The following is a 72,089-nucleotide window of genomic DNA, read 5'->3' on the forward strand; positions in this document are numbered from 1 at the left end:
AGATGTAAGAAAATCAAACATGGCTGCAATAATTAAGACTTTTGCTGCCTCCCTAATTCAAATGATGAAATTTGTGCAAACGAAGTCAGCATTAAAGGAGGAAGAAGATATGCAATTAATGCAAAAGATATGCAAACCTTTGACGATCATCCAACTTTGACGAGCTCCCCTGGACAGCTCCGAAAGATTGAGAAAGTGCATGATATATGGATGAAAAGCCACGGAAGTCTAGTTGAAATTGTCAGTTGGAATCATCTCAATCTCTATTTTCTAGAGAAAGTTATGGCCACAACAAGGGACAAAGGTCAGATCTGCCGAATCTAGGAAACCTCAACCAATTTGGTTTCAACTTTGTGGACTTTGTGGCCATCCTCCCTTGGGTTTCTTCCTCTATATATAGCACCTCATTTCCACATAAAATGATCATCAACCTTGCTCACAAGACTAGCCAAAGCTCTGCCTTAAGCACTACTCATCATCCTCAAAGCCATTCAAGGCGAAAACACCATCTTCCCTTCATTCCATTCGATCCAAAGCGCTACGCCTAGGATTGCCAATCAAGTTGAAGCCGTACTGCCTTGTTTTGATACCGCTAAGGAGATTTACAAAGTGTAACTCGTTACTTCTTCACTTATGTTTTCCGTTTGGATTCTTTATGTGATGTTGTGTTTATGTTTTTGGCTAGTTCCGAATTTGTGGAATACTCTTATGTAGTTTACGATTTTGCAAGATGTTATAAAGTAGTTCTGATTTTGTTTTCTATGATTTCTATATAGATGTCATGAGTTTATAATTCAATGATTTAATGATTCTCTTTCTTGTGCGTTAACTATATGTGATTCAAGGCGCTAAGTTAGTTTTGCATATAGGATTCTTAAGTGTTTTTGTTAACTTGTTAAAGTAAGTGACATGCTTGACTTGTTAGTAATCACTAGGAATTAACCATGATCCGTTTGTTATCTAAGATGCGCTAAGTAACTAGATAAGAGATGAATCAATGAAGTGGTAAGATTGAGAATGACATGTTACCTTGTAATTTCTAAGCGCTAAGATAGGATTACCAGGCCATGTTTCGAGTTAGGGATGCGCTAAGTAACCTAGTTCGGCATTAGGTTGTTGTTTGTTCACTCAATACTTGTCCGCTAAGGCTCGGTGTTTGCATAGGATGAGATTATGATTTTGAAGCTACTTGTGACGATTTGTTTGGTGATGTTTCTGTGTTGGTTGGTTGATCACATGTATATATTAGTTTAGGATTTATTTTTATGTTCTTGATACAATCCTATATCAAATCTTTATATCTCTTATGATTTCGTTGTTAAATGTTTGTGATTCTTTACCCTGGTTGGATCCCCGGTTTGTGAACGATACCCTCTTACTTTATACTACTAACGATGCTTACAGGGTTAATATTGATCTCGAGTAATCGAACCGATCAAATGGCGCCGTTGCCGGGGATCCATGATTATGGATCCCAATCTTTTAATTTTGAATTCACTGTTCATATTGTAAATTTGTATATGTTTTTCTTACTTTGTTCTAATGTATAGTAATTTTATCTTAGGTTGTTATTTTTGATGATTAAAATAATGATTGTTGGAGGTTGTAAATCGAACGGAATAAGTAAAGTCCCTTTTGTTAATATTAGCCTTAACCCCTCATGTTTTCTTCCAAATTTTTTGCATGAGGTTGAGGGCGGCTTTTATTAACACTTGGAGATTTGTCTAACACCCAAGTTTTTTTCTAGCTAAGTAAGGGGCACGCTTTTTAATTACTCTGGTGCATGGGACCAAAATTGGATCTCAGAAAACTATTGACTGACATACATCTCAGTGATGGAGTCGATAGGGGGCTTGCCCTCCATAGTTCAACAAATGAGTCCTACCATGTTCACTATCTCTGAATTAGCTATCCGGCCATCTGAAACAATGATCCAAACTTGTGTCTAGGCATCCATACTTAGGCCGCACGTCCACCTTGGTTTACAACTTAGAATCAATCGATCATTTAATTGTTTGAATGACAACTTAAGAATGTTGAAGCATGAAATTGATTGAAACAACAAAAAAAAAGAACTTGTGAATTGTATGAACTTTATAAACTTAAAAAACTAACTTATGAGTCATTATCTTATTTTGTTGTAACATATAGTAATTGTAATTGTGTATACTTTATTAGGTTTTTGAGTTGAGAAATTAAAACGAACTTAAAGATAAGATTTGACATCATGTTGGATTGGTTGTTAAGCTTGTTTTCGTTTCTTTTTTTCCCCTTAACATGTGCTTATTATATTTAAATGACTTTTGACATGTTTGTGACTTGTATATACAATGACTTCCTAATTGTTATTCTCTAACTTTTGCATTGCATCTTCATTATTTATTCTAATTGCATTCATTTTGCATCTCATTCATGTTGCATTTTAAATTCCACGGAATATCATATGGCTAGAGGAACATAGTCTCTTAAGGACCTCACGTCCTATGTTATGTTTGGTAGGTTCCCACTTTCACTAATAATTTTAATTGAGATTCTACAGGTTTATAGTGAAGTGACCAACAATGAGCTCGAGAATATACTACAAGGTTGGACAACAAAATGGCGGAGGACAAATCCCATAATGTGTCACCTACAAAATGATTGAAAGGAAAACTCGGTCTAAGCTATTAGACTTTAAACTTAAGCGTTTGTTGGGAGGCAACCCAATTTGTTTCTTTTCTATTTATTGTTTTTATTTATTTTTTATTTTTGATGTGTTTTGTGTTTGTGTCAATTATTTTTCGAGAAAACGTGAAGAAGATCCAAAAATTTTAGTTCAACATAATCTGGCAGAAACAGTCCGTCGACTTCGGCAGACTGTATCTCCCAGATTAGGGGGAGTTGGAATATGTGCTTTATATGGAAACAAAGGTATTTGAGTCTAGTTGCTGTAGCTTTTTACATAACTGGATTTAGAGGTCTACATCATTCCCAGTTGCAATTTGAAGGCAGCAAGGTCGTATAAGAAATTCAAAACTCGTGCAGTTGCAGTCCGGAAACGGCAAAACAGGGAGCACTTCCGGCCTCACTGGGCAGTCGTGCTATATATGGATTGAAATCTTGTTGTGTTATCTTCAACTTTCATTCAGAACACGTTTTCATTCCGGATCTTTAAATCAACAGAAATTTTGTATAAAGAGGTAAAGGTCATTCCAGTTTTTGATTCTATGAACCTGTTATTCGTGACAAATTTGCAGGGACATAACTTTCTCCTCATTTGGAGTTAGCAGACGTACTTCATCTGCTTGAAAAGCTAGAAACATCAGCTTTCTATTCCCACTGCTGTCTTACTGATCGAAGATTATTTTCAAATGTTACGAAGCATGAAATGCAGGCTGTTGGACCGCGCCATGGGGGAGCTTTTCTCATCATTTTCTCAACTCTTTCTCATGTGTTTATTTTTGTGTGTTTATTTCCTTCCACTATGCTTTTGTCTTTCATTGCATTATTTATTTTTGACATTCATTGAGGACAATGCATGATTCGAGTGTGGGGGAAGGTTTACATGTATAAAATCAAAAAAATATTTTTTTGTAATTTTGTTTTTGTTTTGTTTTGAGTCTTAGGTATGCCTTTAACTGTCTAGGATGAGTTGATCTTTGAATGATTGGTTGAAACATGATCACAAGATTGGAAATTGAACTTAATTGCTATTTGATGGTTAATCGATATGTAGAAATTGTACGAACATGTAGTAGATGAGGATTTTGAAACTTAGGTACAAAATGAACATGTCCCTACTTGTTTTGAATTCATGCAACCTTTGTGAGTGTCGAGCCATATATGTGCCTTTTTTTTTGGAGACTTTAATCTATCGTTTCTTGGCTATATAACCTCATTACATCTATTTTGATCAATTCATATGCCGTAGAATTGCAATGAACTAGAGAATGCTAGAACTTACTTTGTGAAACTTCCAAAAAAAATTTCATAATATACTCTGATTTTGAAAAGGATTGTTGGATCTTTTTAGGAATTCCACCACTTAAGCCAAAAGGCCTTATGCCTTATTATGAGCTCTGCTTGGGACACCTTAATATTAACCCATTTGAGCGTACGTTAAACCTCTTCTTCATCACCAACATGTTAATATCCTTGCTTAGTATAGTTATATCTCTACCTTGTTCTCGAGGCTTGGCAGAGCTGATATTTGATGTTAATATGGAGTGATGATTCGATTCAACTGTGGGGTTATGCTAAGTATGTATTTGTGCCGTATGAAAATGGTGAAAAGAATGAAAGAAAAAAATAAAAAGATGCCGTGAGAAGAAAAAGAGAAAAATACATGAACACGGCTTAAAAAAATATATATAAAGAAGTTACGGCATGATAAAATTAGCCTTTGTGATGTATTTGTTGAAGGCTCAATAATATTGTACTTTAGCCTTTGTTCGTTTTCACAATGTTTAAGTGAAGAATGGGTCCAACATGATAAAATTAGCCCTTGTTTTATGGAGTATGGCGACATAAGGTGGATGAGTATTGCTCTGCTAAGTCTTGAGGATGACCTTTGTGATTCCTTTTACCTGAAAAATGATATCCTTACCGAGCCTAAGCCTACCTTTATAAAGATCCGCATGATTCTTAAAATGAGTAGCTCTTGATTTGTGGAGTTTGTTTCATGAGTAAGCATATGGTTTTGGTTCATTTGTGCATATGATTGGTATCTTTCATGAGGTTTTCGAATTCACTACGTGTTCATAACTCTTATGTGTGAAAAGCTTTTAAGCATATGCCATGTTCTTGAAAGAAAATATTCGGATTGCATATCCCTTTGGAGTTGAATTTTGAACTTGTTTTGAACATGTTGAGCTTAATATCACCTATGTTTTTGCCATGTCTTACTTGTTATGCAAGATCTCATGTTTATTAACTATTAAATTCATTCTATCTATTTTCGATTAAGTGGTATTCTTGATGCTATGAGTTTGAAGATCTCTGAGACAAAATGTTGAAGGCATTATAGTTGAGTCGTTAGTTTAATTGTATTGATTTTTTGTTTTATATTTTTGTTTCCCTTTTCTAGTGTTTCCTAAGGGACTAGCAAAGCTTAAGTGTGGGGTTGTTGATAGGAGCACAAAGTGTGACGTTCTTAATACATTTATGTCCTATTCTTAGTCTTTGTTACCTCTTATTTAGTATGTTTTAGTTTCTTTTGTATGAATAAGTGTCCAGGTAGAGCTTATATCAATTATGAATGAATTGATGATGAAATCGTGCTAAGTGTTAATAATCCTTGTTGAGATATGATTCCTTGTTCGAGTAGGATTCATCCTTTCGTATTTCTTTGTTTCTAACATACTTATTCTTATTAGGAAATACAAATCCATGTTGGAGAAGGAAAGCAATCCTAGTTCCACAAGGAAAGTAATCCTAGTTCCATGCAAGAAATCAAAATGCTGTCAAGATTCATAGTCCAACTTCGACGGGCTCCCCTGGATAGCTCCGATTGCGTTAGAAGACGTACCTTATATGGATAAAAAGGATTTTGAGTCTAGTTTCTGTAGGATTTGGAATCAATTTGTTCACTGTTTTATAATTACTCTCAATTTGTTCACTGTTTTTGCGCCATCGTTTTTCAAATTATTGAGGGTGGTGAAATGAATAGTTCCGCTCGATCTTTTCACATTCGGAGGTCGTTTACCCCCTCATTTGTTCATATTCATGTTTGTATCTATGAACTCCGAGTTTTATAATATCTCTTAATTGGTTCACTATTTCCGTACCATCTCTTTTCCAATTGTTGAGGGAGGTGAAATAAATAGTTCCGCTCGAACTCGTCTCAAATCCCCAATATTCTAGCCCACCATAAACCTCAAAGACAAACCCCAAAAAACAAAAATTATTGTCTCCGTAGAATGAGATCATGGCTTCATTCCAACATCAAAGTTACCTAATTGCACCATATACAAAACCTTCCCTTTGAGCTTTCAGAACGTACCCTAGTAACGACAAGAATTTTTAGACAGATATCAATCAAGTCAAATTTATCTTCATCAATGTCTTGCACCTACTCAATTTCCAGACCCAAATTTATTTGGTCAAAATCGACATTGCTTTCCAGCCTCTCCTTCAATTAATTCATGTAAGGAAGCACAGACTTAAATTCCAAAGCCTCGATTACAATCAGATCGATAATCGATCGTAATTCATAGTTAGATCTAGTACTTAGCTTGATGGCCCGAGCAGAGGCTTATCGGAAGTGTACCCGTCGTCGGTGATCTCACCGAGCTAGCTGGACCGGGGGAAACTGAAGCTAGGTGGTGGTGGATTTTGGGTGAGAACCAAAGAGTAGACTTTAAAAGTATGAAGAAGGTAACCGAAGATAGCTGTAGACCACAATATATGGCCTTTTTATCTTCATTTTTCGCCAGACATCAGGAAGGAGATAACAGTGAGAAGAGAAGGTTAGATTAAAAGTCTATTATGCAACTGAATTTTTCAGTTTTTATTAGTAAAAATGAAACTTATATATATTTTGCAGATTCCACTTTGGGTCTAACTAATGGATCCCAATTCTTTTGTGATTGGTTTTGCAAGAGAACCACATGTTCATTTTGTCTATTGGGAGCTATAATCTTTGAACCTTGCAGTTAATATAAGGTACACTATCTACCTACGGTTAACAGGCATTTTATATCCTTATGATCATGCAATATATAGGTAATAATACATATGCATGCAGATTGTTTTTTATTTTATATTTGTGGATTATATATACTAATGGATTTGAAAATGTCAGTTTCTTTTTAAGCACTGTTCTTATTATGACTTATTTGCATTTGTGTTAACTTTTGTCGAGTTAAAGAATAAGAATCCAAACAAAAGGTTATACATATACTAATAAAAAGAAATGTCTATGTATGTATAATAGAGTATAATCATCATGGCTAATCAACAACAAGATGGGAAAAATAGGAATTATGAGCAGTGGACCAAGGAAGAGAGTGATGCCTTATTAACATTGATGGTTAATGCCGCCAATAGGGGATGGCGTGACAACAGTGGCATATTTAGTAAGAAAACTGTGGAAGAAAGAATGCTACCTGTTCTTAATAAGAACCTTGGGTGTAACAAGACCTACAAAAACTATCAAAGCAGGTTGAGATGGTTTAAAGATCGATGAGTCTCTTACTGAACCTTTTGAATTTAGCTCGGGGTTTGGATATGATTCAACTACAAAAAAGTTAACTGCTTCTAGTGAAGTTTGGGATGGATACCTTGAGGTGAGCTTCTTAAATATATGAGTCTACGTTATTTTCATAATAAATATTTTTTTTCTAGGCTCATCCAAAGGATTCTGACTTGCGCTATGGGACAGTTGATGATTATGAGGACTTAGAAATTGCTGTTGGGAATGGTGTAGCGGTCGAGAAAAATTCAATTGTATTGGGTAGTGCTATTGATGCAAGGACAATAGGTGCTGGAGAAGGTAGAGAGGTCAATATAGATGACATTCATTGTGATATAGATTGTGGATCATTTGTTGGAACTAATCAAGATATTCCATTAACTCGTCCAACACCAACCCTCCAATCCCCTGAAAATTTAGAGATTCCTAGGAGAGGAACCTCCCAAAGTAAAAGAAGTAGAAGTGAGTATGAAGGAGATTTTAGCTCACTTGGAAGCATTCCTCAAGATGGTGTTATGGAGAAGCTTGATAAACTATACTCCGGTTTTGAATCTATGATTAACATATTAGAGAAAAGAGAGCGACAAAGTAAAATTTGGGATGATATTAAGGAGATCCCAAACTTGGATGAAGCTACTTGTTTCAAGGCTCTTGAGTTGCTTGATACCAAAACCAAGAAGGATGTTTTTTTTCAATATGTCTCCTCAAGAGCGATCAAATTGGATATTTCACAAGATGGGATTGTATCGTTTCGTATGAAATTGTATTAGGAGTTAGAATACATTTGGTCTTTCATATTTTTTTTTCAATTAATCTTTTTATGTTATCGGATGATCGACTTTGCTATTATTTTGTCATTATTGCTACTTTTGTAGTATGATTAACGCTTTATTAATTTGAAATGTTTGTTCATTTGAGTCGAATTCTTTCTTATGTGTATGTATATCTTTAATATATATGTGTATGTATATCTTTTGCAGCCAATTTTATCCTTTATACTCAAATGGAAGGGGAGGAAATAGATGAGGAAGAGATATACATAGAAGATGTAGATGAAAAAGAACTTGAAGATGAATTTTATGAAACAATCAAGTATGTATTGATGGCATTTCAAGCATTAATATTTGCATTAAGAGAGACCATAATTATGATGCATCCACGCATTCATCGTCCTCTCAAACGAAGACCTATTACCAAGAAAGGATATCGTTACATACAAGGTTTGTTGAAAGAAAACCCACAAAGTTTCCGACAATTACACCGAATGTACCCAGATGTGTTCCTAAGGTTGTGTACGATTATTAGAGAGGATCGACTATTAGTAGATACACGGTATATATGTGTTGAAGAGATGGTGGCTACGTTCTTAATCATTGTGGGCCACAATGATCGATACGGTAATGTTCGAGACAGATTTGATCGCTCACATTTTACAACTAGTCAAAACTTCAACAAAACTTTGAAGGCCTTGAACACTATAGCACCACGCATGATGATCAAACCGGGATTTGTAGTGCCATCTAAAATAAGGGGAAGCACAAGATTTTGGCCTTACTTTAAGGTACATAAATATCTAAAGTATTAAATGAAATACTTTGTTTGCTTAATTTTTTTTTCTTATTTTGTATTTATGTAAAAGTTTTACTAACAATTTATTTTATTGTTTAAGGATTGTATTGGCGCGATTGATGGCACTCATATTCCAGCCCTGGTAAAAGGTCGTGAAGTTAGCAGCTACCGTAACTGCCATGGAATTCAATCTCAAAATGTAATGGCAGCATGCAACTTTGATTTTGAGTTCATATATGTGTTAAGCGGATGGGAAGGGTTGGCGCATGATTCAAAGTTGTTAAATGATGCTTTATCAAGGAGAAATGGACTTGAGGTTCCTCAAGGTAATTCATTTTTATATAAATAATCATGTTTGATATTTCTATTGTCATTTTTTTCGAAAATCTTGTGAGCATATGTTATTCTTATGCTAATAAATATTTTCTTGTAGATTGTGGGTTTGCTAATCGACGTCAATTTTTAGCTCCATTACGAGGTGTTCGAGATCATCTGAAAGACTTTGGTGGTCAAGGTTGACATCCCCGAAATGGAAGTGAGTTGTTTAATCTTCGTCATGAATCATTAAGGAATGTGGTTGAGAGGATTTTCAGTATATTTAAATCACGGTTTACAATTTTCAAAACCGCACCTCCATTCCCATTTCAAACACAAGCAGAGTTGGTGTTAGCTTGTGCCGGTCTTCACAACTTGCTTCGTAAAGAATGTATTTCCGATGAATTTCCTCCTGAAATAGAAGATGATGAAGAACTTGATATGGAAGACGAGAATCTTGAACTATTGTCTCACAGTCAACTACAACAAAGAGCAGAGGCTAATGCTTGGAGATTTAATATTGCTAAAGCTATGTGGGAAAATAGACCACAGAATGGTATAATGAAAGTCAAGAAGATAACAATGATATTGAAGGCAATGAGAATGAAAATAATGAGGACAATGAGAATGAGAGGGATCATGAAGACTATAATGACAATGAGGTCGGAATAGATGAGTATGCAGCTTCTTAATGTACTTTTCTGATTGTCTTTGCAATTTTCACTATGTAATATTGGTTGTTTTATATTTTTATTACTTTGTAAGATATTATTATTTTGTAATTTGTTAAAAAAAACCAACTTATTAATTCTCCATGTTCTCTATTTTATTATTTAATAATAATATAAAAATTATACATGCACTTGTGAAATCCAAACAAATCAAAACAAATCTAGTAAATACAATACAATGAAATCTAGCTGAATCTATGTGGAGTTGAAATAATCTATGGGTTTTCAGAATCCATTGATTATAATAAATCAATCAGAATCATTTGAAATCAGAGTTAAATACACCCCCCTTAGTAGAGCAAGAAAAAACCACCTTATGTCGCCAAACTCCATAAAATAAGGCCAAATATCATTATGTTGGACCCATTCTTCATTCTAAACAATGTTAAAACGCACAAAGGCTAAAGTAGAACATTATTGAGTTTTCAACAAGGACAACACAACTCTAAATTCACATCAAAATACAATCATGCCATAGACTCACACGATTTTATATTTTTTTCAATTCGTTCTTTTTCTTTTCGTTTCGTACTTCTTTCATTTTTTCCCTTCCTTCACACGACAATCTTCTCTTTTTTTTTCATTCTTGTTTACAACATACATTCACACAAAGCATAACCCCACACTTGAATCGAATCATCACTCCATATTAACATCAAGAATCGGCTCTGCCAAGCCTCAAGGACAAAACTAGAGATATAATATACTAAGCAAGGATATTAACCTGTTAGTGATGAAAGAAAAGGCTTAACGTAGACTCAAATGGGTTAACACTAGGGTGTTCCAAGCAGGGCACAAGTATGGATATAACGTTTTGGCATAAGGTGGTAGAAATCCTTAAAAGATCCAACAATTCTGATATCAAGTCTCAACAATCAACAAGATTAAGTTCGAGTAAATTCTATAGTCCATTAAAGAGCTATGACATGTAAATCAATCAAGTTGAAAGAATAATGAGGTTACAAAGAAACATAGCTAAAAAAAGATAGATTAAGGACTCATAATGAAAAACACATATATAGCTCAAAAACTCACATAGGGTTATATGAATCAAACTTGTTATCACATGGTTATTCTGTACCAATGTTACACTTCCTCATCTACTACTTATTCGTACAATTTCTATGAATATCATTTAACTATTAAATAACAATTAAGCACATTTCAATCTTGAGATCATCTATCGGATATGAGCACAAAGTGTGTCATTCTTAATGGATATATGCCATATTCTTATGCTTTGTTACTTCTTATTTAGTTGTTTTAGGTTCATATTTGTCATTTGTGTGTTTTAGTAGAGCTATGCCGAATTTGGATAATTTGATGATGAAATAGTGCTAAGTATTAGAAATCCTTATTGAGTTAGGATTCCTTACTCGACTATGACTCTACTTTCCTATTTTCATTCTTTCCTATTACTTGATCCTCGATTTGATTTCACGAAAGACAAATCCTATTTGGACAAGGAGTAGTGATGCCATGATGCATTCCTAGTGAGACAAAGAAGTCATGTCCGACTTGGATAAGGAGAGAAGAGGCCGGCCTTGATATTCCTAGTTGAAGAAGGAGAGATGCAGTGCAGCCTATGTGTTTCCCTATTGGATTTGGTTTCCTACATCAACTTAGATTTGGAGTATATGAATCAAATTCCATATCAAAGAAGATTTCAACTTTCCAATCCAATTCTATCTCCTAAATGGGACGGCATGAAGGGTTTATTGTCTCTTATATATGGAGGCACGGCCTCACCATTCAAGCATCATCAACCTTGTGCACATACTAGCCAAAGCTCTATCAAATTTCATACTCACCCTTCCAATAAATCCTAAAAACTGATTCCACCATTCAACATCATCATCTTTAGCCTTCAAGCACGATCTTGAAGAGGTTCCATCCCCTTAGAAGTCACGGCTACACCTTGTAGGATCGATTGATTGATAAAGTGTAACCATAGTTCTCTCTATGTTTAAATTCGGTTTTGGTTTTCTTGTTCTTGGTTGTGTATGTGATTGGGATAGTGTGTAACCTTATTTTGATTTTGTCTATGAAATAGCTACTTGATTCAATTTATATAAAGATGCGATTTCATGTTTTGGTTTTGTGATTTTTGGTTTTTGCCGTGACATGTTCTTGAGGGATTTCGATATCTAAGTGTTATGTATGCGATTGTAGCATGATATTTAGGTTGTTGGATTAAAGACTTCTTCTATGAACATGTTTACTCTTTCCTATATGATTTGGAATTGCATCATTGAGGGTTAAGTAGGTGACATATTTAATGAATTCGATATGCATGGCTTTAGAGTTGTATGGTAAGATGAACATGTTAGATTTCGATGAAGCTGATTGGCAAGACTTGAATGTGTTAAGTGTCTATGCATATAAGTTACTGATTTGGAACTTAATTGCATGATCCAACCTTAGTTGTTAATGAGAACTAGAACTTGTTTTTGGGTTCTTTGTATGATTTGTTTTGGTAATGGTTTATGTGTTGGTTGGTTGATCACATGTATATAGTAGTTTAGGTTTTATTTTCTGTTTTTATCTTTGAATGCCGAACCTATATCAAAAATCCTTAAACTCTTATCAATTCGTTGTTAAATGTTTGTGATTCTATGCCCTGGTTGGATCCCCGGTTTGTGAACGATACCCTCTTGCTTTATACTACTGACGATGCTTACATGGTTAAATATTGATATCGAGTAATTGACCAGATCAAATGTCGCCGTTGCCGGGGATCCATAGAGATAGATCCCTAACTTTTAATGTCGAATTCCTTGTTCATATTGTACTGATAGGAGCACAAAGTGTGACGTTCTTAATGCGTTTATGCCCTATTCTTACTCTTTGTTACCTCTTATTTAGTATTTTTTAGTTTCTTTTGTATGAATAATTGTTTAGGTAGAGCTTATATCAATTATAAGTGAATTGATGATGAAATCGTGCTAAGTGTTAAGAATCCTTGTTGATATATGTTTCCTTGTTCGAGTAGGATTCATCTTTGCTATTGAAGAAGTAAAGAATCAAGCATAAGGTTGCTACGCCTTATCACCCCCAAACAAGTGGACAAGTTGAGCTATCTAATCGTGAGATCAAGAGAATTTTGGAGAAGTATGTTGGACCATCACGCAAGGATTGGTCTCAACAATTGAATGATGCTCTTTGGGCCTATAGGACGGCATACAAGCTCCTCTTGGCATGTTACCATTTCAGTTAGTCTATGGGAAGGCATGCCATCTTCCCGTAGAGCTTGAACATCGTGCATGGTGGGCCATGAAGAACTTTAACATGGACATTGATGAGGCCGGATTGCATAGGAAGTTGCAATTGCATGAGCTTTAAGAGATTAAGAATGATGCCTATGTTTCGGCAATGGTTTACAAAGAGAAGACTAAATCATTCTATGACCGTATGATTAGGAAGAAACTCTTTGTTGTTGGGCATAAAGTTCTTTTGTATAATTCTCGACTTAGATTGTTTCCAGGCAAGCTCCATTCTATGTGGCTTGGCCCTTTTGTTGTTACTAATGTTTTTCCTTCTGGTGTTGTCAGGATTAAAGGTATTTCGATTGATAAGGAATTCACGGTAAATGGACATCGCTTGAAGCTGTACTATGAGAATTTTGTGGAGCATAACGTGGAGGAGACTTCTCTCCTTGATCCTACGGCAAGCAAGTGATCTTTTTGAGATAGTCTAGGCTATAGACTCTAAACTTAAGCCAATGAAGGAGCCATCAACGAGTGTTTGCATTTTCTTATCCCGTATCTCTTTTTAATTTTCGTTGCTTATCATATTGTATATTGAGGGCAATGTAAGTTTAAAGTGTGGGTTGGGGTATACATCATTCGTTGTATTCTATTGTTTGATGATTTTGTGTTTCGATTACAAGTTGTTTTATTTTATCTTTTGAGTCCTAGGTATGCCTTTAACTGTCTAGGATGAGATGATCTTTGAATGATTTGTTGATAGATGATCACAATATTAAATTGAACTTAATTGTTATGTGATGGTTAATCGATGTGTGGATTTTGTACGAACATGTAGTAGATGAGGATTTTGAAACTTAGGTACAAAATGAGCATGTTCTTTACTTGTTTGATTCATGTAAACCATATGTGAGTTTCGAGCCATATATATGTCTTTCTTTGGAGAGTTTTATTCTATTGGCTATATAACCTAATTGCATTTATTTTGATCAATTCATATGCCATAGAATTGCAATGAATTAGAGAATGCTAGAACTTACTTTGTAAAACTTGAGAAACTTTATGTCATAATATACTCGGATTTTGAAAAGGATTGTTGGATCTTTTTAGGATTTCCACCACTTAAGCCAAAAAGCCGTATATCCTTATTTTGAGCCCTGCTTGGGACACCTTAGTTTTAACCACTTTGAGCCTACGTTAAGCCTTTTCTTTCATTACCAACATGTTATATCCTTGCTTAGTATAGTTATATCTCTACCTTGTCTTTGAGGCTTGGCAAAGCCGATTCTTGGTGTTAATATGGAGTGATGATTTGATTTAAGTGTGGGGTTATGCTATGTATGTATGTGGTGCTGTGAGAAGTATGAACAAAATATAGAAAGATGCCGTGAATAAGAAGAGAAAAAAATATATGCACGGTTAAGAGAAAAACGAAAAGAAAGGATGAAAGGAAGTCACGGCATGGCATTTGTATTTGTGAATGTGGAGTTGTGATGTATTTGTTGAATGCTCAATAATATTATACTTTAGCCTTTGTTCATTTTCACACTGTTTAAAGTGAATGATGAGTCCAACCTGATGATATTTGGCCCTTGTTTTATGGAGTATGGCACCACAAGGTGGATGTTTTGCTCTGCTAAATCTTGAGGATGACGTTTGTGATTCCTTTACCCTGAAAAATATATTCATGCCGAACCTAAGCTAACCTTTTTCTAAAAATCTGCATGATTCTTCAAATGAGTAGCTCTTGATCTGTGGAGTTTGTTTCATGAGTAAGCATATGGTTTGGGTTCATTTGTGCATATGATTGGTATCTTTCATGAGGTTTTTCTATTTCACTATGTGTTCATAATTGTTGTGTGTGAAAAGCTTTTAAGCATATGCCATGTTTTTGAGAGAAAACATTCGGAGTGCATATCCTATGTGAGTTGAATTTTGAATTTTTTTTGAATATGTCGAGCTTAATATCACCTCTGTTTCTGCCCTGTCTTACTTGTTACACGGAATCTCATGTTTATTAACTACTAAATTCATTCTATCTATTTCAATAAAATGTTATTCTTGAAACTATGAGTTTGAAGATCTCCTAGACAAAATGTTGAAGGTATTAGAATGTTTTGTGTGTTAGTTACGGTATTGTTTTTGTTTTTTGTTTTGATTTCCTTTTTAGTGTTTGATAAGGGACTAGTAAAGTCTAACTGTGGGGCTGTTGATAGAAGCACCAATTGTGACGTTCTTAATGGATATATGCCTTATTCTTATGCTTTGTTACTTCTTATTTAGTTGTTTTAGGTTTGTATTTGTTATTTGTGTGTTTAGGTAGATCTATGCCGAATTTGGATGATTTGATGATGAAATTGTGCTAATTGTTAGAAATTCTTATTGAGCTAGGATTCTTTACTCAACTAGGACTCTACTTTCCTATTTTCATTCTTTCTTATTCCTTAATCGTCGATTTCTTTTTAGGAAAGACAAATCCTATTTGGACAAGGAGTAGTGATGCCGTGATGCATTCCTAGTGAGACAAGGAAGTCATGTCCGACTTGGATAAGGAGAGAAGAGGTCGGTCTTACTATTCCTAGTTGAAGAAGGACAGATGTCGTGCAGCCTATATGTTTCCCTATTGGATTTGGTTTCCTACATCAAGTTGGATTTGGAGTATATGAATCAAAGTCCATATCAAAGAAGAATTCAGCTTCCCAATCCAATTCTATTTCCTAAATAGGACGGCATGAAGGGTTTATTGTCTCCTATATATAGAGGCACGGCCTCACCATTCAAGCATCATCAACCTTGCGCACATACTAGCCAAAGCTCTACCAAATTTGATACTCACCCTTCCAATAAATCCTAAAACCGATTCCACCATTCTTCATCATCATCTTTAGCCTTCAAGCACGATTGTGAAGTGGTTCCATCCCCTTAGAAGTCACGCCTACACCTTGTAGGATCGATTGATTGATAAAGTGTAACCATGATTCTCTTTATGTTTAAATTCGGTTTGGGTTTCCTTGTTCTTGGTTGTGTATGCGATTGGGATAATGTAACCTTGTTTCAATTTTCTCCATGAAATAGCTACTTGATTCAATTTATATAAAGATGCGATTTCATGTTTTGGTTTTGTGATTTTTGGTTTCTGCCGTGACATGTTCTCGAGGGATTTCGATATCTAAGTGTGATGTATGCGATTGTAGCATGATATTTAGGTTGTTGGATTAAATACTTATGATTTTCGGAATTGCATAATTGAGGGTTATGTAGGTGACATACTTAATGAATTCGATATGCATGGCTTTGGAGTTGTATGGTAAGATGAACATGTTAGATTTCGATGAAGCTGATTGGCAAGACTTGAATGTGTTAAGTGTCTATGAATATAGGTTACTGATTTGGAACTTAATTGCATGATCCAACCTTAGTTGTTAATGAGTAAGGCTCGGCATGATTCTAAAAGGAGAGCTAGAACTTGTTTTCGGGGTCTTTGTATGATTTGTTTTGGTGATGGTTTGTGTGTTTGTTGGTTGATCACATGTATATAGTAGTTTAGGTTTTATTTTCTATTTTTATCTTTGAATGCCGAACCTATATCAAAAATCCTTAAACTCTTATGAATTCATTGTTAAATGTTTGTGATTCTATGTCCTGGCTGCATCCCCGGTTTGTGAACGATACCCTCTTGCTTTATACTACTTACGATGCTGAGAGGGTTAAATATTGATGTCGAGTAATCGACCCGATCACTATCAACCATAAATTCAAAGATTAACTCATTCTAGATAGTTAGAGGCACTACGTAAGACTCAAAACAAACAGATCGAATAACATAAAACAATAGATACAACAAATGATGTACTTCACATCCCACACTTAAAACTTACATTGCCCTCAATGTACAATATGATAAACAACGAAATCAAAAAGAGAAAAGGAATAAGAAATTGCAAACACTCGTTGACGACTTCTTTTATAGGTTGCCTCCCATGCAACGCTTAGGTTTATAGTCCCTTAGCCTAAACTTCTTCGTCTACTCATTTTCTTGTCGTAGGGTCAAGGAGAGAAGTCTCCTCAACATTGTGCTCCACAAAGTTTTCCTAATACGGCTTCAAGCGATGTCCATTGACCGTGAACTCCGATCTTTTCACATCACTTTTGAGATGTATAGCTCTAGAAGAAAAAATATTAGTGATAGTAAAAGGTCCTAACCATCTAGAATGTAACTTGCCAGGAAATAACTTAAGTCGAGAATGAAACAATAAAACTTTATGCCCAATGGAAAAGTCTTTCCGATGAAGCATGCGATCATATAACGCTTTACTCTTCTCCTTATAAATCACCAATGAATCATAGGCATCATTCCTTATTTCCTCAAGCTCATGCACTTGTAACTTCCTATGCAATCCGGCCTCATCAATGTCCATGCTAAAGTTCTTTACAACCCACCAAACTCGATGTTCAAGTTCCACGGGAAGATGGCACGCCTTGTCATAGACTAACCTGAAAGGGGACATACCAAAAGGGGTTTTAAATGCAGTTCTATGATGTCACATCCCAGAATTTAACATGAACAGTATATTGGGTGATTTTAAGGCTGAACAAACAGAAAATAATGAAATTTCAAACGAACAAATGGCATGGTACCGTTGTGAACTAACGAAACCAAACATGTGTAAAAGAATTTTTTTTTGTCTAACATAACAACCAATTTTCCACAAGCAAACACAACACAAGCTCAACTTCAATTCACAAACGGAAGATAACAATTGACAAAACTAGAAAGATCTTAACGAACAAGAATAAGAACTTATACAATTTTCCGTGAAACAACAGTCTCTAACATACAACATACGGAAGGTGGAGTGAAGAGTCACCTACCCATTTTAATTCAAATACAATAACCCAAAATTAACAACTCAAAGGTGATACAATTCTTAGAATTGAACCTCGGGAATAATAAACTCAACAAAAAGAAACATAACGTAAAATAAATCAACAGGCTTAGGGTTACGCTTCTCTACAAGGCTCCTAGATCTAAGAACATGAGTGAAAATCTGCAAAAGACTGTAGGGGCCACCTACCCATATAGGTTTGAAAACAGGCAGGGATACAAAATAGTTTAATAAAATCTTGAGGGTAGGTTTTAGATCGATCTAGAGAAAGCCTTAAAACACATTTTATGCAAATTCAGGGAAAACTCAAAATCAATGCTAAATTATTAGGGTACCCTTTTTGGTAGGATAGTGGTAGATACAACTACAAGTAATGCATGACCGATCCTAGCGACTAGGAGGCGAACAAGTTGCCTCTCAAGTCGAGGCCAACTGCCTTTGTGAAACAACAAAGGAGTAAAAGTGTTCATTTAACTAGAATACCCTCAAATTCCAAAAGCTGCATAACTTCACCAGTCAAGCTTTTGGTTCATCACTTTAACAAAAATGAAGTCGATTAGAGAGAATCCAAAGCATCATGACATCTAAGCAACAAAATACAACACAAGAGCTTGGAACAAAAGAAGATTACCTTCTGGACTGCATAACTCGACAAATTGGCTGTATCGTGACTGCAAGGCTCCATTTTTTTATCTTCGTAGCAACTTCGAATATCCCAAATTCGCAAGAACAACAAAGAGAAAGGGATATCAGTTTGAGATTCAAACTGGTCGTTTATCAATTCAAGAAAATCCAAAACAAAAAACCCTTTACCTTCAATTTCGTTCCAGGAGCCCAAAAATCCAAGGCTAAACTCCTCTTTGTCTCTATAGCTTGCAATGCCAATATAAGGGCTCTGAACATCATCCAAGTCGCAGCAACTGTTCAATTGGGCTCCAGACCTCACCTAAGTCCTTCAATGGCTTCCACAAAGTCGGGAAAGAAGAAGAATGATAAAGAGTGATAGGAGCACTTTGTGCTACGTTCTTAATATGTTTTTACTTCCATTTGTACTTTGCTTAACCCTTATTATTGTAATATCGAGTCATTGAGTCACAATAGGAGTCTAGGACGGTTATGGATGTGTATTTGTGCTTAAACGAGTTAAAAACGAAGAATTGGTCTAGAGTCCTAGTTTGAGTAGGAATCCTTATAGGACAAGGAAACCTAGTTGGATTAGGAGTCTTCAACTTTCTTTGTTTTAGTAACATTGACGATATCTTGAGAGTCCTGTTTGCATTAGGAATCCTTGTTAGAACTAGGAAACGTACCATTTGGGAAAGTCCTACTTGAACTCAAACTCTTATTACGAAACTTTCCTAAATGAACTTTCTTGTTCTAGTAAGTTTCCTTTTTGCAAATTAGAAACTTTCCTAATCTAGTTGAGCTCATCTATTACATGTGCCTTTTTAAGACAACAAATGTCTAGATTAAGACATAATTTTTGAAAGAATTATCTCTTACTTATGTTTCTCTTTTCTTATTTTCAGATTTGAAGAGATAATTCAAGGAATTTAAAGAGAAGTCGTGCAGGGGAAAAGAAGAGGACTATGTCGTGCATGATCTTTTGATAACAATGAGGAGTCCTATTTCATATTGGAAAAGAAGATAAGCCACGGCAAAGCTTGAAGAAGAAGGAAACTCACGGATTAAAGAGAAGATGTCGTCCAAATCCAAAAGGGAAAAGGAGTCAAATCCGTGAATAACTCTTGAGCTTGTGAAGGAAGCTTTGCCGTGCCTTCCATTCAGCTAGGGTAAAGAGTCCAGCCGTGCAGCCCATGAGAGAAAGAAGGAGATAAAAGCTTATTCTACAAGGAAAACAAGGAGAGCCAGTCGATTTAATTGAAGAGTAAAATCACAGCCGTGCATACATGGATCAGCCCATCAAAACCCTAGCATCCTCTCCTCTCCTCCTTCCTCTATACAAGGCACAGCCTCCGGCACAATTCATCATCTCCATTCTTTCACAAACAAGCCGAAATTCTGCCTAAAGACATCCAGAAAATTCATGTCAAAAACTTCATCCATCTCCACCAAGCCGTGCTCCCCCTCTTGCCTCTCCAAATCCGAATTCATCTTGCTCCATCCTTCAAGATTTCTAATGTGTGATTCATCCATGGTTTGTAATTTTTATTTAGGTTTTCTGCAATTTTTGATTTTATTGTATGACTTCTTGGATGATTTTTTCGATTTCATATATGAAGAATATAAATTCAGACTTCTTTGGTTTTATGTTTTGATTGTATGAACTCATGAAATATGTATGTATGCCGTGGTTTATGATCTAGGGCAGTAGGTTTCCAATTTTTATTTAGGTTTTATTTCAATTAATTCCAAGAATTTGTACATCTAAATCAATGCTTTTATTGCTACTTATATAGGGCTGTGATAGTTCTAGGATTTTGCATGCTTAAACATGATGAGTGACACCATGCTTGCTTCTATGTCTCTAATTCGACTTATTGTGCTTATGTACTACTTTGTTGTTTAACTAGTACGCTTCGTGAAGTTAGACTCTTTTTAGCATATGTTTAGGATTGAACGCTTCGTTGATTCTAAATAACTAAGGACTCTAATTAGAATTGAAATTGAAATGGCGTCGTTTCAGGGGAATTGATTAATTCTCAATGCTTTGAAGTGTTACTATTGTGTTATATTGTGAATTGTATAATTGTATTTTGATTTCTGTGAATAGTAATCGTAAATAGTGCTTCTGTGAACAGTACTCGAAAGGAGTAAAAAACAAAATTTAGAACGCAAGAAGTATATGAAAAGTTGTTATTTTTTATATTGTTGTAGTAGTATGCCTATAGGAAACTTGTTACACATAGTTAAAAAAAAATTATTTTATTTTATTTATTTTTTATTTTTAAGGAAGCTAAATGTTTATTTATGCTTAATTTATTGTAAGTTATAAGGTGAACAGAATAGGTAAAGTCTATTTTGTTAATATTAGCCTTAACCCTTCATTTGTACCTTGCAAATATCACTTGGGGTTGAGGGCGGCTTTTATTAACACTTTGGGGTCAGTCTAACACATAAAGTTATTCCGAGCTGAGTAAGGGGCTATGCTATTTTCATTACCCTAGTTCATGGTTTAGAAAATTGGATCTCAGAGGCCCATAGACTGACATACATCTCGGTGATGGAGTCGATTGGGAAAGCATCCTTTCGAGGTTGTGGCCCCCGTGGTGTCCAACAAATGAGTCATGCCTTGTGACTATCTATGATTCTAGCTATCCAGCCTTCTGAACGAAAGGAATGAATTTGTGTCTAAACGACGTACTTAGGCCGCACGTCCACCTCGCTTTATAACTTAGAAAATAACATTGTATAAATAGATGTATATAGCTTCAAAAGAAAATGATATTCTAATTTTTAAGGTAAATCAGATAAAGCAAGACCCTTACCTTTGGTTGTCTCAGTCCATTGCACAGTTAGTTTCTCTGCTCCACGTACCTTAAAAGTTAGGATTGTATGTGAATAAAATCAATTAGACTTAGTGATACTCCGACACTTGTACATTTCGAAACATAGAAGAAGTAAAGAAATGAAATTGAACAAAGATACAAAGAGAGTGACGTTTTTGTAAAGGAAGAAAAAGAAACGAAATTTTGTAAAAGAAGGAAAGGAGAGTGACGTTTGTGTTAAAAGAAATGAAGGAAACAAAATTTTGTTTAAGAAAGTGAAAGTTGAAGTTTATATTTACTTATGCTTGTATTTCATATGTTGTAAAGATACTAATATATATGTGTTCTTTTCAGGCTAATGAATGTCCAAGATTAGTGGTTGGTCTGAAAAGATTAGTGCATGCCTGAAAAGAATTCAGCCTCCATCCCAGTTTGATAACGTTTCCATTGAATCAGATTCATTTCACGAAGAGAAAGAGTTTGGGTCCATTTTTCCATTTCCAAGTGCATCAAGTTGTAGTAGGCTCAATCCTTTGTTCTTTGAGGATCCGGAGTTGCAATGGTTGACAAGCTCATTTCCATTGGCCCAGTTGAATTTCAATCTACCTAATCTAAAACCTGAAGTTCAAAAAGAAGTAAAGGCATCAATTAGAGAACAACTTGGTCAAGTTGAAGGAGCAGTTGGTGGGATAGCGCCCTCTAACATTGCATATCCTGTCCCAGAGGAGAGCAAGACTAGTGATTCTGTTTTGAAGAGTGGGTTTCTACATCATTTACCCAAGTTTCATGGTCTTTCTAGTGAGGATCCTAATCAACATCTCACCCTGTTCCAATTCAACTGCGAGACTATGTGCTCAAGAGGAGCATACATTCAGATTGTGAAGATGAGAGCTTTTCCTTACTCATTGGAGGACCGTGCTTAGAAATGGTTGTTTGAGGTGCCAGCTGGTAGGATTACTTCTTGGACTACCATGGTGAACAAATTTCTATCCAAATATTTCCCATCTTCAAAAGTTAATCATATAAGGAAGCAGATCACTGGTATCAAACAAGGGCCAGATGAGTCATTTTACAACTACTATGAGAGATTCAGGTTTCTTATAGCATTATGTCCAGCTCATGGCATTAGGGAAGGTCTACTTCTTCAATACTTTTATGAAGGCCTTCTACAAATGGAAAGAGAGTTCCTTGATTCAGCTGCTGGTGGATCGTTCTTGGACAAGAGCAATGTAATGGCAAAAGATCTTTTGGAGAAGAGAGCAATGAATAACCAACAATTTGGACATCTGCAGGTGCTACACGGCAGGTGCATGAGACTCACTCTAGTTCGAACTCTGCTCTAGAAGACAAGGTCGACAAGTTATCCAAGATGATGAGCCATTTTATGAAGACTAGTGGAGCTCAAATTTGTGAAATATGTACGGAGGGGCACCCTACTGATCAGTGTCCTCAAGTTGCATCTAGTGGCGGGTATGAGGAAGTCAATGCCCTTGGTTATCAAGGAGGTCAGAGGTATAACCCATTTTTAAACACCTACAATTCTGGCCTACGTGATCATCCTAACTTTCGATGGTCCAACAATGAGAATGTACTAAGGCCACATCAGAATGCTATGCAATTTGGGCCTCGTCCGATTGGTTTGTTTAGACCACAAGCTCCACTACTCAATTTACCACCTCCAAACGTGGCTGCTACTCCAAATTATGATGAGCTGTTGAAGTCTTTAGCTGCTGGGCAAGGTCAGTTGAACACCGTTGCTCAAACTTTGGTGGTGGGTCAACAAGCGAATAGCAAGGACATTGCGGAGCTTAAAACACATATGGGCCAGGTAGTGGATTTCATGGGACGATTTTCTGAGCAAGGAAAGTTCCCAAGTGGTGTCATACCCAATCCAAGGAATGAGAAAGTTCAAGCTATCATGACAAGGAGTGGGCTGGAGCTTAAGGAGAGACCAAATGTTACCAAGAAGGCCCATACGACCCATGATGTAGTCCTTGAGAGTGAAAGTGACGAAATTTCTATGAAGATGGACTTGGAGAAAGATCCAGGTACCTCCAAGAAGGAGATGGTGTCGTCCCATGGTGCACCCCAAGGTACAATTTCTAACTCAAGTGATTTAGTTAAAACTAATCCGGTTTTGCGTGTACCTTTCCGTTCTAGGTTTACAAAGAGCAAGAAAGATAAATTAGATGAGGAGGTGTTGGAAGTCTTTAGGAAGGTGGAAGTTAACCTTCCATTGTTGGAGTGCATCAAGCAAATTCCCAAGTATGAGAAAATTTTAAAGGAGCTTTGCACTTCAAGAAGGAAAACTAGGGAGGAGAAGATAGTGAAGATGAATGAAACAGTTTCAGCTGTCATCCAAAAGAAGCTACCCCCTAAGATGAAGGACCCGGGAAGTTTCTATGTCCCATGCAAAATTGGTAACACGTGATTTAACAATGTTATGCTTGATCTAGGTGCTTCAATAAATGTTATGCCTTATAATGTTTATCAATCACTAGGATTAGGGCTTGAACAATGATAACGTGATTATCCAATTAGTTGATCGATCTAACAAGTACCCTAAGGGGTATGTTGAGGATGTCCTTGTGCAGGTCAGTCACCTGATTTTCCCTGCATATTTTTATGTGCTTGACATGGAGGTATCACCCTTGGAGACAACTCAACTGCTTTTGGGGAGACCGTTCATGAGAACTGCTAGGACATGTATCGATGTGACAAATGGGAGTTTATCTATGGAATTTGATGGAGATGTTATCAGCTTCAACGTTTTTGAGGCTATAAAATACCCAGTTTCTGACCTTAACTCGTGCTTTAATATTGATGATGTTGATTCTATTGCACAGGTTATGTCATTTGAAGTATGTGTACCTTGGAAATGATGATACTCTACCAATTATTGTGTCATCAACGCTGAGTGAGCAGCAGGAAGCTAGATTGATTGATTTGCTTAAGAGAAACAAGACCGCTATTGGATGGACTTTGGCGGATATCAAGGGAATCAGCCCTACAACTTGTGTTCATACGATACTATTAGAGGATGACGCCAAACCTACACATGATGCTCAGAAGAGATTGCACCCACCAATGATGAAAATTGTAAAAGTTGAGGTGATCAAACTGCTTGATTGTGGAGTGATCTATCATATCTCAAACAGTCGGTGGATTTCACCAGTGCAAATTGTGCCTAAGAAGAGTGGGGTAACTGTTGTGAAAAATGAGACGAATGAGTTAGTACCCCAGAGATTGGTGACCGGTCATAGGATGTGTATTGATTATAAGAAGCTGAATGCTACAACACGCAAGGATCACATGCCTTTACCGTTCATGGACCAAATGTTGGAAAGATTAGCCAGGCACGAGTTCTTTTTTTTCTCGATGGGTATAGTGGCTACAACCAGATATGCATTCATCCGGAAGATCAAGAGAAGACGACATTTACATGTCCATTTGGCACTTTTGCCTATCGACGCATGCCCTTTGGGTTGTGCAATGCACCAAGTACGTTTCAGCGATGTATGCTTGTTATTTTCTCTGACTTTATCGAAAATATCATTGAGGTCTTTATGGATGATTTTAGTGTATATGGAAAAGACTTTGACGCATGTTTAGAGAATTTAGAGTTAATCTGGAAAAGGTGTGTAGAAACTAACCTTGTGCTTAATTGGGAAAAATGTCATTTCATGGTTAATCAAGGGATAGTTTTAGGACATATTGTATCTACTAAGGGTATTGAGGTAGACAAAGCGAACGTTGATATTGTGCATCACTTACCCTCTCCCACAATTGTGAGAGAGGTTCGTTCATTCCTTGGTCATGCAGGATTTTATAGGAGATTCATCAAAGATTTTTCCATGGTGGCAAGACCTATGTGTACCCTATTGCAGAAGGATGTGCCGTTCATATGGGATGATGCATGTGAGAAAGCGTTTGTGAAGTTAAAGGAGTTGTTGACTAGTGCACCCATCATTTGTCCTCCGGATTGGAACCTGCCATTTGAATTGATGTGTGATGCTTATCATGACAAGATGATTCGTGGGAAAGAGTTTGTAGTTGGTCAAAAAGTTTTTTTATTCAATTCTAGACTTAAACTTTTTCCTGGCAAATTACGTTCTCGTTGGGTTGGTCCATTTGTTGTTACTAATGTGTTTGCTCATGGTGCTATTGAAATTAAAAGTGACAAAACAGGTCAAACGTTCAAGGTGAATGGGCATCGACTTAAGCTCTATTATGAGCCTTTTGAGGAGCACACGTATGAGGAGACGAGTATGAGAGATGCGCCGAAGGAAGTATGAGCATGAGAGTCTAGGCTGAGAGACTTTAAAACTCAAGCGCTGCATGGGAGGCAACCATTTCAACCGTACTTGTGGAGGAGTTGTCTACGCGAGTTCGCATTTTCTTATCCCTTCACTCTTATGGTTGAATTGTATATGTGTTGATCTGTGATCTTATTATATACTTATGAATTACATTTTAATTATTGAGCTTACATTGAGGACAATGTAATTTTCTAAGTATGGGGTAGGGTTGCATGATCATTGTTTTCTGATTTTTGCTTTGATTTCATGATATAAATGAAAAAAAGAAAGAAAAAAATCGAAAAAATGTTTGAAAAATTGAAAAAAAAAAAAGGTGTTGTTTTGAGTCTTAGGATGCCCCTAAAGTCTATGATGATTTTGTCTCTAAATGCATAGATGATGGTTTTGCATTTCATAAGAATGGAATTGTAAGTTTCATTGATAATGTGGATTTGGTATGAACATGTGAGATTTTGATCGATTGTAATATGGCATACATGTTTAGTTAGTTTAAGTCCATAACAACCTGTGAGGTTTTAAGCCAATCTATGCTTTCTTCTTGAGTGATAATTTGAATTTTCGTGGTTGTTTGTGAACCTCATTATTATTTGTATATTCAATGACTATGTGTCATAGCTTTTAATAGACGCTAGAATTTACTAGAACTCATCTTTTGTGATTGTTGAAACTTTTGAGTCATAAAATGCTCTGATTTTGAAAGGGATTTAAGGATTATTTCTAGGATTACCACCACTTTAGCCAAACACTCATGTATCCCTATATGTGTCATATTTGGGACCCCTTAGTTCAACTCCATTTGAGCCTCCATTGAGCCTTTTCTTCATCACCTATGTTATCTCCATGCTTAGTATAGTTACCTCTATCTTGTCCTATAGACTTGGCAGAACTTTTGTTGAGATGATGTTGTGATTATGTATGAAATAAGTGTGGGGTGGAAGACATGAAAAAAATATATGAACAAGCTTATAAGCATGCCGAAAAACAAAAGATATGGAAAACAAAAGAAAGAAAAAATGATAAATTCGGCAATACAAGAAAAGAACAAAAAAGATGTGATCTTCCATTTGTGATTTGGAGTTGAGTTGTAATTGAAAGTCTAAAAATGTTTATTTGACCTTTGTCCATATTCACTTTGTGGTTGAAATGATGATTGGGCCTAACTTGTTCTATTTGGCCCTTGATGGTGTGTGATGTCATAATGATGGTGTTTACTCTGCTAAGTCTATAGGATTACCTTTGTGATTCCTTGATATTCCATGCCTTTAGCTAAGCCTAAAACATTCCCCCTTATCTAATGATCCTAATGATTCTTAAAATGAGCAAAACTTGGTTTGTGGAGATGATCACAAGAGTTGAGCATATGGTTTTGGTCCATTTGTGCACTTAGTTGTTAAATGAGATTTTTCTTTTGTTATCCACAAAGTGCTTTTATTTGATGAAATATGCAAGCTATTTGATGCTTTATTATCCTTTCTCTTGCATATACTTGTGTGTGAATCTTAACCATGAATCTGAGTGAAAAGAAGAGAGTATGCCTTGTGAGGAGGATGGAATTGACTAAACATGTTATGTGCCTATTGTCTCGTATCTGACTTATTTATACTATGAAGCATGTTTATGAAACTTCGAATTTATGTGCTTACATGTAAATGCTTAAACTTGAAAGATCTGTGTTTTGAGATTCTCAGGCAATCATTTAGGGGTAATAGTGTTTTTTGTAGTTTAGTTGTGTTTTGCTAAGGGACTAGCAAAAGCCAAGTGTGGGGTAGTTGATAGGAGCACTTTGTGCTACGTTCTTAATATATTTTTACCTCCATATGTACTTTGCTTAACCCTTATTGTTGTAATATCGAGTCATTGAGTCACAATAGGAGTCTAGGACGGTTATGGATGTGTATTTGTGCTTAAACGAGTTAAAAACGAAGAATTGGTCTGGAGTCCTAGTTTGAGTAGGAATCCTTATAGGACTAGGAAACCTAGTTGGATTAGGAGTCTTCATCTTTCCTTGTTTTAGTCACATTGGCAATATCTTGAGAGTCATGTTTGCATTAGGAATCCTTGTTAGAACTAGGAAACGTACCACTTGGGAAAGTCCTACTTGAACTCAAACTCTTATCACGAAACTTTCCTAAATGAACTTTCTTGTTCTAGTAAGTTTCCTTTTTGCAAATTAGAAATTTTCCTAATATAGTTGAGCTCATTTATTACATGTGTCTTTTTAAGACAACAAATGTATATATTAAGACATAATTTTTGAAAGAATTATCTCTTACTTATGTTTATCTTTTCTTATTTTCAGATTTGAAGAGATAATTCAAGAAATTTAAAGAGAAGCCGTGCAGGGGAAAAGAAGAGGACTATGCCGTGCATGATCTTTTGAGAACAATGAGGAGTCCTATTTCATTTTAGAAAAGAAGATAAGTCACGGCAAAGCTTGAAGAAGAAGGAAACTCACGGAATAAAGAGAAGATGTCGTCCAAATCCAAAAGGGAAAAGGAGTCCAATCCGTGAATAACTCTTGAGCTTGTGAAGGAAGCTTTGCCTGCCATGCCTTCCATTCAGCTAAGGTAAAGAGTCCAGCCGTGTATCCCATGAGAGAAAGAAGGAAATAAAGGCTTATTCTACAAGGAAAACAAGGAGAGCCATTCGATTTAATTGAAGAGTAAAATCACAGCCGTGCATACATGGATCAGCCCATCAAAACACTAGCAGCCTCTCCTCTCTTCCTTTCTCTATAAAAGATACGAACTCCCTCACAATTCATTATCTCCATTCTTTCACAAACAAGCCGAAATTCTGCCCAAAGACATCCAGAAAATTAAAGCCAAAAACTTCATCCATCTCCACCAAGCCGTGCTCACCCTTTTGCCTCTCCAAATCCGAATTCATCTTGCTCCATCCTTCAAGGTTTCTAATGTGTGATTCATCCATCACTTGTAATTTTTATTTAGGTTTTCTGCAATTTTTTATTTTATTGTATGAATTCTTGGATGATTTTTTCGATTTTGATATATGAAGAATATAAATTCAGACTTCTTTGGTTTTATATTTTGATTGTATGAACTCATGAAATATGTATGTATGCCGTGTGTTATGATCTAGGGCAGTAGGTTTCCGATTTTTATTTAGGTTTTATTTCAATTAATTCCAAGAATTTGTACATCTAAATCAATGCTTGAGGAAGCCAAGGTCATGGTTCTCCTAAGGTTGCGATTTCATTCGCCAAAGTATTCTTTGATTGAGTATGCGCTTCGTGTTTCAATTATTGATACTTGTTTAGGGTTGTGATAGTTCTAGGAATTTGCATGTTTAATCAAGATGAGTGACGCCATGCTTGTTTACATGTTTCCAATTCGACTTATTGTGCTTATGTTCTACTTTGTTGTTTAACTAGTACGCTTCGTTATGTTGAACTCTTTTTAGCATATGTTTAGGATTGAAAGCTTCGTTGATTCTAAATAACTAAGAAGTCATAACGATTAGATTAACCGCTTCGGACTCTAATTAGAATTGGAATTGAAATGGACCTATAAAGAATCAAAATAATTCGCTGCCAATATGTTGTTCTATGCGTGTCATACATGTTAAATGAGTAGAATTCGTGTTTTGGTTATGTGATGAGTGGTAGATCAATTGTATATAAGTAATTTAGGATTTATTTGAAGTTGTAGTTTTAGAATCCAAATCAAATCCCCCATTAACATGAAAAGTTTTGAGGCCTTTTGATTCCCCGGACTGAACGATCCATGCTTATTATATACTAACGATGACGTTTTTCAGGGTATTTTATAAATGTTCTAACAATCGATTTATCAAAGAGGCAAGGGGGAATATGGCAGAGCAATTTATAGAAAAACATAAATTACAAAATTAGCTCCAATTCATGAAATTAATGGAACTGAATGATTAGAGGTGTTAAAGAGATTGTAATTTACATCTAACGATCAAATTCGAGGCCAAAGATTGAAGTTTGGCCGGAAACTCAATGTTCACTAAGAACAAGTTGCAGAAAAAAGGAATTCGTCAAAACTCAATCTAAACTTGAAAATAAGGATTCTAAAGGTGATTGAAAAGGATGAGAGAGTACCCTATGGTAGTCGTATTATTACCGAAGATCGAAGAATCGATCGGAAAAGCTTGAATTCGACCATGGTTTATGATAGATCGTTGGTCAGAACGTCTATAATAAACCATGTAAAACATCATCGTTCGTATATAATAAGTAGATATCGTTTAGTCGGGGGAATCAAAGGGCCTCAAAACTTAGCATGTTATTGGGGGATTTGAGTTAGATTATAAAACTACTACTTAAAATAAATCCTAAATTACTATTTACATGATCGACTACTCTTTAACAAACTAAAACCAAATTTGCTATTACAAAATATAATTACAAGTTCGAACCTATCATGCATTCTAATTCAACTAATTACATACTTTTTAGACACTAATACAATTAGAGCCTTAGGGGATCATCTAATCATGGAAGATTTCAATTAACATTTAGATTTACTTAGGGCCTAATCTAAATTTGCATGCAATCGAATTCAATAACACTTAGAGTAGAAATCAAACATGATTACATTTAAGCACCAAATCTTTGTTGGAGACATGTTTCATGTGTGGCGTCACCCACCATGGTTTCAAATGCAAATTTCCATAATTTTTACCACTTTAATCAACACAAACCAAACTTGCTTAGGGCATGATTCGATTTGTGTCAATATGATTGATGAATCTAGCACTCAAACACAATCTTAAGGACTACATCCAAGCAACAAATTCGTATGCACATATCTGAAAATTATCTAAAAGTATGAGAAAGATGATTAGAACACAACAATAGAAATACAAACTCAATAACCATAAGAACCATGAATTTGGAAAATATCCAAAATTCCAATAAAACAATCTAAAAATTTCGATTCTTAATACAAAACAATAATCCCACACAAACATCATACTACAATTTTCATAGACAAAGTATTGTAGAAAATCAAAAACAAAAAAAGCCACGGAGATGAGTTGCGAGAATCACACGTTGTAAGAACCTTGGAGGTGTAGCTTCAATGGTGATTTCCGATTTTGGATGTGGGTATAAAAAGGGAATTTTGGAGATTAGTTCCATTTTAGGAAACCCTTTCTCAAGGATTATGACTTCACATTAGAGTATCACCCTGGGATGGCAAATGTGGTGGCCGATGCCTTGAGAAGGAAACCGATAAGTGTGGTAGCTTCACTTATGGTTCAGGAATGGTTTATGCTTGAAACTGCATCGGAGTTTGACTTGGTACCATCAAGAGAAGAACCAAAGATCTTTCTTGGTAGTGTCACTGTGCAACCAACATTAATCTCAAGGATCATACAGAGTCAGGCACAAGATAAATTCTCACAAGCTAAGTGGCAGACCTTGTAGTAGATACGCTTGATGAATGTCCTTCCGAGTGGAGAGTTGGACCCGATGGAGGGTTGAGGTTTGGGGCAAGATTGCGTGTCCCAGATTGAAATGATCTCAAGGAGGAGGTCCTTCTCACGGCACATCGATCTTGTTACACTGTTCATCCAGGGAACACCAAGATGTACAAGGACCTATGTAGGCAATTCTGGTGGAACAGGATGAAGAAAGATGTAGCTGAATTTGTATCGAAGTGTCCTACTTGTCAGCAAGTGAAAGCATAACATCAACGACCAGCTGGCATGTTGAAGCCATTGACTATTCCTCTTTGGAAGTGGGAACATATATCTATGGATTTTGTGACTGGACTGCCTAAGTCCAAGAAGGGTCACGATTCAATATGGGTGATTGTCGATCGATTGACAAAGTCGGCACATTTTCTTCCAGTGCCAATGAAGTACTCAGTAGACGTGCTAGGGAAACTATATGTGGATGAGATAGTGAGACTTCATGGAGCTCCAGTTTCTATTGTTTCTGATCGAGATACACGTTTCACGTCGAAGTTCTGGGGTGGGTTGCAGAAGGCTATGGGTACTACCTTAGATATGAGTACTGCTTTTCACCCTCAGACTGATGGACAGACAGAAAAGGTGAATCAGGTGATGGAGGATATGTTGAGAGCTTGTACACTGGATTTTAAAGATAGCTAAGAGGACCATTTGAGGTTGATTGAGTTTGCCTACAATAACAGTTACCATTCTAGCATCGGCATGACACCTTATGAGGCTCTTTATGGTAGACCATGTCGCTCACCTGTCTGTTGGGCGAAATTTGGTGATGAAGCATTAATGGGCCCAGAGGTGGTTCAAGAAACCACAGAGAAGATATTGATCATTCGAGATAGGATCCGGACCGCACAGAGTAGACCTAAGAGCTATGCAGACTTAAAGAGGAGACATGTGGAATTTGAGATCGGCAACCATGTGTTCTTAAAAGTTTCACCTATGAGGGGCGTAGTGAGATTTGGCAAGAAAGGCAAGTTTGCTCCGAGGTATGTTGGGCCCTTTGAGATTCTCGAGAACGTATGAGAACTAGCATATCGACTAGCCTTGCCTACTAGCATGTCGGGTGTTCACAATGTTTTCCACATCTCCATGTTGAGGAGGTATGTACCAGATGAGTCGCATGTGATTGATCATAGCACCATAAAGGTGAAGGAAAATGCCACATTTGTTATTGAACCAGTTCGTATTCTGGATAGATCTACCAAGAAGCTTCGGAAGAAAGAAGTGGAGTTAGTCAAAGTGTTGTGGAGTTACCATGATGAGGGTGATGCCTCTTGGGAACTAGAGTCGGATATGAAGACAAGATATCCACAGTTAATTGTTGAGTAGAGAACCTGAATTTCAGGGCTTCCTTTAAGGGGGGTAGATTGTAATGACCCGATTTTTCGGGATTAATTTATTTGATTTTGTAGGAACTGATAAATTTTGTATGAATATTAAAACGCGTTTGTTTCGCTTTGCAACGTTGAAAAAAAAATCGAAAATGGAAACGTTATTCGAACTTTTAATTAGAAAACGTTACGTTTCAGCGACGCGAGAATCAACTTTTACTCCGTCACTTGTTTGTAAAAACTTCCTTCACGAAAGTTGTAGAGCTCGTCGATATGAGTTCGTGGACACGTCATGCGTTCAAATCAGACGTCGTACGTGAAAGTTATTAACGACGAAAATTAGTTTCCGATTTTGGAAGTGGGTATAAAAAGGGAATTTTGGAGATTAGGGTTTCCATTTTCAGAATCCCTTTCTCTCTCCTCACCCCGCCTCCCTCCTTCTCTCTCTCTCTCCCCGATCTCGCCGACTAGCCCGCCGTGGCTCACACCGCCCCGCCCATTTTCATCGCACGGTCCCCCTTTCCAAACCCCGAGCACGACGCCTCTTCCCGCGCCACTGTGAGGCCTGCGCGACGCCACCAAGCTCCTGCATCTTCAGCGGCCGGCCTAGCTTCGTCGCCGGTGAAACCAGGGCACGAAGACCACACCACCTCTCCTCGCCCCTGGTGCCACCTGCGACTAGATCGATGATCGAATTCGAGTTTCGCACCGTTGCTGCTCAACCTCGAATTCGCCGGCATCACGAGCTTCTCCGACGACGATCCGATGGTTCCAAGGTCCGATCAAGGTGAGGGTTAGCTTAGTGTGATTATTGTGATTGTTTGTGGTTGTTTTGGTTGGATTTTGGGGAAGATCAGAATAGGAGGAGAGGAGGGAGGATACCGCCGCCTTAGGAGGCGCGTGAGGTAGCGTGAAGGGGGCTGGAGGCGGCGTGAGGCCGTGGGAAGGGCGGAGGAGGGGAAATGTTTGGTTTGGGGGCGGCGGTGGCGAGCCATGCTCTGATTGGAGGAGAGGCGCGTGGGCCCCACGCACTGCCACAGTGAGCGCCACGCGCGGTCGCCGGAGGTGGCGCGTGAATAGTGAATTTGAAACAGTAATTTTGTAAATTTTATTTTTATGTACAGTAAATGTCAATTTATTTTACTTACGGTAAATGTAAAATAATTTTTACGTACAGTAATTGTAAAAATAAATTCTGAATGATAAATTAGTAATTATTATTTACTAAGATAGTATTTAAAATTGAATAGTACTTGATATACAGGAATATGTAAATAGTATTCATATGTACAAAAATATGTGAACAATATGTGCTCGTAGTCGTACATGAATACGTAATTAATATGTATTTGTACAGTAATACATGAATAGTAATTAAGTGAACAGTAGTTTCGTAAAAACCAGAAATTGCTGAACAGTAAAATATTATTACTGTTTCGGCATTTAAGGTTTTACTTAAGATTCTAAATTCACTTCTTATCTATTCTAGGTGATCGATACATCAAGTAAAGGATTCACTTTCGGAATCGTGGAAATTACGCTCAGGATTATAAGGTGAGTAAAATCTCACAGTGACGAATCTACCCTTGCGGAGATTCAGGAATGTGCCAAATTTTAAAGAATGAACTATGATATGTATATGATATAGTGGAATGTGTATGTGTATGAATGGTAAAATAGGTACATATATATGGTTTGCTATATTATATACTGTCGTAATTTCCATTGTGAATAAGTTCATTTTGGTGTTGAGATTTATTTATTGAGCATGTTGATTTGATTTGTACCATATCATGTGATGATTGTTGGTACGTGGTTTTAACATTCAGTTTTGTTAAAACGGTTTATGTCTTCGGATGTGTTTTCTGTCTTCGGACGTGTGATTTGTCTTCGGACGTGTTTTCTGTCTTCGGACGTGTTGGCATGTCGGAACCTAGCCTTGGCCGGGCGAAAGTTACGATACAGTTAGAGCTCTAGTGTGTCTGCCGGGGTACTCCATAAGAGGTAACAGATGGGTTATCGGCTTATGAGTACCCATATTTTTGATATTGGGTAGCAAGTGGTTGTCCAATGTCGGCGGCGTACTACATGAGGGGTAACAGAGGTGTACCAACGCTCATGAGTACCCATATTATAAATGCATTTGGGTAAACAGAGGGGTTGCCCAATTTCTCATGAGTACATATATTTTCACATTATTAGAGAACCAGAAGGGCCGTCTAATGAGTCATGAGTGCATTTATAATTGATGTTTTGTGGATTTTTGTATATATATTTTTATGCGTGTTGTATTTGTTATTTTACTCATACGAGCTGCAAAGCTTACCGAGTTTGTGTTTACAATTCCGGTGCAGCTTTTCGATGGTGTAGGGGATAATTCCGCAGGTGTGAATTAGCGGAAATCGACAGACAACTCTGAAGACTTGAAGTTGTTTATTTTTATCTTGTGGTGAGGATTTGTGAGGATTTTTACATTTCCATTTGATGTAATGTTGAATTATAAATTGGGTTTGTAATAATCATTTTGACTCAGTTGTACTATGAACTCAGTAATGATCCACTGTAACATTAAGATGATTTCAATTTATTGAGATTGTTTTAGATTTTTCATGACTTAGAATTCGAATTTTTATCATTCGAAATTCGGGGTTGTGACATACATCTTCATGATTTTACTTGATTTGCCCTAAACCTTACGAGAATTGTTATAGTCTCGGTTTGCCTTTTGTTACGTGTTTTTACGCTAATAGTCTATATATATACTGTTATATATATATATATATATATAAATGGTTTTCAAACCTAACTACAGTTGGGTCGTCTCATCCGCATCGGGTTAGCGAGGACGAGTGCTCACCCCTACTTTTCAGGTACCTGACAACCGGTTCGCGAGGACTTGGATTGGGTGCTAGTGGCATTGCATCGCTCGTGATTTAGTTTCGATACTGAGGATCCAGCTTCCGGTGTGACTTCTTAATTACCCGATCTTCGTTTTTACTTCAACAATCGCACGACGTGTACTCTATTACTTTGCATTTCAGTCGTGCGGTTGTTCCCTTGGGCTTGTATTTATTATAATGATGTGCTTTTCTCTTGTCATAGTTGAACTCTCATTTTATTTGCTACATTCTGCTTATTCGTATTTATTCAATAAATTGAGCTTCATTTACTTTTATCCTGAATTTATCATTATTTACTTATCCTCATAGCCTTGTAGTCGTAAGTTGGCATTGTGATGCGTAGGATCCCGTATCGATTAGTATTAACTTTGGACTACGGCGATTATTGCTGCATTTGGGACTAGAAATGGTCCCGGGGTGTGACACTAATGGTGTGAGTAGGACTACCATAAACAACAGTCAATAACAAGTCAAGTTTACCATGCATAGAGATTTTAACAGAGATGGATTGAGGGTTATGATCAACATAATCAACCAAAACCTGACCCCCAAAAAAACCATTAGCTTCAGCAATTTTAAAATCAGTAAAATCTAGCTGAAGAAGAGGAGTCTTAGATTTCAGAGTTTGAACTCTAGGTTCACAAATGGCAAGGATATCCACATAATTTAACTTTACTAAATCTGCAACAACAGATTTGAAGCTTTCACTTCCTGCAACTCTAGCATTCCAAAAAAAAAACTTTAAACATTAGAAACAAAGGAAGGAGAAGGCAAAAAGGCCTAAATTAAGCGTCAACCATACCTTCTCCATAAGAAGAAGGCATGTTTTTATCACTGATAATCATGCTATTTGCAATAAAGGTCTCTCAACAAATTTTACAAAGGAATCACAAGAAATGTGAGTAGGTTCATTATTAATATAAGGGGATCAACCACCTACTCCTCCGGCAGACGATGACCAAAAGTAGCAGAAAAACCAACCCCAAGCACATTAGAACTCACATTATCGAAAAGAATGCTTTTTAGAAACCTGAGATTGAAGCTTGGAAGTTGAAGAGCTAACACCCTTACTCTTCTTTTGATAGTGGATAATGGCTTTAGGTCAGCTAGAACTTGTTACATTGGAAATATCTTTGAAGGAGTCTCTAGCAGTGGTGCAGGCATGAACACAGGTTTCATATTCATAGAATTTGAGGGAAAAGATGAGGGATTACAAGATGCATCATCATTTTTCGTAGGGTTAGTAGAATTGAAAGCAATCTTGGACTGAGGAGAAATCTGACCCATCTTTTTTTTATCTTGGAAATTATTCCATAGCTTAACAATCTAACGAACAAAGCCGGAAGTTTTTCATCAATGAGCTTATCAAAATTGGCATCAGCAACTTGAACTTCATCCTGAAGCACATCAAATCTAGAACCAGTAGCATTAGATTTTTTCACCTTAGCATAAGCATTGAGTTTGTTCTTATTCTTGTAGCTGATCAACATCCAAGGCTCCATGCCCTCTTTCACAAAGTTATTTTGAGCTTGCAAATCCATATCTCTATTGCTAACATCCTGAACAGAAAACTGATTCATTCTTATCACTATCCATCTGAGCATTATTTTGAGTGTCATTACAAGAAGTCTGCACAATAATTGGGCATTTATCTTTTGAGTGCCCAAAGCACCCACACTCAAAGCAAATAATTGATATACCCTCATAGACAACATGATAAGCAACCCCTTCAACCTCAACAAATGGCCTCAAAGGTTTGTTCAGATCAATTTCAATGCACACTCTTGCAAATTTACCTCTAGACTGACCAATTGTCAATGGATCAACCCTCACCACATCACCCAAAATTTTTCCTATTTTATCAATAGCAAAGTCTAAAAAATACTTGACAGGGAGACCATAAATTCTTACCCATAAAGCCATGCTGCCAATAACTTCACTCACATGATCAAATTCTGGTTTCAACCGCTTCATAACTAGAGTTTGTCCAGCAAGAATCCATGGAACCTCTACATAAAGCATGCTGCATATCCTCTTCCAAATTGAACTTCACTATGAAAACTCATTAGGAAGATCAATGAGTTGCCATCCACCTTTCACTTACCATTTTCTTCTCAATCCTCTGAGCATGAAGTCAAAGGAATTAGTGGAATTAGGCTTACCCATGAGCTTGACAACAACAACACATCGCCAATCAAAGTCCAACTTATTGTGACCTTCCCGGAAAAGGTAACATTCTGACCATGCTTCCCTTGAGAGTAAACACAGTTAGCATCAGTGAAATCAAAGTCTTCTGTCATGGATTGTGTAAAGCGATCACTGGATCTCTTCAAAGAGTTAGCATACGACATCAGAGCCGCACACGTAGGAGAAGGATGTACATAGTTGTCTGATTCCTCCATTCAAAAAGTTTGAAGGTCATCGCAAATATTGCTCTCATTTTTAGATCTTTTGTGACGATTCAGAGATAAATCGGAGGCTCCACTGCTTCCCGTAAGAAGGGCGGAGAAGGTAAAAACGGGAGAAGCCACAAGACCTATAAGATTCATTGGAGAAAACAAGGAAATTTAGAGCAGAGATCGCCGAATCCAGAGAAAAAACTCAGAAGCAAGAAGTTTTAGTAATTTTATTTCACCACTTTAGCATCAAAGTTATAATTAGAAGTTTGTGCCTTTTTTTTAGTTACAGAGGGGGTAAAAAAAACCCGAACAAGAAAAAACAGAAAAACTGAGACTTATAAGAAGAGTTGGCTCTTCTTCTCGCTCTCAGCTCTCATCCACTCTTCATCTTCGCCCGCCGCCCATCTCTGTAAGTCTCCAGCTTCATACTCCTTATGTCTTGTTTTGGTTTCAGTTCGAATTTATTATATCTGGATTCTCTGTATTTCCATCAGAGATAAATCACCAAAGACTGTTGTGAGTGTCTGGAATTTGCAACTGATGAATGAGTGTTTGTTTTTCTCGTCTCTGCCTTGATTATCATTGGGTTTTCCCTTTGTTGAGTTTCCAGAGTCTTATGATTTTGGGGATGGGTTTTGCATAAAGGGTAATTATGTTTAACTTGAATCAGGTAAATTTCAGGGTTTAGGGGAACAGACATGGAAAAACTTAGAGGGAGTTTAATTCTTGTTTGTCAAACTGTTGTGGCCTTGTTGGGTGCTGAACTGAACAACATGGTGAACTTACACTCTAATTTATAAGTTTGCACAAAGGACCGACCTGGGTTTCAGATTGGTATGAGCGAAAGTGTACTTGCAGTATAGTTTTGGACTTGTGGCTATTGCTTTTGCAACAAATATGATATTAGGTTATTGGCCTATAGGTATGTGTAAAGCTTCATTATATCTGTTATAATCAACCCCAACTCACATATAGATGTAGATTTGAAAGAAACCCACCCTCGAGTTGAGTCAATATTATTGGAAGAAGTTTGCATGTGTTTTTACTTCTGTTTTGGGAATATCTTGGATCGTTTGGAAAATAGCAACATAAAAATGTTCCAATGCATAATAAGTAAACCAAATACAATAGAAACTAATACGATTGAACCATATTTATTTGTCTGCGTGCGTGTGTGGACAGTGTGGTGTATGCCTGTGTCTTCTCAATGCAGAAAGAAATTATTCACATGTGTATGGTACTAAAAACTGCATGTGGAAGCGAAACGTAGAGAAACACGTAAGTGTTTTTTTTCAATTTTTTTGGAAACAAGTACGTTTTGGAAGCATCATAATAAAATTATATATATATATATATATATGTTTATATAATACAAAAAAATAAACATAATAACAAATTTTTAGTTTAAATAACTCAAAGGTCTTAAATAACTTAGTGTTCTATATTCGAAATAACACAAATGTAATGGGAGATCTAGGTATCAACAAGAGGGAGGGAGGGTCGATGACTCTGCGGGAGATCGAAAATATGTCGAAATGAGTTATTTGACTCGACGAAAGTAGGTCGAGCCCTTTATTTTAAAAAAAAACAAACATAAAAAACCCTTATTTTATCAGAAACGCGCGGTTCGTTGCGGAAGCTTGCGTTTCCACCGCGCTTCGAAAACTCATTTTTCTGGAAACGCGATTTCGGGCGCTTCCATCACGGTTCCGTAGTGGTTCCGCTTCGGAAGCGGGAATTACAGCTTCCCCTGTGTTTTCGTGCTACATAGGTACGGTGTGAATATGTGTATAATTCTGACGTATTATATAATATCTTATGTGCCCAATGGTAGAAACAGGGAAGAATGGTGGCTGGGATGGTAATGGTGCGTCCATATGTGTCGGCCTCCTCTCTAAGTCGAGCTCTGACGTCAGCAGCATCTGCCCTTAGTCGAGCTCTACCAACCTTATTTGCTGAACCAAGGAAAAAATTGGTTGGTGTGTGAGACTCAGAGCATGAAACTATTAAATGATAGTGCAACTACCAACAAACACAGAAGCACAAGGAGACTGGTGTTTGGCAGTGGGAGGAGGTTCAGTACTCGAGCTACCCACATCAGTGATGCTGGATCCATTGGCTCCCCTCTCATGCAGTCCATGGAGAACAAGATCAAGGAACAGCTGAATGCAGAATCTGTTATTGTTAAAGATGCTAATGGGGATGGTCGGCATGTTAGCATTGACATTGTATCTTCATCCTTTGAGGGCCAATCTGCTGTCAATAGGCAGAGGATGGTGTACAAAGCGATATGGGAGGAGCTTCAAAACACAGTGCATGCAGTAGATCAGATGACTACTAAAACCCCGGAGGAAGCAGCTACACAAAAGTGATACCAGTGTTAGTTGAAAATTGGAGGTCACACTCGCCTGATTTATTCCCTCACTAAATCTCCATAATTTATGATCCTTTTATCTGTCGATGATTTTAAATGATCATAATAGCCACTAGGAACGGCATGAGTAGGAGCATTATGATCTCTTTGCTGTATTCTTGTAATCTTAGATATTTCTATCTTCTTTTATGTAGTTTTTCTTTCACCTTTTTATGATGAATAAATTACGTATTGAGCTGAGGCTCTATTCTTTTCACCCTTTCAATTTTTTTTACAGTTAACCACTTTGCAACATTCCATATTACTGTAGGATGACTGTATCATGTTACTTTGGGGGTCTATTCCATTGCATCTAGGTGGTAGAAGCCAAGACTGCTCCAAGGCCACTGGATTCCATTGCAGCAGAAATGTGGTATTTCATTCCTCGTTATAGCACAGGCGCACCCATTCAAAAAGAGCAGACGACAAGGATAGGAGTGTATCCAAGAACATTTCTCCCAACAATTAGAGAGGAACAGAAACGAAGTTCCAAATATGGAAAACAAATCAATTTTTGAATTACGGCATACTGGTCTTACAAATGGTTGAAAACTTGAAATGAAACGCGTCCTGCATAATGCGGCTCCGTGAAATTGTCTAAATCTATGCCTCTTCCTCCTTTTGAACACAAGGCTTCGCCGGAGCCAACCTGGCATGATGCCGGACGACATGACTGACTGCGCAGAGAAATATCCGCTTCATCAGCCACAAAAACAACTCGGATACCGACTCCATGCACCCCAACTAATAGGATCTGAAATCTATTTACACATGCTTGCATTGAATTTGGATGTTTTTTGTTGAATACATTGATGAATGTAGCTAGCTAGCTAGGAAAAGAGAAAAGAAGAAATGACAGGAGCAATCAAGTGAAAGTGCTAAAGCCTCCTCCTTTCATCATTTGCCTGAACTCGTTGTAATTGACCATGCCGTCTCCATCGACGTCAACTTTCATGATCATCCTCTTGCAGTCCTCCATGGACCTGCCTTGCTTGAGTCCCAGGGAGGACAAGACCGTCCTCAACTCGTCGACGGTGATATAGCCGTCACCGTTCTGATCGAAGACGCTGAACGCCTCCTTCATGTCGTCTTCATCTTCCCGCTCTTCCATTATGGATTGGTAAAGCTCCCCGAATTCGTCAATATCGACGCAGCCATCTCCGTCGACGTCGATCTTGTGGATCATGTTGAAGAGCTCCTGGTCGGGGATGAAGATTCCCAAGTTCTCGAGGGAATGGCTCAGCTCCTCTTTGCTGATGCGCCCGTCTCCGTTCCTGTCGAACATTTGGAACACCCGCTTCAGCTCACTCGCCTCCATAGAGCCTTTTTGTTGTTGCTAGCACCAACACTGGTTCTAGGCTTCGCTTCTGCTACGCTTTTTTGGCTTTGGAGATTTCTCAGAGATTTGGGTAGCAGAGAGAGAAGGAATACATGAAGAACATTGTAAATAAGGAAAATCCTGAGAAAAATGGTTGGCATTGAGAGAGGGAGAGGGAAAGGGAGAGGGAAAGAGAGGGAGAGAGAGAGTTGTCCATATATATATATATATATATATATAATTATATATATATATATAATTATATATATATATATATATAACAATAAGACGCATTACATTTCAAGTAATACCACCGCAAGAAACAAACCCTTCTCTCTCGTATCAAGCGCGCTCTTTCTCTCTCTCTCTCATATATCATTATAAAAGTTTGGTTAGAGAGCTGGCATCAAATAATATAATTTACAGTTTAGGCGTTCTTATAATTAGTTTTGGACAAGTGAGTTGAATTGTTTATAAGAGAATATGATGGGATTGATAACGGATCTCAAAACTAGGGGTGGGCATAAAAACCAGAAATCTCAATTCCGTCCCGATTTCGTCCCGAAATTCATAGAGATGGGACGAGACGGAGGTCTAAAAACGTTCGTCCCGTCCCGATCCTGTCCCGTTTCATAATAGTGGGACGGGACGTGGGACGAATAATTTCTTTCCCGCTTCGTCCCGTCCCGTCCCACCTTTAATGAAAACTTAAAAATTCTTATATATTTATATCAAAATGAAACTAATTTATGTTCTTAATAACTACAAAATTATATCAACTCAAATAGTAATGGTAAATTTTAATATTTTGAACATAATATGCATTTTTTTTGTTAAAATTTCATTATTGAATGTTACCTTTTTAATGAAAAAGTAAAAATATAGGTTTTTATTTAACTTCATAGGAAGGTGGGATTTGTCTCGTCCCGTCCCGATCTCGTCCCGTCCCAACCGGGATTAATCCCGAGTGTGATGCATTCTTAAAAACCCTCGTCCCGTCCCGATCCCGTCCCGATTCAAAAGAGTGGGACGGGACGTGGGATGAGCCCCGTCCCGTCCCATCCCGTCCCGTGCTCACCCCTACTCAAAACTAAGGGGTGGGGAAGGAAGGAGACGGCTATCAAAGCAACAAAGGCTAAATTACAGAGGCCGGCGTCACTAATCTTTTGGACAAGGGGTGGACACGTAGATCCGAAAATCGAAAAAATAAGATCTGAACTCAAATTGAATTCGAGACATTGAAAACCGAAAAAACCGAACCGAAAATAAAAATACCAAACCAAACCGATTATGTTTGGATAGAGTTTTGGGTTCAGGCCTTCATAAACCGAACGAAACCAAACCTACCCAAATAACCCGAAGTCAACGGTCAATGTCATTGTTTTGATATATTTTTACTTTTATATTAAAAAATAGAACAAAACTAAAGTCAGCGTAAACCTAATTATAGAGATGTTAGAATTAATTAGGTTTAGAATAATCAATTGGACCTTTTTTGTTTGAAATTGATGTTAAACATTGTACTTTGAAATTAATGTCTAATATTACGTATTTCACGTATGAGTAAAACAAAACAAAAAACGAACCAAACCGAACTGTACGGGTTGGGTTGGGTTGTGGGTCACAATCTCTAAAATGAGAAAACCGAACCGAACCGCATTTAAAAATTGGGTTGGGTTATGGGTTTTTCCAAAACAGAACCGCATTGACCCGTGTCCATCCCTAGTTTGGACATCTTCCTCAACGGCTAGTTTCTTACAACGTGGACCCTACTTTTGACGTGTTTTGTCGGCTTTAGTTCCACGTTGCACTTTCATTTGTCCTTCTCTTCACACGATTGTTTCTGGACTTGAAACTACAAAATGCACTAGGGTAATTCGAAAAATCATTTTAAGGTCATAGCGGATCATTACTGAGTTCAAAATACAACTCATTTCAATCGATTATTACAAACCAAATTTATAATTCGACATTATATCAAATGGAAATGTAAAAACCTCACAAAATCCTCACATAAATCCACACAAATCCTCACCACAAGATAGAATAAAATCAACTTCGAGTCCTCAGAGTGGTCCGTCGATTTCCGCTAATCCACACCTGCGGAATTATCCCATACACCATTGAATAGGTGCATCGGGATTGTAAACACAAACCCGGTAAGCTTTGCAGCTCGTATGAGTAAAACAACAAATACAACTCGCATAAAAATAAATACGAAAATCCACAAAACATCAATTATAAATGCACTCATGGCTCATTAGACGGCTCATCTGGTTGTCTAATAATGTGAAAATATATATGCTCATGAGAAGTTGGGTAACGCCTCTGTTTACCGAAATGCATTTATAATACGGGTACTCATGAGCGCTGGTACACCTCTGTTACCCCTCATGTAGTACACCGCCGACATTGGACAACCACATGTTACCCAATATCCAAAATATGGGTATTCATAAATCGATAACCCATCTGTTACCTCTTATGCAATACCCCAGCAGACAGACTAGAGCTCTAACTGTATCGTAACTTTCGCCCGGTCAAAGGCTAGGTTCTGACATGCCAACACGTCTGAAGACTGGTCCGAAGACAGAAAACATGTCCGATAACGTAAAACACATCCGAAGACATAAACACGTCTGAAGACTTAAACACGTCCGAAGACATAAATGTTTTAACAAAACTCGATGTTAAAACCACGTACCAACAATCATCACATGATATTGTACAAATCGAATCAACATGCTCAATGCATAAATCTCATCATCAAAATGAACTTATTCGCAACGAAATCATGACAGTATATAATATAGCAAATATATATATGTACCTATTTACCAGTTATACAAATACACATTCCACTATATCATATACATGTCATATTTCATTCTTTAAAATTCCGCATAATCTTGAATCTCCGCAAGGGTAGATTCGTAAATGTGAGATTTTACTCACCTTATAATCTCGAGCGTAATTCCACGATTCCGAAAGTAAATTCTTTACTTGAATTATCGATCACCTTGAAAAGATAAGAAGTGAGTTTAGAATCGTTACGTAAAACCTTAAATGCCGAAACAGTAATAATATTTTACTGTCCAGCAAATTTCTGGTTTTTACGAAATTACTGTTCACAAGTTAATATTCACGTATTCACGTCTTTACGAAATAGTAATAAATACGTATTCTTGTACGAGTACATACTATTTACGTATTTTTGTACGTCCAAGGACTATTCAATTGTACATATTATCTCAGTAAATAATAATTACCGAATTACTCTTTCGAAATTACTTTTATATTTACTGTACATAATTAACATTTACAATTACCGTACGTAAAAGAAATTTACATTATTGTACGTAAAGTATTATTTTTACAATCACCGTACGTAACAATAATTTTTACAAAATTTTTGTTTCGAAAACACTATTCACGCGCCGCCGCACGTGGCGGCGCGTGGGGTACACGAGCCACCTCCGGGGACCGCGCATGGCGCTCACACGCCACTCACTGTGGCAGCGCGTGGGGCCCACACGCCTCTCCTAATCTTGGCGCGTAGCACCCCACCGCCACCCCAAAACCCCACACTTTCCTCCCCTCTTCCTTCCCACGGCCTCACCCCGCCTCTAGGCCAATTCACGCCCCTACGCGCGCCGCCCTAGGCGGTGGTATCTCCCCTCCTCCTCCTCCTCTGATTCCGCCATCAAATCGAACCAAATCCACCTAAAATCACACAACAACATCACAACAATTCAAATCATACCTAGATCGTACGGTGGAGCCTTCGGATCATCGTCGGAGATGCTTGAGAGGCCGACATTGTCTATTCGAGCAGAGGCGAGGGCGCGCGGTGAATTGACGCTCAAACCTTGTCGTGCATGGCTCGAGAGGTAAGGGGAGGTGAAGGCGAGCTTGCCTCGAGCACGGCGTCGGCAGAGGAGCACGGCGGAGGAACGCGCGAGCCTCGGGTCGTCACGCAGGCTTCACGGCGGCGAGGGGGAGGTGCGTCGAGCTTGGGGTTTTGTGAAGAGTGTCGTGCAACGCTTCTGGGCTAGGTGGTGTGGCCCACAGAAGGCTGGTCGGCGAGATCGTCGGCGAAGCTTGAGGGAGGGAGGGAGAATCGGGGAGAGAACGAGGGAGAAGAGAGAGAAAGAGGGAAAGGGAGGCGGGTGAGGGTTTCCGAAAATGGAAACCCTAGCTCCAATAATTTTGGTTTTATATTCGTTTCCAAAATTGAAAACTACTTTCGTTGTTAATAACTTTCACATATGAAGTCCGATTAGGACGCGTGACGTGTCCACGAATTTGTATCGACGAGTTCTACAACTTTCGTGAAAGAAGTTTTCTCCAACGAGTGACAGAGTAAAAGTCGATTCTCACATCGCGGAAACTTTACATTGTTCTAATTCACATTTCCAATATCGGTTTCGTTTTCGATTTCCGACGTCGCAAAGTGAAACAAATACGTTTAAATAAATTTCACAAACTGATAAATTTTAAAACAATCCAATAAGTTGTTTCGAAAACTCGGGTCATTACAATATACCCCCCTTAAAGGAATTTCGTCCCGAAATTCAAGTTCTTCACTCAACAAACAATTGTGGATATCTTGTCTTCATATCCGACTCTAGTTCCCAAGATGCATCACTCTCATCATGATGGCTCCACAATACCTTGACTAGGTCTACTTCTTTCCTCCGAAGCTTCTTTGTGGATCTATCCAGAATACGAACTGGCTCATCAACAAATGTGGCATTTTCCTTCACCTCAATGGTGCTATGATCGATCACATGCGACTCATCTGGTACATACCTCCTCAACATGGAAATGTGGAAAACGTTGTGAACGCCCGACATGCTAGTAGGCAAGGCTAGTCGATATGCTAGTTTTCCTACCTTCTCAAGGATCTCAAAGGGCCCAACATATCTCGGAGCCAACTTTCATTTCTTGCCAAATCTCACTGCACCCCTCATCGATGAAACTTTTAAGAACACATGATCGCCGATCTCAAATTCCACATGTCTCATCTTTAAGTCTGCATAGCTCTTCTGTCTACTATGTGCGGTCCGGATTCTATCTCGAATAATCGAGATCTTCTCTGTGGTTTCCTAAACCACCTCTGGACCCATCAGTGCTTGATCACCAACTTCGGCCCAACAGATCGGTGATCGACATGGTCTACCATAAAGAGCCTCATAAGGTGTCATGTCGATGCTAGAATGGTAACTGTTGTTGTAGGCAAACTCAATCAATCGCAAATGATCCTCCCATCTACCTTTAAAATCCAGCACACAAGCTCTCAACGTATCTTCCATCACCTGATTCACCCTTTCTGTCTGTCCATCAGTCTGAGGATGAAAGCCAGTACTCATATCCAAGGTAGTACCCATCGCCTTTTGTAAACCACCCTAGAACTTCGACGTGAAACGTGCATCTCGATCAGAAACAATAGAAACTGGAGCTCCATGAAGTTTCACTACCTTGTCCACATATAGTTTCCCTAGCACGTCCACTGAGTACTTCATTGACACTAGAAGAAAATGAGCCGACTTCGTCAACCGATCGACAATCACCCATATAGCATCGTGACCCTTGTGGATCTAGGCAGTCCAGTCACAAAATCCATAGATATCTGCTCCCACTTCCAAAGAGGAATAGTCAATGGCTTCAACATGCCAGCTGGTCGTTGATGTTCTGCTTTTACTTGCTAACACGTAAGACACTTCAATACAAACTCAGCTACATCTTTCTTCATACCGTTCCACCAGAATTGCATGTATAGGTCCTTGTACATCTTGGTGTTCCCTGGATGAATGGTATAACGTGATCGATGTGCCGTACGAAGGACCTCCTCCTTGAGATCATCACAATCTGGGAAATACAATCTTGTCCCAAACCTCAACCCTCCATCGGGTCTGACTCTCCACTCGGAAGGACATTCATCAAGCGTATCTACTACAAGGTTTGCCAACTTAGCTTGTGAGAATTATCTTGTGTCTGACCCTGTATGATCCTTGAGATTAATTTCTGTTGCACAGTGACACTACCAAGAAAGACCTTTGGTTCTCCTCCCGATGTTACCAAGTCAAACTCTGATCCAGTTTCGAGCATAAACCATTCTTGAACCATAAGAGAAGCTACTACACCTCTCGGTTTCCTGCTCAAGGCATCGGCCACCACATTTGCCTTCCCCGGGTGATACTCCAATGTGAAGTCATAATCCTTGAGGAGTTTCATCCATCTCCTCTGCCTCATATTCAATTCCTTCTGTGAGAATAGATACTTCAAACTCTTATGATCATAAAAGAGTTGAAATTTCTCACCATACAAGTAATGTCTCCAAATCTTTAGGGCAAAGACAACTACAACGAGCTCTAGATCGTGAGTGGGGTAGTTCTTCTCATCGATTTTTAACTGTCTAGAGCCATATGCAACAACTCCTCCATGTTACTTCAACACACAACCCAAGCCTTGGAGTGATGCATCACTGTACATGACAAAACCGCCCCCACTAGAGGGAATCGTCAAAACTGGAGCTGTGGTCAAACTGGTCTTTAGTTTGTTGAATGCCTCCTCATATGCTTCTGTGCACACAAACGGAGCATCTTTCTTTGTCAACTTGGTCAATGACAATGCAATACTAGAAAACTTTTCGATAAACCTCCTGTAGTAACCTGCCAAACCAAGGAAACTACGGATCTCTGTAGGGTTCTTTGAACGACTCCAACTCTTTACTGCCTCCACTTTTGACGGGTCCACTAGTACTCCATGTTTTGAAAAGACATGACCGAGGAACTTGACCTCTTCTTTCCAAAACTCACACTTCTCGAGTTTGGCGTACAATCTTGCTTCCCTCAAAGTCTGCAACACCGTTCTCAAATTCCCCACATGCTCTTCTTGAGACTTGGAGTATATCAGAATGTTATCCACAAACACCACAACAAACTCATCCAAGTACGGGTTAAAGACTATGTTCATCAAACTCATAAAGACAGCTGCTGCATTTGTTAGGCCAAAGGGCATGACCACAAATTCATAGTGTCCATACCGGGTCCTGAAGGCTGTCTTCGATATGTCTTCTTCCATGTGTTTCTGAATCAAGTTCTGAATCCGTTTTAAAATTCATTAAAAAGAATGGAAGAATGAATCGCTATTTATAGAGAGGAAATCTGATCACTAAATGAATTTTCATGAATTCATAAATCAATTTCTTATCATAAGTTCTGACGATTACGTAATGAGTTTTCATATGTTACGACCGTTACAGTGGTTACGTAATGAATTTATATATGTAACGACCGTTACCTCAATGAATTTCATTTCATACGTTACGACTGTTACACAATGAATTCGACGGTTACAGAATTCAATCTCATTAAATCTATCGTTACAGAATGTAATCGTATTGAATCTGACGTTACAAAATCAAAGTGGTTAAGTTGTCACACATTTCGTAATTCAAATAGTTTTCACGTTTACAGTGACAATTTCTTATTCACACCATAACCAATTTAACCAGATAAATATATGTTTTGTAGCTCTTAATACTAGAGAATACAAGGTTCATATTTATCATTACAAATGTTTTGGTTAAATTCCTTTAATTAAATTAGTCTAGATTAAATAGTGAAAATCACTATTTTTCCAACAATATAGTTGGTTACTAATATGTTGGCTACTAAAGTTTTGGTACGGTAATACCGAGCAAATATATATGAAAGCTAACATGATAATGGTAATATTTTTGACAAAGCTGGTATTACCGTACCAACAAAACATTTTTATATTTATTATTTTTTTCTTAAATTGTCATTACATATATCAATCTTACCCGTTCATTTTTATAGATGTAATCTCAACCTTTCATTAATACCAATAATTTGATATTGCCGATTTCCATCCAAAATTTAATTTGTTTTTTTCGATTTGTTATATTTCATTAGAGATTTAGAGTCACTTGAATGAATATTCTATATAAATTTTATATGAACTTGTCTGTACTTTGAAAATCAAAAGGAATTTTTTTTTCAACAAAAAATTGGTAAGGGCTTTTCACATAATTGGGCCTAAATCATATATTGGTAAAGACCTATTACCAACCGTACAATATAAAGTCTTGGTATACCGAGAATAAACGGGGTTTGGTAGTTAGTAATGGTAACAATTTTATCTAAAACCAATTAGAATTGATTGATATATGGTATAAATAAAAATAATTCGGTATTGTACAGAACTCACCCCTAAGTTTTCATTGCCTATTTCTTAAGACATCTTTTCGTGATGTCCTTATTGTTCATAATAGTACTTCATATAACATTTCACATACCACTATGTTTGGGAGGAAGACATTCATTTACATTGCTCTTTTGCGCGTGTATATAAAATGTGGTACTCAAGAAATATGGAGATTCACAGGCATCTATAAATTTACGCAACGCGGTCTGTGATATTGAACATGAAATCGTATCGTATCATAGCACTAGCAGCGCAGACTTGTACTTTACGTTAAATTATGGGAGGAGATCTCAACTAGAGTAAGAATACATGGAGAAGTCAGGAGGACCTAGCATGGATTCTTGTGGTTGTTTTTGGCAGCAAACCCGTAACTATGAATCTTTGTTAAAACGTGTGTCGCGGCGTAATAACCACAATAGGGCATTCCACTGTGGTATAATTTCTTTAGTTATTAACTGATTCTATCTCGTCTAATTAACTTTTTTGTAGATGTCATCTACGAATTATTGAGGGTCCCAGCTTCATACAAGGTAGAACTGTAGAAGCCATGGCGGCAATATTTGTAACTCTGGAAAGTCAACAAGGAAACGTTGTTACGTGACTCGAGAAGAGATTAATGGAGAAATGGTAGAAAATTACAAGTCATCCATGGAGGAAGAGAAAATATAAAACAATGTTTCCAGCTAGCGGGGGAAATTTGGAATCATATTGTTTAGAGTTTAAATATTAGAGAGAACGGTTGGCATGAAAAGATGAAATGCCATTTACTTCTCATTTATTGCATTCACCAACGCTCAGAACTGCACTTCCATGCCATTCAATGCCCTCTCTCTCTCTCTCTCTCTCTCTGAGCTTTCTGCCATTCACTATTCCACCCACCCAACACTCTACTCCTCCTCCCAAGTAGTCATATGATAATCAAGACTCTTTCTTTTTCCAAGTTTTGATTGTAGATAAACCCTGACCAAATGAAATGAGGTTTTCTCACTTGGGTTTCTAAAGCTGCGTTCATCTGGGTCCTGCTATTCGTTTTTGGCTTCTCTGGTACGCGGGGATTCTACTCTCTCTCTTTCTCTCTCTCTTATTTTTTGTGTTCAATCATGGAACTTTAGTTCCAATGTTTGCCTTTTTCTTCATTCAATCATGGAGAAAGGGGAAGCATGTGTACTCGACTTTCAGTTCTACACTGTACGCTGCTTAATTTGTGTTGCTGAGTTTTGGGTGGATATCATAGGACAAGTTAGTATCAGCAGTAAGAATTAGTTTGTATTTGAATATTCCGATTGTCGTGTACACGTAATGGTGGTCTCTTTAGGAGGTTTCCTGATCTGGGTCCTTAATTCCAACAATAACAATACACATAGAGTTGGGATTCTTGCTCAACTTGTAGGTTTATCAAGTTTATGGTGTTTAGTTTCAGGACTAGGTTCTATGTCCTCCATTGCAGTTTCTTATGGTGAGAAAGGTCCTGTTTACTGTGGCTTAAACTTAAATGGGTCTCATATTGTCACCTGCTATGGATCAAACTCAGCCATAACATATGGAACCCCGATTCATTTCCCGTTTATTGGTCTAAGTGCTGGTGATGGATTTGTGTGTGGTCTGCTCATGGATTCTAACCAACCATATTGTTGGGGTAGCAGTGGTTATATTCAAATGGGTGTTCCTCAACCCATTATCAAAGATGCTCAATATGTAGAAATCAGTGCTGGTGATTACCATTTGTGTGGATTGAGAAAACCTCAAACAGGGAGCCTCAGAAACATGTCCTTTGTCGATTGTTGGGGCTATAACATGACCAAAAACTATGTGTTTGATGGCCAAATGCAGTCTCTTTCTGCAGGGTCAGAGTTCAATTGTGCATTGTTTTCGCAAAACAGGACTGTCTTCTGCTGGGGTGATGAGACTAGTAGCAGGGTCATAGGTTTGATCCCTGCAGACATGAGGTTTCGGAAGATTGCAGCTGGCGGGTATCATGTCTGTGGGATTTCAGAGGGTGTGAGCTCTAGAACCTTTTGTTGGGGAAGAAGCTTGGACATTGAGGAAGAAATCTCAGTGGCGTATTCAGGTCAAGGCAATGTTGATTTGGCTCCAAAAGTTCCAATGCTTTCAATTGTGGGCGGGAAGTTCCATGCTTGTGGAATTAAGAGCTATGACCATGGTGTCATCTGCTGGGGATTTATCGTGAAGCAAAGTACACCTGTTCCTAAGGGTATCAAGGTTTACGACATTGCTGCTGGAAATTACTTCACTTGTGCAATTCTTGCTGACAAGTCATTATTACCTGTTTGTTGGGGTCTTGGATTTCCTACTTCTCTTCCATTACCTGTTCAACCAAGGACCTGCAGGTCTACTCCATGTGCTCCTGGCTTCTATGAACTTGACCGTGACACCGCCTCTTGCAAAGATCCCAACTCTCACATTTGCATGCCCTGCAGCACTGGCTGTCCTCCTGAAATGTACCAAAAAATTGAATGTACATTGAAATCTGATAGACAGTGTGATTATAACTGTTCTATTTGTTCCTCATCTGAGTGCTCCGCAAACTGTTCTTCATTGTACACCAATTCAATGAGGAATGAAAGGTTCTGGTCTCTGCAATTGCCTGTCATTATCGCTGAGATTGCCTTTGCTGTGATACTGGTCAGTGTTGTGTCTCTAACTGCTGTTTTATATGTTCGCTACAAGTTACATGACTGCCGTTGCAAAGAGAAAAATTTAAAGTCTACAAAGAATGGTCCTTTCCAGAAAGACATCGGCAAGATTCGTCCAGACTTGGATGATATGAAGATACGGCGGGCTCAGATGTTTACTTATGATGAGCTAGAAAGAGCAACTTCTGGGTTTGAAGAAGAGTCTGTTGTGGGGAAGGGAAGCTTCTCCTCAGTTTTTAGAGGTGTTTTAAACGATGGAACAGTTGTTGCTGTCAAAAGGGCTATAATGTCTCCTAACATGCAAAAGAATTCGAAAGAGTTCCATACTGAGCTGGACTTGCTATCCAGATTAAACCATGCTCATTTACTCAACCTGCTTGGCTATTGTGAAGAAGGTGGCGAGAGGCTTCTCGTGTATGAGTTCATGGCTCATGGATCATTGCACCAACACCTCCACGGCAAGAACAAAGCCTTGAGAGAGCAATTGGATTGGGTTCGAAGAGTCACAATTGCGGTCCAGGCAGCTAGAGGAATTGAATACTTGCATGGTTACGCTTGCCCACCAGTGATTCATAGAGATATAAAGTCTTCAAATATCCTGATCGATGAGGAACACAATGCTCGAGTAGCTGATTTTGGTTTATCACTATTGGGACCTGCAGATGGTAGCTCCCCATTGGCTGAACTGCCAGCAGGAACACTCGGGTATCTTGATCCTGAGTACTACAGACTTCACTACCTTACAACCAAATCTGATGTTTATAGTTTTGGTGTTTTGCTATTGGAGATTCTCAGTGGCAGAAAAGCCATTGATATGCAGTATGAAGAATCAGGAAATATAGTTGAATGGGCAGTGCCTCTGATCAAGGCAGGAGATATAATTGCAATCTTGGACCCTGTTCTGAAACCTCCACCAGATGTTGAAGCATTGAAAAGAATTGCCAATGTAGCCTGCAAATGTGTTAGAATGAGAGGCAAGGAGAGGCCATCAATGGATAAAGTGACGACAGCACTCGAACGAGCTCTTGCGCTGCTAATGGGAAGCCCCTGTAATGAGCAGCCGATTCTGCCTACTGAGGTGGTATTGGGAAGCAGTAGATTGCACAAGAAGTCATCTCAAAGATCTTCAAACAGGTCAGTTGAAACTGAGGTAATAGACGCAGAGGATCAGAGGTTTGAGTTCAGAGCTCCTTCATGGATCACATTTCCGAGTGTTGCTTCTTCTCAGAGGAGAAAGTCCTCGGTCTCGGATGCAGATGTCGATGGGAAGAACTCCACAGAAGCTAGAAATATGGGAAATGGTGGTGATGGGTTGAGGAGTTTGGAGGAAGAGATTGGACCAGCTTCACCTCAAGAGAAGTTATTCTTGCAGCATAATTTTTAAACTGATATGACCAAACCAAATGCTGCAATTATGTGGTTGACAGGACAATTGCATTGCTTTAGTTAAATTCTTGGTTTCAGAATGAAATGTAAAAAGAAAAAAACATGTAATTTCCTGGACAGCTATAAGTAGCTACCAATTTATATTTTTCATCACTCTCATATCTTCTATATATCTGGACTCAGTTCTAACGGTTTTTGGCGAATTAGAGCATCCATTCAGAAATAAAATAATAACAAAGGGGAGAGCAAATTTCATTATCCATAACAAAATATCTTCAAACAAAAACAAAAAATTACAAATATAATGCCCTCACGCAGGATCGAACTACGGACCTTCAGTTTACAAGACTGACGCTCTACCACTGAGCTATAAGGGCACCCGTTTTCAATTATCTAGATAAAGGTATATATATTCATTAAGATGGTCATTTCCCTACATCAAATGGTAACATAGTTGCATTCACATGTTAAAATCATACAACGTGAAACGAATTTGAGAAGTTCGTTTTAAATGGCTAGACGAAATGGAGAGATCTGCAAGGAAAGTTTTTCAATCATGTCCAATTGAAGACAAGATCATCATTTTTCAAATATATTTGCAAATAATTGATGAAACATGTTAATGACATATATCGGAGGAGGTGAAGCAACTTGTGGTGTCTTACTGTGACAAGATGCATCAGCAAGTTGGATCAGCTTCAAACCTCAATTGTAAATTGTCAGCTGAAAACAGTGTTGTTGATCGGAAGAATTCTGGTGTAAAGTTCAGCTGCCAGCCTGGTATGCAAGATGAGCTCATGAATTCGGTTCTCAATCCGAATGCTGCTCAAAAGAAAGGGAAATTTCTTAATGATGGGATTTTGAATGATGCTCTGATCATCTTGGTTCCCAAGTCTGAGCGTCCCAATAACACACAAAGTTGCACCCACGAAGTCTCATAAGCTCTAAAAACAAAGTGCTAGCTTAGTAGCTTTATTCATACTTTCATAGTAAGCCGACGCTGTCATTGCTAACTGGAGTTTGCCTATTATAAACTCCTTTCAAATTTCTTCAGGATAACCAAAGCAAAAGCCACAAGCCCGAACGTTCTCCGAGGAAAAAAAAGAGGCAAAAAGTAATTTTTGTACAGGGATATCTAGATAAACATTTTTTACGAATATGACCATAGGCGAAAACAACTTCCACTTATATGAACCTAGGGCATACAAGCATAATATGCATGCTTTTCGCGAAAACAACTTCCACTTATATGAACATAGGGCATACAAGCACAATATGCAGATTTTTGGTCCTAGCAGCTATAGCTGCTAAGCAGCTTCTACTGCATGATAAATTCCTGAGCTTGTAGTACTTCCAGCCACCTGCATTGTTCCGAGTAGACTTTTTACAACTACATATATCCATTCTTTCAACCACCTTACTTTCCACACTACCAACGATCAAAATGTTACCCGGCCACACCAAGCCTTCCGAGTATCAAAACAATAATTAGAAATGACTTCAAGATTTGTTAATGCACGACAATAAAGCACCAAACTACTTTGTACATTTACAAACTAGCTGCGGCTGGTGTTAAACTTCCATTACCTCAGCTTGTAGAACTTGGAGTAGCCACCTGCGTTGTTCCCAATTTCCTCCTAGAGCTGCCGGTTCTCATCCTAAAATATACTAGGTTACAACTCAACTGCTTCTTATCTTCCGAAGGCAGAATACACTTGGATGCATCAGAAACATGGACAACTGTGTTGGACTTGGGATTCATATGGAATTGGTCATAAATACACGAAATAGAAGTCGGAGGTTCTTCCCTCCACCATGTGGAGGTTCACCCCATATCTCTTAACGGCGCGTGTTATACACGATTTAACAGACCTGGGTTACTCAACCAAAAAAGAGGTCACAACAATATGTTTTAACCGTTCGTATTTTAACTGGGATATTAATTTTTGGGAAGTATGAGGAGCAACTGAGCAGGAGGTCCAAAACTTTGTCGGATCTTTAAGAATCCAGACCGAAGTCGCTCTTGTCATCGTCTATAGACTGTCGATCCCTTCCCTTCCCTTCTTTAGAGTTTCTTTGTTCGGTTGTTCAACCTTTTTCCTATCCATATCCATTTCACAGTTTTGATGCCAAGGACAAACATATAATTGAGGCCAATATCATCCATATCAATTGTAGAAAATCCCGTCAACATCTCCAACCCATGATTCAAATCCACTGTGACTCCATTCGCATGTTTCTCTTGCTCTCTCTTTCTTCTGCTCTTCATATTCAGTACCCACAGCAAAAAATCTGCGTTTTCTATAAAATGGTTGTTGAAGAACATGAAATGCGTAATTTATATGGAGCCGTCTTCATCTGCTTTACCAATATTAAGATTACGGGCTTTTAAATTCTTTTCTGGTTTCCATGAGAATCATGAGACCATGTATTATGAACAATGGGTAATCAGTGTCGTTAGAGATAATGAGTTAGGAGAAGGAAAGCATGAGAAAGAAGAGGAAAAAAGGGAGACACATAAGGAGGAAGATATATCCGATAATAGAGGAGGGGGAGAAAAAAGAGTGAAGGAGAAGAGTAAATTCACACATTTTTAGTGTAAATGTAATATTTTATTTTTATCAGTTTGAACTGTGGTAAAAAAACTGTCATGTGGTATTTTAATATTTATATTAATTTTTAAAATGCTGAAAATCTTTTTAAATCATTATAAAATAATTTGAGTGTTCGAAAAAGTTTCATAAAATTATAACGCTCTCAGAATAATACATTCTAATGACCGGTATAAATTTTTTGAAATATTGATCACTGCAAAACACATATACCATTTTCGAGGTAGGAGATACAAAACGTCTATCTCGGATCGTGAGTCAAACACAATGACAAACATATATAGTTAAACATTTAAGAATAGCCACATTTCACTTTTGTGATCAAATCAAATGGTCGAATTTTTATTTTGTCAAATTTTGTTACATAAAACACAACATGGTTATTAAAATTGTATAACATGTGTTCACATATTATTTGTAAGTATGTACATTTCCAAACCAACTATACATAACAAATGAATTTGTAATAAACGATAGTAGGATATTATCAATATAGTGAAGTATAACTACATAAAAATTTACTTATTTTCATTAATATTTAGGCCTTGATCTATGCGCCAAATTTATCTCATTCTTACTCCCTAAGGACAGCCATGTTGCGGGGTGATAAATGACTCAAATGTTTTACATGGGTGCATAAAGCAATCACTATGGGAGTATATTAATTTTTTGAAATTTTTTCGGGCACTAGAGTTATTTTTGAAATTTTTTTGAAGTAATGAAATTATTGAAATTTGTTTTGTGAGGATGGAAATGTGCCACATGGACTCTTTTGACTTTATTTTATTTTCAAGTTTTTGAAATCATACTAGAATCTTAAAATACAGTCTGAATACTCGAAATATTCTTTAAAAATTACTACATTTTCATAATGATGTGCCCTATTCACCCATCCAAAAATTATTATATATTTATTACCAGGGACACGTCTATCCTTTTGGAGGTAGGAAGCTACAAATGGTTGATCTTGTGATCAAAACCCAAGCATTGACCAAAGTAGGTAAATTTTGAAACATAACCACATTTCACTGTCATGATCACATCCAACGGTCGAATTTTTATGATGACAATTTTAGCTACATAAATCATAACGTATCACAACGTATGCTAAAGTAGTATAACCTGTCTCACTGATTATACGTAAGTGTATATATTTTCGATCCAACTATAATGTGGAAATGAAATTTAGATATATCAACCGTTGGATGTCACTATTATGGTGAAATATGAGTATGATAGAAAATTTACACATTTTCGATAAAATTTGGGTCTCAATCCACTCTGTTTACCTCATGAATCTTAATACCTCTTTAAGAGCAACCATATCACATGGTTATAAATATCTTAAAATTTTAACACAAGTAGATAGAGAGCATCCCCTTACAACGTATGAATTTTAGAGACATTTTTTAAATACTCGAAATTATTTATTAAAATTTTCAGAAGGTCATGGTATTTCCAAAAAATTATCATAAAAATTTAAATATACGTGGCATAAGCAGGGTTCTTACACCTGTCCAACTCCTTAAATTTTTATTAATTTAATATTTTTAAATTCAAAATTTTTAGACATTCCTTATTGCCCCTTGGCTTTCGGTTGTACAATAGTTCTAAAAGAATCTCTTTCTTTCATGGTCCTCTCTTAGTCCCTCTTATTGCCTTAGAGTACTCTTCTCAGTTCTCACCCAGAAACCCAAACTACGACATTCAATCTATGGCAGAACCTCAAGCTCTCCAATCACCATGGCCTGCTCAAAGGTCCCAACCTCCTTCTACTGCACAGCCTCATCAAAATTTCCGAATCATAATCCAAAATCTTCATCCCCAAATAACTCACTAAACCCCACCTACTTCCCTCAAATCCCTCAAATTAACTAAAAGTCAAATAAAACGACACGCGATGCAATTCTGATCGCTTATTTATCTATGTCATTTTATTTTGATTATTTTAAACGATTTTAAACTTTAAAAATATTTTAAAATGTCATAATTGCCCGAAAGTTTTTTCAAAACTTCATACATTGCCAGTACCGCCCTCTATCAATTGGCGCAATTGAAATTTTCCAGATTCATTCCAAGATTAAAAGTATTTAAATTCAATACTTAATTGCATTTGTGATTCATTCCAAAATTACAAGTATTTATAAAATAAAATCTTTAATAACTCAAAACGACCGACCACCCAAAAACCATATGTTGCCGTCTGCCGCCCTCCTCCATCCAAAACCCTCTTTTTCTACTAAACCCAACAAAAAATTCCAACTTTTACCCCATCAAATAAAACTCATTACCAGTTTACCACTCTCCTCAGTCCTCACCATCATCTTCCTCCTTATCACCGCCGCTCACTCCCCCCTTCTACGTTTTGACTCACCAAATCTCCAAATCAAATCTAATTATCCATTCCCAAATCACTCATCAAACTCAAGGAGGTAAACCCGACATCCTTTTCGATTTCACCAAAATCTCACTTTTTGTGTGTGTTTTACATAGAATAAGAGAGGGAGTTAGATGTTGAAGAATTTGGAAATTAAAGAGGCTATTGGGTTCTTAGAGAAAATAAGAAATAGATGGTTTCTTCTTCTCAAAAAAAGAAAAAAGAAATAAAGGGTGGTAATTGAAGAGTTGATGTTGAGAATAACTAATAACTTTGTCAAATGAATTTAATTTTTTTAGTCCCTTAAACCCCTCAAACTGAAGACAAATTGATGTTAGTCAAAGAAAAGGGATGGACCCAAAGTTATGGCTGTGGTGATGCCAAGTCAGCAAAATTCAAGAAGGTGAATCTTCACCATGTGAAGGGAAGAAGTCGGATTAGCATCAGAAAGTAAGTCAGCAGAATCCATTTTCACCTAGCTCTCTTCTGCCTTTAGTTACATGCATCTTGACAGATCCAAAACTCCAAGCAGTTTGTCTATAGTAACTTTTATGTTGTCACCAATTACCTCCTTCACCAGCTCCTCCCACACATCTCTAAGTGGACACGTCCATTCCTTAATTTTCTCCCCAAACCCCTCCTTGTCCCTCACATCATACCATATTTGCTTCAAGGAAACCAGAGGTTCTTCCATCCACCCAATGGAGGTTCATCTCATATTTGTTAAAGACAAGTGTTACACACTTGCACAACAGAGTCAATCAATTTTTTTAATATTTTACTCAAATTGTGGTTCATGTTATGTCACATCATCAGTTTTAATAACATGTGAATGTTCACAGAGTTGATGCAAGAATTTTCGCAGGGAAACACCAGCAGCGTACAAAGCTTTCTTGTACTTCTTAACCAGGGTGTCCCACGCTGCCGCTAGTTATCTGTAACCTCATCTCAGTCCTAAGTAATTCGCATAGTGTCCACTTTAGCCTTCAGCTCGTCCCCCAAATCCGGAAAGAAGATCATCCTCTCCTATGCAATAACATACTTACACACATATCAATCTCAACTGATATACCGACAAAAAATTATGAATTAAAAACAAACATATATAAATAAGATTCAGGTGTGACAACACATCATTACACTAAAAACAATTTCCCGTCTATTTTGTCTCAAAGATAAAATCAAAATCCATTGGAATATGCACACATTATAACTATCAATTCTATCAAAACCTGAATCAACATCATGATCGAAGACGACACCTTCCCACCAAGCATCAGTATGGAACACATTAACACAGACAACATACTGTAGTTTAGTTTTGATAACTCAATCTTCGGAGACAGGGGCCTTATACTGCCCCGATAGCAACTCCGATCCGCATTGCCGGAATCAATGTCATCTAGATAGGGTGAAACGTGAACAACATTAACGAGAATCTTTCCATCATCGTTCACAAAATGATGATACTTGACGAGACGACGTCGTTTGCGGACAGAAACAAGAGTCCCCGAGTGCCAGGAGCCCTGCAACCCATCTTCTTCAGTCCTTGTTTTGACCGCAGCATTTCTGAGCCGCTTTCTGTGGGTTCGCTGCTTGCGCTTTCGGGATTCTGACGCTGCCATTGAAAGTGGGAGACAAGGTTTGAATTGGGTAAGTGTGCTTGATCAAGAAGGAGTAACGCTTTTGGGATTTGTGTTTTAAAGGAAGTTTTACGGTCGAGGTTGTAGAGAGAGAGAGCATTGCTTGCGCTTTCGGGAATCTGATGCCGCCATTGAAAGTGGGAGACAAGGTTTGAAGTGGGTAAGTGTGATTGATCGAGAAGGAGTAACGCTTTTGGGATTTGGGTTTTGAAGGAATTTTTTTTACGGTCGAGGTTGTAGAGAGAGAGAGAGAGAGAGAAAGAGAGAGAGAGAGAGAGAGAGAGAGAGAGAGAGAGAGAGAGGGAGAAGTGGTGTTGGATTGTTGGTGACTTGGTGAGACCTGAACAAGTTAGTTCATTGAGCTTAGGAAAGTAGTGTTGTAGGAGAATTATCTCCATAATCTTTCAGTGTATCTTGTCATAATTAGTATAAGTTAGTCTAGATCAGGAATGATATATAATCATTCATTCTACGACATACTCAATGTAATGCATATATAAAAGCTGCCTTATCAATGAATAAAGATGATGTTTCTCCCCATTATGATGTGTTTTACATTCTTTTGTAACATGTTATTAGCACGTAGTTCTAACCATGAGTTCTTATATCTAGAACCCTAGTTTCTGAAAAAAAATTCATTCAGTCATGAAAAAAAATCGACAAAAGAAGATGAAAAATCCTGAAAAATATTATTATGCTAAAAATTGGCAGAAAAGACAGCAAAAAAAAACCCAAAAAATCGGAACTTCAATTGGGCACCCAGATGTCTGATCTGTGCACCCCATCTTCTCTGATTTGCCCCAAGCCACAACCCAAGCGCAACTCGGTGTCGCCGCGTGCCCAGAACCACGTCGTTGACCCACTCCTCGACATATCAACGTCGCCACCGCAACTGAGGCGCGACTGCCCAAAATGCGAAATCGACCCAGATTAATGGAAATGAAAATCTCCCATGATTTCATCCCGACTCTTGTTCCTTTAGCCTCTTAATCTTGATAAAATTCATTTCGAGTAAGTAAACGTACCCATGATGTGTATTACATCTGTGGATCACTTCAAATTAACACTTCTAACCTCTTGTTAAAATTGAGTTATCAATGTGATGTTTAATAAATTTATAAGAATTTGAAAGTTGACGCAATACAAATATCTATGTTTAATAAATTTATAAGAATTTGAAAGTTGACGCAATACCTTGTAAGACATACGACAAGAGCTATGATATGGATTAGAAATTTAGAATCAAAGCCAAACCGAGCAAGTGACGCTTTTCCATTAGAGAAGGCAAATTCCAACGAGAGTTGAGTTCACTGAAGTAACCACCACCTGAATCACTTCTTGTTCCATCAACTTCCATGTTTATTTTGGAGAGAGACAAAAAACTAATGTCGTCGTTATCATCGTTAGGTTGTTTCAACAGTGGAGCACACGTGTCATTATACTATTGGTCATGATCAGCTCTAGGTAACCATGGCTGGTCTGCCAAGTTTTGTCCCTTACTAAAACTATTGCCAACATATATATGTCTACGAATAGACTCGAACTACCATTTCAAAAAAATAGAATGCCACTAGTTGGTTTTGCTGTCTTCCCCAATATATACACTCTTCTCGGCTGCGGACGTCTACACCATCCATATAGTGCGGATTTGGTGATTTTGGCCACCGGTGACGCGCAACGACGGCGTCGACCAGCACAGTCGCACTCCTCTCCTCCCGGTGCTCCTTTTTATGTCGGCCGAAGCTACAGCGCCGGCTTACGGCGGTCGAAATCTCAAAATTTCAAGTTTTTTGGTACCGTGCAGAGATTTTTAGTTTCCGGCCGCCGTAGGTCGGCGTTGCAGCTCCGGCCGACACAGACAGGAGCGTCTGGACGAGGGGAGTGCGACTGTGCTGGTAGGTGCCGTCGTTGCGCGTCACCGGTGGCCATAATCGTCGAATCCATACCGTAAGGACGGTGCAAACGTCCCAGCCGAGACTTTCTATATATATGTCACCCCACGGACAAGCAATGTATGTATATAAAATGCAGCAAAGAGACAAGCAAGAAACCAGAATGGGGCAGGCTCTATAATTTGTCTTTAATCGTTCCTTTGGAAAATCCACAGTAAAACAAGTGTAACGTTCTGTACAATTGCTCCGATTTGGGCACATCTCACACAATTGGATTTACATATTCAGATATTCTATGTAAAAGCATACATGCTTCCACTTGTCCAGCAGAAAAATAATATTAATCCTCACATAAATTACTTTGAAGAATGAAGACAAAAAACAAAAAGGAAAAAAATTAAAAAGTAGAAGCATTAATCAAGTACTGGAGTAATAATAAGCACTTGTGTTATTCTCTGTGTAGTTTGCTGTTTTCCAGAATGAGATCGATCAAAAGCTGTAGTCTGATTTGAGCACCCTCTTGTTGAGAGGTTTGGATGCATCCATTAACCCTTTCAACCCTCCTCCAGCTTTGTTACCTTCACCGGCGGCCATGCCGGCTTGGAGTAGTCGTTCTTCTTTTTCTTCAGTGTTCTTGAAGGCGGGATGGTTTAGAATGCATTTGAGCAACTGGGTGCCTCTCAGAGCGTTCGTCAATGGCAGATGACCCTCGGGTGTGTCGTCGTTGAGCTCCCAGATGAACTCGTTAGGGAAAGCTCTGTAGTTGTACTGATCGACCTCGGTGTCGAGCTTCTTCATCCACCCGACTCTGATGAAGAAGTTGGTGAAGTCCTGGTTGACCTTGTCGAAGAATATCCTCTTCTGGACGGAGTAGCCGAACCTGTTGTTGCTGTGCTGTCTCCACAGGTCGTCAATGGCTTTCAGGTCGGCTTCCGGGATGAACTGGACCTCAGAGAAGAAGACGTAGCCTCGCTTCTGGGCCGCCTCGCCGGCCAGGACTATGAGGAGGCGGCGAGTCTCTTCGTCCGCTTCCCGGAAGTTCTGGGCGGCGAGGTGCTGCTGTAGTTGTTCGAAGGTGTCGGATTCGGAAGAAGAAGAAGAAAGGCTAGTGGAAAACGAGGTAGTGGGAGAGACTGAGAACGTTTTGGTGGAAGATATGATGAGGGAGTGAAGGTGGTGGTGGGAAGAGAGAGGGGAGAAGGTTGAGGGTTCAAGGAAGAAAGTGGCGGCGGTGGAAGGAGGAGGAGGAATGTCATGAGTCGTAGAGTGGTGGTGGTGGTTGAGTCGACCAAGATTGTTGAAAGTGTTGGTGGCCGCCATGGAAATGAATGTCGAAGATTAAAGCTGATTAATCTAGAGAAATGGAGATGATGTGTGAGTGAGTTGAGGAGAAGAAGCAGAGGAGTCGGGTGGCTGATGATGATGATGATATGGGCAGAGAGGGAGTTGATATTGTGAGTTGTGACAGATAAGAAATGAGTGAAGACTGAAAGAGGGAGTTGAATAAGCTAATCACGTATATTGGATTCTCCATTGTGATTGGCCACATCTGGCTGAGGCTAGATCCTTTCTCTGTATACAAGTGTTATTTATTTATTACATGTATATCACACGTATATGTTTTTATTTACACTCAATATTTCGTTCTTTCAGGTTTTCAGCTGCATCACCTGCATGAATAGAAACAAAAATTAAAAAAAAAATCAAATTATATCAACCTCAGTAAGCAGTACAACTGTACAAGTAACAACACACTCGAAAGTCGATAACTTCAAAATTTAATTTAAACAATTAGATTTACAGACTTAAAGTACATACTCTTTCTAAAATAATGACACAACATACGGTGTTAGGAAAATTTGAATCAGTAATTTAAACTATCTTAACTTAATTCAACGGGACACTCTTTTGCATATGTTGTTTATTCCTAATTCATTAGTTGTTTTTTTAATTTGATAACCAAAGTAATTAAAGGACTGCAACTCCATGTGCTTCGTTACTATAGATTGAGGCGAAAAAAAATGTCGTTCTCTTTCTCTTCTCTAGGATTTGACACGGTGAGTACATCAAACTGGTGAGCCTTAATCCATCGATTCTAAGCAAAGTTTTCATCAACGGTGGTGAATGATAGAGCATTTTGTTAGAACGTCTATAAAATACCCTGAAAAACATCATCGTTAGTATAGAATAAGCAGGGATCGTTCAGTCCCGGGAATCAAAACACGAATTCTACTCAAGAAACATGTATGACATGCATAGAACAACATATAGGCACCGAATTATTTCGATTCTTTTTAAGTCCATTTCAATTCCAATTCTAATTAGAGTCAAAGCGGTTCATCTAATCGTTAAGACTTCTTAATTATTTAGAATCAACGAAGCGTTCAATCCTAAACATATGCTAAAAAGAATTCAACATAACGAAGCGTTTTAGTTAAACAACAAAGTAGCACATAAGCACATTAAGTCGAATTGGAGACATGTTACACAAGCATGGCGTCACTCATCTTGATTAAACATGCAAATTCCTAGAACTATCACAACCCTAAACAAGTATCAATAATTGACACACGAAGCGCATATTCAATCAAAGAACACTTTGGTGAATTAAATCGCAACCTTAGGAGAACCATGGCCTTAGCTTCCTCAAGCATTGATTTAGATGTACGAATTCAAGGAATTAATTGAAATAAAATCTAAATTAATTTCGAAAATCCTACTGCCCCTAGATGATACATACGGCATACACACATGATCAAGAGTTCATACAATCAAAACATAAAACCAAATAAGTCTAAATTTATGCTCTTCATATATAAAACCAAAAATTACATCATACAATGAATCTGAAATTTGCAGAAAACCAAAAGAAAATTTACAAGCCATGGATGAATCACACATTAGAAACCTTTAATGATGGAGGAAGATGAATCCGGTGGTGGAAGAGGCAAGAGGATGGCACGGTAAAGGTGGAGATGAATGAAGTTTTTGGCTTGTAATTTTCTGGATATTTGGGAAGAATTTCGGCTTGTGTTTGTGAGAGAATGGTGATGATCAATATGAAGGGAGGCCGTGCCTTATAAAGAGGAAGAAGGAGGAGAGGCTGCTAGGGTTTTTGATGGGCTGATCCATGTATGCACGGCTAGGATCTTTTCTCTTTAATTGGATCGAATGGATGTCATTCTTTTCCTTGTAGAACAAGCTCTTATCTCCTTGTTTCTCTAGGGTTACACGGCATGGGCTGGACTCTCCTTCTCATGGGCTGATTGCTAGGCACGGCATAGCTTCTTTCACAAGCTGAATTGGATAGCATGGCAAGACTCCTTAGTTTCCTCAAATATCATGCACGACTTCTCCTCTTTTTTCTTCCTTGAATTATCTCTTCAAACCTGAAAATAAAAACCGAAATTAATAAGAAGAGATAATCTATTTCGAAACTTATCTCTTAATCTAGACATTTGTTGTCTTAAAAAGACATATGTAATAGATGAGCTCAACTAGATTAGGAAAGTTTCTAATTTGCAAAAATGAAACTTACTAGAATAAGTAAGTTACTAGAACAAGGAAGTTCATTTAGGAAAGTTTTGTAATAAGAGTTTGAGTTCAAGTAGGATTTTCCAAAATTGTACGTTCCTAGTCTAACAAGGATTCCTTATGCAAACATGAGTCTCAAGATATCACAAATGCGACCAAAACGTAGAAAGATGAAGACTCCTAATTCAACTAGGTTTCCTAGTCCTGTAAGGATTCCTACTCAAACTAGGACTCTAGACCAATTCTTCGTTTTTAACTCGTTTAAGCACAAAGACACATCCAATACCGTCCAAGACTCCTATTGTGACTCAATGACTCGATATTACAACAATAAGGGCTAAGCAAAGTACAAATGGAGGTAAAAACATATTAAGAACGTAGCACAAAGTGCTCATATCAGCGAACGAAGTAGGGGACGCGTACGTCGGGTCAAAGTTTTCCTGATTTTCCTACCTTTGAGATGGTTGAATCGGCCTTAAGAGCAAGGGTCATGAGTGATTTTATTTCATGTCATTCGAAGTGATTTCTTAATTTTCGAGTGTTTTTGTTTTCCTCCAAATCAATTTGGATTTATGGATTTTTTTTGTATTCTCCATCTGTTTTAGCATTTTGTTTAGAAGGTATGACATACCTTTTGCAAATTGAATAAAACAAAGAAAAATGACCAATTTATACAAGTTTGGACCCATTATTAATTATTTGAATGACAAAATTTAAAATGTGACCATTCACTCTAACAGTATTCACAACTATTTGACCAAGTAGTACAAAAACTATGATATTTTTAGACTGTTTTACTCTCATTTATAGAGAGAGGAAGTTGATGAGAGAAACACTTTGTTGGAACCTTGCTGAACTTCGACCACCGAACTCCAGTCACCTTCGTTGGAATAAATTACTGACTCTCAGTAATCCACAATTATAAATTGAGGGGTAAATAGTAATCATGTTACCGACATCCAATAATCATATTACTGAACTTTAGTAAATCTGCAATAATAAATTACTGACCCATTAATCATGTTAGTGATGTTACTGTAGACACATGAAATTTAATGAAGTAAATTATCTTCGTTAAATAATTAAATCGACCAAGAGCCCGACAAAATTGCACATGTGACCAAAAGTCAACAAAGTTGGTGCGGATCCAAATAAAACTTGTGTCAGCACATAAACAGATGATCGTAATCAAAGCTACGTGATTCCGACTTAAATCGAAAATTGAATGTTATTGACGATTCGAAATGGTAATCGGACATTTAATTAAATTAATAAATTCTTTAACGACTATAATTAAATCAACTATTTTCTGTTTAATTTAGTTATGAAAATAACTAATTTTAAATTAATCGGAAAATACATATTGATTTAATTATACAATCAAAAAATTTATTATTTTAATGTCATTAAAATATTCTACAAAATAGAAATTTTGACACTATAAATACACCCCTTCAACATGAAGAGAAGGGGATTTTTTTGAGCCTTGGAGAAGAAGGAGAGAAATCACTTGAGCAAGAATCACTCTCGACAAATCCCGAAGTCTCTCAAGTCCACGAAGATCATCAAATCCACGAAGAATCGTCAAGCCACCAAATCGCTCGTTCTTCATCAAAATCCAAATCCAACCTCAAGTCCACGAAGAATCATTAAGCGGCCAAATCGCTCGTTCTTCATGAAATCAAATCCAAATCAAACTCAAATCCTCAAGATCAAGTGCATGTCACCCTTGAGCCAAATCACATACGGAGATAGAATCAGAGGAGTTCACCAAAGATTGTAACCCCGCGCTTGATATTCAATAAATTACTTTTATTTGTACACGTGTCTGCATTCTTGTTTATTTTCAGATTATCGTTCTACAAATTGGCACGCCCAGTGGGACTTCTTTGGCCTCTCATCTCCTTCTCCGAAGAAATCAAATCCGTTTGTGCGATGGCTTCCAAGAACAATCAAGTCGTTCCAACGAAGAAATCCAAGTCCACAACCGCGAGGTTAAGCAGAGAGGCTGAGCTGATCAAGAAGTTCAAGCAAACATCCTCCAAATCAAAGAGTGAACCGATTGCCCTTGTCACCCGAAGCGTGGCTAGAGCTCAACCCACGACGTTCATGGCACTTGCTAGTAAGCCTCGTCAACCAGTCATCACCTTGGAGAGCTTGGGAGCAATAGAGCATGCCTTTCAAAGCGGGAAGAAGCAAGTGTCAAAAGAGAAGGAGCCAAGTGAGCAATCTCTTCTACCCATTCATGGAGATGGCCCTATCCTAGAAGACGTTTTCTCTGATGACGAATCAAGCACGGCATCATACCATGGAAGTCCCAAAGAAAATGGCGATAACTTTCATTCTATGACACATGAATCCTCTTCTGACAATGCGCAGGTCTTGGTGACGGGGGCATCCACAGTCGAGGAGCAACTCTCTAATCTGTTGGAGATGGTTGAAAAGCTCACCCGAACGGTTGAAGAAAAGGACGTGCAAATCGCTGAGCTCTATAGCAGGTTGGAAGATCACAATGATGAGAACTCCACCAAAGGATCGCCTGGTAGGAGGAAAGTAAATGAAAAGGGAGAAACATCCAAGAACGATGGCGACTCGCTTGGTTCCTTATCACTCCAGCAATTACAGGACATCATCACCAACTCAATTCGGGCTCAATATGGAGGTCCTTCTCGTGACTCCATCACTTACTCCAAACCTTACACGAAGAGGATCGACAGCTTAAGGATGCCACCGGGGTATCAGCCACCAAATTTCCAACAATTTGAAGGTAAAGGAAACCCAAAGCAACATGTTGCTCACTTCGTGGAGACTTGCAGTAACGCCGGGACAGAAGGCGATCACCTTGTCAAGCAGTTTGTTCGCTCGTTGAAGGGAAATGCCTTCGAGTGGTATACAGACTTAGAGCCGGAGTATGTTGATAGTTGGGACCAAATGGAGCGCGAGTTCCTTAATCGATTCTATAGTACAAGGCGGACGGTGAGCATGATGGAGCTAACTAACACGAAGCAACGGAAGGATGAACCCGCGATTGGCTACATCAATAGATGGCGCTCACTTAGCCTTGATTGCAAGGATCGACTGTCAGAGGTGTCAGCCGTTGCAATGTGCATCCAAGGCATGCACTTTGATTTGTTATACATCTTGCAAGGAATCAAGCCTCGTTCTTTCGAGGAGTTGGCTACTCGAGCCCACGACATGGAGCTAAGCTTGGCAAGTCATAAGGGGAAGAATGAAACCCTGGTCGACCAACGAAAAGAGAAAGTCTTCGGAAGCAGATTTGACAAGGTTGTGAAGAAGCCTTCCAAAGAATCAATGTTCATCAATACTGCACCGGTTAAGATCTCTACGCGGGATAAGAAAGAATTTAATAAGGTGGAACCTCCTCGAGCCTACGATAGGAGTAAACGCACGTTAAAGGAGATGGAGCGAAAGACGTACCCATTCCCAGACTCTGATGTGGCGGGCATGTTAGAGGATCTGCTCGAAAACAAGATAATAGAGCTTCCGGAGTGCAAACGTCTAGAAGAAATGCATCGAGTCAACGATCCGAAGTATTGCAAATATCATCGCCTCGTTAGTCACCCTATAGAGAAGTGCTTTGTTCTCAAGGATTTGATAATGAACCTCGCCAAGCAAGGGAAGATTGAGCTGGACGTTGACGACGTTGCTGAAGTCAATTGCACTACCGTAACATTCGGGTCGTTCGAGCCGGTTCCACTCCCTTTTCACCCGATGAAAGCACCGTTTTGTTTCATAAAGGAGGCGCGCGAACATAAGAAGACCAAAGAAGTTAAAGAATGTCCTGCTTCCACGCCTACCCTCCAAGTTGCCTCTAATGCCGATGATGAAGGATGGATATTGGTCACCCGAAGAAGAACTCGCAAAGGTATGATGCCAAACTCACCGGTTGCCCGACCAAGTCATAAGAAATCACATCCCCGCATGAAGGATAATGGACGAGGACATTTTGAAACGAAAGTCGTTCCATATTTGCAGAAACCTCTTCGCCGGAACTTCTCAATAGAGCAATTGCCTACAAAACAACCGAATGTCACTTCAATAGCCACAAGTTGTGAAGTCAGCTCCAAAGAAGATGAAAAGCCTGCAGCAAGAGAAATAGGTGCAAGTCAAGTGTTAAAGAAGAATGAGGTGTTGAAACAATTGGAGAGTCTACCTTTCCAACTTAGCCTATCTGACTTGATGCAATTGCCAAAATCAACGAGATGCGCACTTGTGGAGTTACTTATCGACGTCGGAAAACACTCAACAAGCATGAAGGAATGTGGCGTGTGTGATGCATATTGTGATACCATTCACTTCACAGATGATGACCTCCAATTGGGCTCTAAGCCACATAATCGGCCTCTTTTTGTGACAGGGTACATGCGAGAGCGGAAGTTGAATCGCATGCTCATAGACGGAGGGTCAGCAGTAAATATCATGCCCAAGTCAACCATGTCTCAACTCGGTATCAACGTTGATAAGTTGTCAAGGAGTCGTCTCATGATCCAAGGTTTCAACCAAGTAGGACAAAGAGCGATAGGGATGATCAGACAAGACATGGACATTGGAGAGCTAAAATCAAACACCTTGTTCCATGTCATCGATGCCAAGACATCATACAACTTGTTGTTGGGACGACCATGGGTACATGAAAATGGCATCGTACCATCCACTTTGCACCAATGCTTCAAGTTCTATCGCGGAGGTGTGAAAACCGTGGTAGGAGATACCAAACCTTTCACAGAAGCCGAATCATACTTTGCGGATTCTAAATTCTACACAGATGAGGAGTCGATGAAAGAAGTCCTTCCGGTCGGAGTACTCTCCACGGGGAAAGGTGCTAAAGTTAGGGAGAATGATGTCAAATCAAAAGACATTGAGCTTCACGGTGAAGTGTCGCAAAAAGTCTCATCTGAAGTGGCAACATCGACTGCAGAAAGAAAAGTCAGCAATGCCTTTCCGGTCCTTCGTTATATTCCGAAGTCTAGACGAAGAGAGGGGGAATCTCCATTTGCGGGGATAAAGCCACAAGAGTGCCCACGAAAATTAGAAGAGGATGATGTGAAATTGTTGAAGGAGGAGTCAACATTGTCATTAATAAAGATGAACAACCGAAATCCCACAAAGCAGCCACTAGAGGGGTTTGTCAAACCGATTCAAGGTAAGACGGAACATGGATCGTTGCCCAAGAAAAGAACAAGTGAAGGGTTCGATCCTAATGCATACAAGCTGTTAGAAAAGGCCGGATACGACTTTGGTTCATCAAGCAAAAAGGACGACCAGTCTGCAGCAAGGATGGCGCATGAGCTCGATGAGTCACAAAAGAAGTTAAGAGAGCAAGGGGCAATAGTTGATTCTTCTAAAGCTGGTCTCGGTTTCACTTCAAGCAAGCCAATCAGAATTTCAGGAAGGAGGAGGGCGGAGCGAGCCAATGTGCAACATATCAGTGTCGACGTAGTTGAAGAGAAGAGTCAAAAGGTTCAGTCAACCCCTCGCATTTCGTCGTTCGATCGCATTCGTCCAGGTTCCCGAAAAGCAACATCTGAACGCATTGAAGGATCAATCACAAGGGTGTCGGTTCTTGACCGTGTGAACATGACAACAAGTAGAGGTTCAGTCTTCAATTGCATCGGTAGTACAACCACTCGGCCTTCCGTATTCAAAAGGATGTCAAGTTCAGACAAAGATAAGAAAAAGTCAAACCTCATTCCGCGAAAGCCTGCGTTGGAAAGGATCCAAGCACCTGAGGAACGACAGATATGCAAGAGGAAGACAACTTATAGTCGAGCGGAGAGCAAAGAAATCCGAAGTCTTATCCCGTCACGAATGAAGAGGCATTGTGTGTTGGAAGTGGATTCCACAGATCAACTCAAAGCGAAGCAACATACCATCGTATTCACCGGCCAAAAAGGAGATAACAACACCAGCAACCTCGATAATGATGGTGATGATGACATTGTCCAAACCTCTTATCATGTCACGGTGGCAGAAGCAGATGCCGTAGAGGAAGACGATCATGAAGATTTTGAAATTGAAGTAGACGAAGCTCCTCCAGAACTTGAAGACGGGGGGCAAGCCACTATGGACGAACTTAAGGAGATTAACTTGGGAACAGAAGAAGACCCAAGACCTATTTTCGTGAGCGCGTCTTTAAGTTCTGAAGAAGAAAAAGAACATCTTGATCTGTTGCTCGAGTACAAGGATGTATTTGCTTGGACGTACAAAGAAATGCCCGGCCTAGATCCAAAGGTAGCAGTTCATCGACTTGATGTCAAACCAGAGGCTC

The 72,089-nt window shown here is 38.2% G+C and overlaps 5 protein-coding genes and 1 non-coding gene across 6 annotated transcripts; 3 read left to right on the plus strand and 3 right to left on the minus strand.

Moving 5' to 3' along the window:
• The first annotated feature begins 8,663 nt into the window (after positions 1 to 8,663).
• LOC126792795 (uncharacterized) lies at positions 8,664 to 9,727 on the plus strand. The gene is made up of 3 exons (XM_050519275.1): positions 8,664 to 8,732; positions 8,841 to 9,066; positions 9,477 to 9,727. Exons 1-3 carry the CDS (start codon positions 8,664 to 8,666, stop codon positions 9,725 to 9,727), a joined length of 546 nt encoding a protein of 181 aa, XP_050375232.1.
• Positions 9,728 to 38,064: 28,337 nt separating this feature from the next.
• LOC126791838 (protein BOLA4, chloroplastic/mitochondrial) lies at positions 38,065 to 40,366 on the plus strand. Its single transcript, XM_050518331.1, is given in 3 exon segments — positions 38,065 to 38,145; positions 39,571 to 39,702; positions 39,704 to 40,366. Coding segments are annotated over 2 exon segments (525 nt in total). The 5' UTR covers positions 38,065 to 38,145; positions 39,571 to 39,582; the 3' UTR covers positions 40,109 to 40,366.
• Positions 40,367 to 40,768: 402 nt separating this feature from the next.
• Positions 40,769 to 41,574, minus strand: LOC126791843 (calmodulin-like protein 3). The gene has a single exon (XM_050518338.1). It carries the CDS (start codon positions 41,465 to 41,467, stop codon positions 41,015 to 41,017), a length of 453 nt encoding a protein of 150 aa, XP_050374295.1. The 5' UTR covers positions 41,468 to 41,574; the 3' UTR covers positions 40,769 to 41,014.
• Positions 41,575 to 51,001: 9,427 nt separating this feature from the next.
• On the plus strand, positions 51,002 to 53,740 carry LOC126791818 (serine/threonine-protein kinase-like protein ACR4). Its single transcript, XM_050518306.1, has one exon. It carries the CDS (start codon positions 51,002 to 51,004, stop codon positions 53,738 to 53,740), a length of 2,739 nt encoding a protein of 912 aa, XP_050374263.1.
• Positions 53,741 to 54,047: 307 nt separating this feature from the next.
• On the minus strand, positions 54,048 to 54,119 carry TRNAT-UGU (transfer RNA threonine (anticodon UGU)). The gene has a single exon. It is a non-coding gene; the product is annotated as a tRNA-Thr (tRNA).
• An 8,387-nt stretch (positions 54,120 to 62,506) lies between these two features.
• LOC126791830 (tetrapyrrole-binding protein, chloroplastic) lies at positions 62,507 to 63,809 on the minus strand. Its single transcript, XM_050518321.1, has one exon. It carries the CDS (start codon positions 63,584 to 63,586, stop codon positions 62,756 to 62,758), a length of 831 nt encoding a protein of 276 aa, XP_050374278.1. The 5' UTR covers positions 63,587 to 63,809; the 3' UTR covers positions 62,507 to 62,755.
• Between the last annotated feature and the right edge of the window lie 8,280 nt (positions 63,810 to 72,089).

The sequence above is a fragment of the Argentina anserina genome, chromosome 4 (genome assembly GCF_933775445.1).
Source record: "Argentina anserina chromosome 4, drPotAnse1.1, whole genome shotgun sequence".
Classification (NCBI taxonomy): domain Eukaryota; kingdom Viridiplantae; phylum Streptophyta; class Magnoliopsida; order Rosales; family Rosaceae; genus Argentina; species Argentina anserina.

Bases quoted from the DNA above. Each gene is read 5' to 3' on its own strand.
- LOC126791843 (XM_050518338.1), bottom strand. From the start codon at position 41,467: ATGGAGGCGAGTGAGCTGAAGCGGGTGTTCCAAATGTTCGACAGGAAC.
- LOC126791818 (XM_050518306.1), top strand. From the start codon at position 51,002: ATGGTGGTCTCTTTAGGAGGTTTCCTGATCTGGGTCCTTAATTCCAAC.
- LOC126791830 (XM_050518321.1), bottom strand. From the start codon at position 63,586: ATGGCGGCCACCAACACTTTCAACAATCTTGGTCGACTCAACCACCAC.
- LOC126792795 (XM_050519275.1), top strand. From the start codon at position 8,664: ATGATCAAACCGGGATTTGTAGTGCCATCTAAAATAAGGGGAAGCACA. The intron at 8,733-8,840 runs GTACATAAATAT...TTATTGTTTAAG, and splicing joins GATTTTGGCCTTACTTTAAG to GATTGTATTGGCGCGATTGA. The intron at 9,067-9,476 runs GTAATTCATTTT...CTCCTGAAATAG, and splicing joins TGGACTTGAGGTTCCTCAAG to AAGATGATGAAGAACTTGAT.